Source organism: Furipterus horrens, unplaced genomic scaffold (assembly GCF_987537825.1).
Source record: "Furipterus horrens unplaced genomic scaffold, mFurHor1.1.pri manual_scaffold_6, whole genome shotgun sequence".
Lineage (NCBI taxonomy): Eukaryota > Metazoa > Chordata > Mammalia > Chiroptera > Furipteridae > Furipterus > Furipterus horrens.
In genome coordinates, this window is record NW_028327176.1 from 184,109,214 (window position 1) to 184,181,302 (window position 72,089).

Genomic DNA, 72,089 nt, shown 5'->3' on the forward strand with positions numbered 1-72,089 from the left:
ACAATGAACATGGTAGTAACAAGTTATACATGTTCAATATGATAAATTTTACATAACTAAACACATTGAAATTATTTTTCATATTTAGCAAACATCCTAAAATCATATACAAGAAACACCGTGTTTATGACAGATAGGTTAAAGCAAGGGTTAAAAAATCAGGTCTGTTACATTATCTCAATATTCAGTGTTTATTGTTCATCAGAGGGCAGTATAGAAAAACACTCAGCCAAATGATTATCAGTTTAAATTGCCTATTATGACAATTAGTTAAGACTAAAGTTTCTACCACCAAAGAGATGTAGAGGATTCAGGTAATTTTACTATTTCAAAGAAAAATATTCACTCTCACCTCCATTAAATTATTCAAGCTAACACTGTTTTGGAATTTTCCCATTTCACTTTTCAGTTTATTGTATTTTCTTCACAGTACTTGTTAGCAATCATTTAATGGAACCTAACAGCAGTGCTGAGGAGTCTGCTCATAATTTTTTTTTAGCTCAGTGTAATGTCCAGTAAATTTACATGCAATGTAACCTCTCAAAAAGCTGTTACTTTACAGCAGAGAAACCTAACAAACGCTACCTCAAACAGATGATCAAAGTCAACATCACCAGTGATAAGTCATGATAATGGTATGCACCTTTGATATTATGTGATATAAATGGCACTTTGCTTCCCAGGTCTTCCTTCCAAAAACTGATAACACATGTCTAATCATGGGGAAAACATAAGACAAATTCCAATTGAGGGACACTTTGCAAAATACTAGACCAGTAGTCCTTAAATCTGTCAAAGTCATTAAAAGCAAGACAAGTTTGAGAAACTGTCACCGCTAAGAGGTGCTTAAGGCCACATGATGACTAACTGTAATGTGGTGTCTTGAATGGGATCCTAGAACAGAAAAAGGTAAAACCTAAGGGAATGTGAATGCAGTGTAGACAGTGCATTGATATTGGTTTATTATGTGACAGGTATCTCATGGGTGGGCTGTACATGGAACTTCACTGTCCTCTCGGCAAGTTTTCTGTTTATCTGGAACTATTCAAAAGTAAAAGGTTAGTGAAAAATTTTATGAATACACAAGTGCCTTTTATTCTATTTTCATGGTAAAATTATTTTTAAAGGCTTACTACTCTAATATTAAAAAGGATGCTTTCTATTACACGTGAACATTAATGTTTTCAAAAGGCCAGTCTCATAACTTTAGTTCTACCCCGACATATTTATTTAGCAAATTACTTGATATTTATATTCCTATTCTTGGGAGTGTTATTTTATTTCCAAAGGAAATAAAATTTTCAAGTGTTTTTTATTTAAACTTTGATTTAAACCTATACTACAATATTATACACATACACACATTCGATTATATATATCTCTGTGTGTATGTGTGTGATTTTTTTTTCTTGATTGTAGATTCAGGGTGATGTTGTGGAACTGAAAACAGTGATTTTGAATCACATTACTGAACAAAACAATAACATTCATATATTCCTCCATCTGAAAATAAGCTTGACTGTAATTTTTGGAAGAAGAATTAAATCATATTTTTAAAGTATGGTTTGAAAAAACACAAGAAAAGTACATTAAAATGGCATTTAATATATTCTTGAAAATGAAAATTATTATTGAGCTGGAGAATTTTGTTAAAATAATGTTATATGTAAAACTTTACTCTTTTTATGTTTATTTCATTTCTTTCATATGGCCATCCTATAAATTAACTATACTCCTTATTTGAAGATGAGGAAACATGCTCAGGATAAATGATTTGACCAAAGTCACATAAGACAGAAATGTAACTTGAAATTAAATTTATAATTAAAGCTTCACATTTGGAAATAAAACTTAATCTGTTTGTATTGCAATAATACTATTAAGAATGTTGCAGGAAGATTTGAAGCAAGTTTCTGGTATTAGTATTTTGGATTTTTTTTGTTTGAAGATTTTATTTATTTATTTATTTACTTACTTACTTACTTACTTACTTACTTAGAGAGAGGGGAAGGGAGGGAGAAAAAGAGGGAGAGAAATATTGATTGGCTGCCTTTCGCACATACCCCAACCAGGGATTGGGCCATAACGCAGGCACGTACCCTGATCATGGATCAAACTGGTGACCTTTCACTTTGTGTGACGATGCTCAACCAACTGAGCCATGCTGTTCAGGGTGGTGTCAGTTTTATTGATAAATACTTGTAGTTGTAGCAAGGGAGGAATAGCTAAAACTTTTACGGATTTAAGACTATTTTTTCAGGAGAACAAACATTTTATAATGGTCAGAAATTTATAAAGAACTGAAGAGCACGCAAATATAATCCTTTGTAAAAGCATACTTTGAAAATTAACTGTTGTAGATTGTCAATATAAATATACAGGCCAAAAAATTTCCTGTAAATATCTTTACCACCTTTCACAATAACTTGCCAATGCATGCAGTGCAAAGTTTTCAAAATTCATATAGGCGCTTTAGATCTAAGAAATTTAGGTGGCTCTCAAAAGCATTATTTTATTTTCTGATTGTATTTTAAGTCTTTTATTGTATATTTTTTTCTTGATGCATCTGATATATTTTTTTGCAGATGTAATTTGTCACAATTACAATAACTTATTTTTAAAATATGTTAAATGTGTATAGGAAAAATAGATGCTTTTTTTCAAAATTAAGACTCAGGTATTATTTTAAATCAGCTTAATGGGGTGAAAATGTATCTTTGCCCCTAATAAATAAACATGATTTACCTATCTATAGTCTTTTTGCAAAACTGAATTATTATAAAAATATGATGCACATTTCATTCTGTAAGAACCTAGGCAGCGTTAAAGGATACTTACTATTAAACACCCCCATGCACCGTGACCAAATATCAGAACTGGTCATCCTATGTACATAATTTAAGATTGTAAAAAAGACCACATTACGGCCTTGATTTTTGCACTTAATAACATTGACATCAAAACTGTGTTTTGCTATTGTTGTTCATATGCCAGTGCACGCACTGTGCTTAGAGCTGCCCTGTTAACACTGTCAGTGTATCTGTGTTACCTTTGGGTAACATAATAACTATAATCCAGAGTAAAGAAGAAGTGTCATCTACCATTATTAGTGTGATCTATGTACAAGATCCATCTCTGAAGAAATCTGGCTTTCCAGTGTATTTATATATATTTATATAAAATCTGTATCCTCTGCCTTTCTTTCCATTATAGATAGACCTGAAGCTAGGCACTCTAGAAAGAGCATTAACCTCTTTCTGTGTGCGTTAGCAGATTCTAACAGTATACAAAGACAGCTTGGCAATCTAAAACACAAGTGTACCATCTAAAGTGCTAATTTTTCCTAGGAGAAATTTACTCACTAGGAAAAATCTAATTTTACCAAAACAAATATTGTGCTCTTGAAATGGTAGCATAGACACCATTTTTTACTTATTATAGATTTGTAATTAAAACAGAAAGAATTATACTATACATAAAAAATTTGTAGAGTGGCAAATATACACATACTCTTAGATAGAAACTTTAAATATTTTGAAATTAAACGAGAAACCCTTCCCTCCCCCCAAAACAGGAATTTAGCACAGAAATGGTCACATGGCATGGTTAGCAACATCTGATGTGTAAATCTACTTTAGAATCATTCTCAGCACAACTTCCTAATCCGGTTCCAAACGGATATACTAACTTCAAAATCTGTATTCTATGAATGCCCAGATTAGATATCAGGACTCTTTATAAGGGCCCTTACCTTTTACATTTGGTAAAATATTAAAAGTATTGTCAAACAGACAATTCATCTAATAGTCTAAAGTATCTTATAAAGATAACTTAGGACTAGCAGGTCACCATCATGTATAGTAACAACAAGAATATAAAGTCTAAGTTTTAAGGTTGTTGCATGCAGTATGTCATAGTATATTACATATTTTCTAATCATGTGCACCAATTTATTGTGCTTCAAACACAGCAACAAGTATGATATTACAACATGTATGTGTATACATCATAGTAGCATAATAAACTCGATTTTAACCAAAAATTTAAATAATTCAGAAACAATAGAACTTCACAATAGATGTGATGATTCTTTTAGGTTTTTCATCACTCTTTAGGAAAAAAATATGACTTTTTGTAAACATCTTCATAGTTGTCTTTTTCAACATATTACTGAAAACTATTATTGAAATAGTAAATACCTAATTGACATGGATAAAGTATGTCTTATCACACTAATACTTTCAGACAAAAACTAGCATTTGTTAAAAGAAATGTTTATTATAAATATTTTATATCTTGTATTTTAAGTACATTTTCATAAATAATGTATTTAAAAGTGCTGAATATGGTAGGATAGTCAGCAACGCCAGTGTAAACAGAACATTTTTGTTTTCTACTCTGCAAACATTTTTTTAAAATCCCATTTTGTCAAACACTGCAACAGTTAAAATATTTGCATAGGGAATAGATAATAGCCCTTTTAAACATATCTCCTGAATTTTATATAAATTAGAAAAATCAAATTTACTTTAAAAACAATGCTTAAAATGCTTTAAGTTTATGGACAAAGAAACTTATAATGTTAAGCTTTCAAGTAAAATAAATTTTAAAAAGAAAACCCAAACTTGTATTTTATGTTTAATAAATTAAAAAATGAGAGGTAGTTAAAAATGGCAAAAAAAAACCCTATAATTTTAATATCATCCTTAATATAAGGCCAGTATTCTCTATAAATATTTTTAAAACTTTCATTTTAGGTTACTCGGTATTTAATGAGTTTAAGATTAAAAAAATAGCCTCCAGGGGATATTCATATTCAAATGTAACACCTAGATATAAATATGACACTGCCTTTTTTGTGCAGGTGCACAACAGGATACAATTTTCTCGAATGTCAAAAGTACGTGCCAATGCCAGGCATGTATTTTGTCTTAAAGACTTAGTGATACTTTGAAAAATAATATGGCAGCTAGAAGATTTGAGTACTGCACTGCCTTTCCATTATGGATGAGAATTAATAGTTTGGTTTCAATATTTTTAAAAGAATTAATTCTTAAGATACTACGTGAAAATGGTCTGAAGCAGAGAATTATCTTCTTCGTAACCCCTATAAAACTTCTTGGTTTAAAACTCAGCTTTCCATTGGATTTTACTTTCAAAGAAAAATATGCCACAGGGACAGATGCTTTTCATCAAAAAATTTATGTGATGCTACATGTAGGCATTCCTTGATTAAATCCTTTCTTTATATTCCAAAACTAAGTTATCAAGCTTATTATTTCTTCTTGCTAAAGTACATACATAACACAACTGTTTTAAAACTGGAGAGCCAGTCTTTAATAAATTAATTACAGTATTGGACATGTGATATATACATAATTCATTTTCTTCTGTTACAATTAAAAACAATATCACTCTGATGTGTCATTGAGATAGAATATCTTCAAATTATTTTGTACTTTTTTTCTCTTTTCTTCTTGTTTTTTATACAACAAACTCTTCTGTAATGAAAATGCCACAGTTTTGGCAGTGAACAACCAGAGGAATCCCTCATTAAGATTTTCCAACCAACAGAGATAAATAGCTCTTTTTTTCATGTACAGAAATACTGGCTTCAAAATCAGTGTACTGAACAAAGTGTATAGCATGTTGAATACCATTGTTACAATTTAAAAACTGGCTTTTTCTGTCTTAGATTATATTTAAAAACGCAAACAACAGCCAACTTTTTGGCATTTATTTCTGTAAGACCATATTGCACAAAAGTCCTTAAATACAGATATAAGTTATGCCATTGGATTAAATATTACAATAACTATGTGGCAAAGGAAGCAGTTTTACTTTGCACATGCGGTCTCTGGAGGTACACTAGGAGACTGTTCACAGGACTACAAATACAGTATGCTTGCAGGTAGGACGAGTGTTCAATAAAACACACTTAATTTGGCAATTCATAGTGTTATGTGGTATTTTCTCCAAACTGAACCATGGATAACCTTGATAAAAATGGAGACAAAGACCATATAATTGTATTTTCACAGTAGCCTGAGGAATGCTAAATAAACTGTAGTTCTCCAGGAACTCAGTTTCTGGTGTTTTTTAAACTACTTTGATTTTCCATCCAAGCCCTCCAAAGTGATATTTTAAAATGAAATTAAGATTCCAAAGTAGAGGTGGCAGTACTTTCAAGAAATGACTTATAAATTTGAGAGTTCAAAAACCTTGGAAAAGAATCTCTGTGCATTAAGGTATATATCTGAAGCTGGGCATCTTCATACATGTGAGGATTGGGATCCAACAGATTTCTGTTGATCACCTCTCTAACTCGAGAATCGAGACTGACCTAAAAAGAAATAAGAGCAAATATATTAAATAACGTTTTTTTTCCCCCAAAAGATTTCAGTGAAATAAGTATGGGTCCGTGACATTTCAGAGGAATTCCAAAGAGTAAATCCAGCTACCTACATCTTGAGGTTATCTTTTTGAACACTATATAACCTTGCATACTTTTTGCCTTCGAAAGTTGAATTAAACAAACAAAAAAACTAAAAATTGTTTTTTGGACAATGTCTATTCATTGTTGAGGTACCGGAGAATTCCCCAGTGAGAATACAAATTTACCTCATACTATTATGTGACTGGAGGGTTGACTCTCTTTATGGAGCAAGGTAAAAAATTTGCAGAGAGTAGTTTTCTGGAAAAAAAAATTAACATGTGTATCAAATGCTGACAGTTTCATATCCCAACAAGTCCTACTTTGTAGGAAACCAAGAATGTGGAAGTTCCTAATAGGGCAGATCCACAGAAGGCATTCCTTATGTCTTAGGTCTACTTGCCAGCACATGAGAAATGCTATAGTCCTTATTTCAGAATACATCCAAAGATCTCTGTTCTGAAGATTAAGCAGAATAATTGCTTGAAGTGGCATCTTTGAAAGGACAAATGTAAGTAGGAATTCAGAACACCCATGAGTTAGTTAATATGTTATTTGAAAAGTACACAGAAATTCTTCAAGTAATCAATTCAGTTATCTTTTTGCCTCTAATCCTGTTGGAACTGGTAATGCATGTTGGTAAGGGAAGTGGAGAAAAATGGGTAGCAATAAGGATATGTTTGGGGAATAGAAATTAGCTCTGCATGAAATGACTTGTTAGCAAAATCCTGCAAGAGGCAAACCATCAATGACTCCTGACGGATTTCTTCAGTCCTCGCTGTTGAACAAGGACTAGGGATCCTGATCCGTAGTTCACTGTCTCATCATGTACTCAAGTCCATGCAAACTTTTCATATATATACCTAAATGTTTCATTAGAGTTATTTTGCAGATTTTTTTGGTTCTTGGTTCTTGTCCACCCAGTTTCAATTAAGCCTGGGGTCTAAAACACTCCCCGTGATGGACCACCCACATTTCATCTGGTGTCCTCAGACTTCTGAGCTCTATGGTCCATGTGGAATTGGGTTGATTGATACACCCCAGGGATGGCTGCTATGGGAGGATTTGCCAAGAAACAATGATCCAAACTACATTTCTGTGGTTTACCCAGACCAAGTTATAAGTATAAAAATTTAAACATCTCTTGGCTGAACTATATATTCTTTGTCAAGATCTGCAAAAAAATAATTACATTCTAGAATTAGATCATTTAGGTTTTATTTTCTGTACTATTGCCATATGAGATCATCATCAGGTACAAAGTAATAAAAAATAATTTTTTTCTCAGCTTTTTATTTAAAATAGTATTTGTGTTTCTACTCAACAAGAAAAATGTTGAAATGGGAGTTTAAACTGTTTGCTATTGCTCTCTTATGTGGTTATAATAAGGTGAAGCCTTACCAAATGCACTCCACTGTATTTATAAATGGTACTTTTACTTTCACTGTCACACTTGAGAACTTTTTGTTTCAATGGAGAAAGAAACATTAGGTTAGTAATAAGGAAAGAGGTCTTTTATTTCTGAAATAATAGCATAATTAAATATAGTATAACAGTTTTTCAGTAGCTGGAATCATATTATTTATCTTAAGATGGAGAAATAAAATAACTTGATTTGCGAAATATCTTGAGTTCTCACTGTAAAATTTTTGTTTCGTTTTTTTTCCAAATTAAAAACGGTAGTGCAATGTCATAGAAAAAGTAGTACTGTTCAATGTTTAGTAATCTGTAACAAAAACACATTTGTTATTTTGATTTAAAAAATAAAATGTTTAGGAAGATCAAAGATGACGGCAGAGTGAGTGGAAGCTACACTCACCTCCTCACAGTCAAACCGGAATTACAGCTAAAATGTAGAGCAACCAACCTGAATAACCAACTGAAGACTAGTTGAAGAGAAGTTTTATAACCAAGCATTTACAGAAGAAGCCACGTCAAGACTGGTAGGAAGGGCAGAGACATGAAAAGGGCTGGACCCGCTCCCCAAAGTGGCAGCTGAGATTCTGGAGAATATCTCAACAGAAGGAGGTTCTCCCTAAAGAGTATGGGGTTCCCACCCCAAGCCAGTCTCCCCAGCCCAGAGCACCAAAGCTAGGAAGTGGCACCTGCATAACATATGGCTGTGAAAATTGGGAGGGATTCTGTCCACCAGGGAAAGACAGGAGTCTGCTAGAGACACAGGCACACTCTTAAAGGGCCAGTGAACAAAATCTCATTTGCAGCCACTCACCCTGGGCTCCAGTGGAGGGGGGTGGAGAGGAGTAGGATCACGAGAAGAGAGACTGGGGTCTGTGGCTCTGGGGAAAGAGCTAAAGGGACGGTTACTAGGGTACCAGTACCGAGTCACTGTCCCACACCACAGATGACATCTCTCTTGGATAGTACACTCCTCTTCAGATGGTATCAACCTAGGAGAATGCAATAGTCCCACCCTCTGGACTTTCTATCACTCCACTCTGCAGAGTCTGCCCTGCAGAAGAGTGAGGTGGGCCGAGGTAAAAGAGTCTGGACAGGCTCAGGGGTATCTGTGACTGACTGCTGTAGCTTTTGGGTAAGGGCCATTCCTCTCACTGTCCCATGAACTTGATCGGCACCTCCCACTCATGGGAGATCCACTAGCCACACTCTGCAGGCTTCAGAAGCTTCACACTCCTGACTCCTGGTGGCTCTGTCCTGCCAAAGTTTGAGAGAATCTGAGGCAGACTGAGTTGTGTGCCTGGGGCAGTGGCCATACCCCCACCTTCTCCCTGAGACTGAACAGCACCTCTCATGGAAGATCCACTGACTTTATCCTTCCAACTCCTGGCAGCCTTGTCTTACTAAAATCAGACTCCTAGAAGAATCTGGAACACACTGAGTTGTGTGGCTCCAAGATGGGGGGCATTTTTCCCTAGCACGCATGACAGGTAAAGTCCTCCTTTCACGTGGCCAAATCTTGGTTTGTTTGGTCCTGATGAACACTGCTGGCCTAACCCTGATGACTCCCTGAGACCACATCCCCCCCCCAAAAGTATGCAAGCACTCAGCAGATGCCAGCTAGACAGGTATATCCTGGGACATTAGCTGAGTGGCCTCAGACCCAGCACTGGCACCGAATTTCAATCTGTATCAATCTGCTGAGCACCACTTGCTTCTCATGGGTGATCACTGAGAACATATCTCATGCAACTTGAGTACTGCCAGAGGCTCTTGCAGTGACTGTGGCTAGCAGGAATCCAGCCGGTGAGGGCAGGTGTTGCGGTGTCTTAGGACTTTAGCTGACCTGCCCCAAGGCTTGATGCTGGTAAAAGCCAGCCTTGGGGTACAGCTTGGTCCTTCCCACACCAACCCAAGCCCATCAGAGGTAGCCACAAACTGTGGATCACTTTGTAGCTTCAAACAGATTTACCAGGGCCAGCCACAAGCAGTGTCTGACATTGGTCTGCACCAGCGTCCCTTCTACAAGGCCCCCAAAACAACAACCCAGTAGCAAGATTCAGACCACATCAGAGCAGGATCCAATTAGCTCCACAAATGGCACATCCCAAGGGAGATCTTCACAGGCACCAGGCCCTGCTAAGGCGAATTCTGCTCTGTGCGGTCAGCCCCTGTACAGCAGATCATACACTGTGGTCAAGGTTGATACAGCCAGCCAGCCTGAAAGTCAACTCCACACATGAATGGGCTAATAGTAATCAAGACTCAATTACAACAGAAGGGCCCACATAACCCACATAAGACATTCCTGGAGCACTCAACTCAGGTGACCAAAGAGCATGTCACTAGGTCCCATAGGACACCTACTACATAAAGCCGCCATACCAAGACTGGGAGTCATAGCAGATCTGCCTAATACATGTAAAATAAACACAAAAAGGCATCCAAAATGGGGAGACAAAGAAACATGTCCCAAATGAAAGAACAGGAAAAATCTCCCAAAATAGAGGTAAGTGAAATGGATGCAAGCAAATTACAAAATATAGGGCTAAAAAAATGGTTATAAGGATGCTTAAGGAACTTAGTGAGAACTACAATAGCACAAAAAAGACACAGAAATTGTAAAAAAAAAAATCAAAAATAAAGTATACAATATCTGAAATGAAGAATGCATTAGAAAAAAATAAACAGTAGGCTGGATGAAGAACATATAAAAATATCCAGTCAGAAATAAAGAATACACTAGAAGGAATAAACAGTAGGTTGGATGAAACAGAGGATTGAATCAGAACAGCAAAAAGAAAAAAGAATTTTAGAAAATAAGAATAGTTTAAGGGACCTTTAGGACACATGAAGTGGAACAACATTCATATCACAGGGGTACCAGAAGGAGAAGAGAGACAGCAATGGATCCCAAAGCTATTTGAAAAAAAAATATGACTGAAAGCTTTGTTAACATGGTGAAGGAAAAGGAGACCCATGTCCAGGAAGTGCAGAGATTTCCCCAAAAGAAGAACCTTGAGAGGCTTACACCAAGACGTATCATAATTAAAATGGCAAAGGTAAAGACAAAGAGAGAATCTTAAAAAACAGCAAGAGAAAGACAGTTACCTACAAGGGAGCTCCCATAAGACTGCCAGCTGATTTCTCAACAGAAACATTTCAAGCCAGAAGGGATTGGAATGAAATATTCAAAGTGGATGAAAAGAAGGGCCTACAATCAAGACTACTTTACCCAGCAAGGCTATTGTTTAAAATTCAAGGAGAAATAAAGAGCTTCCCAGACAAGAAAAAGCTAAAGAAGTTTGTTACCACCAAACCAGTATTACCAGATACATTAAAGGGTAGTTCTTTAAGAAGAAAGAGGAGGAAGAAGAAGTGGACAAGGAGCAAGAGAAGAAGAGAACCAGAACATAGTTAAAAGAAATGGCAAATCTGTACCTATGAATAATCACTTTAAATGTAAATGGCTTAAATGTTCCAACCAAAAGACACAGGGAGCTGACTGGATAAGAAAACAAGATACACACAGACTGAAAGTAAAAAGATGGGAGAAGATAATTCAATCAAATGAAAATGTAAAAAGCTGGGGTAGCAATACTTATAGCTGACAGAATAGACTTTAAAACAAAGGCTGTAGTAAGAGGCAAAAAAGGACACTACATAATGATAAAAGGAGCAATTGAACAAGAAGATATAACCCTTATAAAGATTTGTACATCCAGCATAGAAGCACTTAAATATGTAAAGCAAATCTTGATGGACATAAAGGAAGAGATCAATGTGTCTTTTATTTGTACTTAAAAACAGAATGAACTTTTTGGCCAAACCTATAATACAGGCATAGTAGGAGATTTTAACACCTCAGTGACATCAATGGATTGATTTTCCAGACAGAAAGTGAATGAGGAAATGCCAACTTTAAATGAAACACTAGATCAGATGAATTTCATTGATATCTTTAGAGCATTTCACCTCAAGGTAGCAGAATATACAATATTTTCAAGTGCACATGGAACATTTTCTAGGATAAAGCACATATGCTAGGACACAAAACAAGTCTCAGTAACTCAAAGTATTTTTGGTTTCAGAATTAACAACTGACACCAAAAACTGAAATATCCAGCAACTTCTCTGACCATAGCAGTATAAAACTAGAAATCAATTACAAGAAAAGAAACTAAAAACAAAGACATGGATGCTAAATAACATGTTACTAAACAAGGATTGGTTAAACAATGAGATCAAGAAGAAATCAAAAGATACTTTGAGACAAATGAAAATGAAAATACAGCAATTCAAAAAAAAAAAAAATCTATGGGACACAGCAAAAGCAGTCCTAAGAGGAAAATTCATAGCATTACAGGCATACCTCAAGAAACAAGGAAAATCTCAAATAAACAACTAACTTTACACTTAAAGGAACTAGAAAAAGAACAATAAACAAAGCCCAATGTGAGTGGAAGGAATAATAAAGATTAGAGCCAAAATAAGTGAAATAAAATCTAAATAATGCAAACAGTGCAAAAGAGCAATGAAACCAAGAGCTGTTTCTCAAAAGGTTAAACAAGATTGACAAACCTTTAATCAGACTCATCAAGAAAAAAAGAGAGGACCTAAAAAAATAAAATCAGAAATTAAAGAGAAGTAACAACAAATACCAAAATGTATACAGAATTGTAAGAAAATATTTCAAAGAACTATATGTCAGCTAATTGGACAATCTGGATGAAATGGATATATTCCTAAGAACATTCAAGCTTCCAACGTGAGTTAGAAACATTTAGAAAATCTGAATAGAGGGATTACAGCTAATGCAATTTAAGCAGTAATAAAAAATAAATAAATAAATAAAACAAAAACAAAAAACAAAAACAAAAAACCTCCCAGCAAACAAAAGTCCTGGACCAGATGGCTTCACAGGTAAATTTTACCCAACATTCAAAGAAGAACTAATGCCTATCCTCCTCAAACTGTTTTTAAACATTCAAATGGAAGGTAAAGGGAGGGATAAATGGTGATGAAAGCAGACTTGACTTGGTGTGGTGAATACACAGTACAATATATAGATGATGTATTACAGAATTGTACATCTGAAACCTATATAGTTTTATTGACCCAACTCACCCCAATAAATTCAACTTAAAAAATTGCTAAAAGTACAAACTCACTGAGACTGGGGTAATGCCTTACACTGAATCAGTAGGCCCCTAGGTCTCACACACACCACAGTATGTGTAAAAAGTATTCAGTGAATACACACAAGATGAGGAAAAATAAATAAAATAAGGTATTTACCTTAACACCTGGTTGTTTGTTTGAATAGCGTGGCAGTCAGTCAAAAGAAGTGTAGAGAGTTCAAATAGCAAGGATGAACCCCATGGGTCTAACAATCTACAGTTTCATCCTGTGGCATCTTTGTGCTTCAGACTGTAGAACATCTATAATACAAGGTAACAGGGGTGGGTCCCAGCATGGACCCTGAGCCATAGTCACCCTAGGATTCAGGCACGACTGGATGGCTCATCAGGCCATCTCACGTGGGGTCCAAGGCAGGAGGGATGAGGACTCTCCTGTAAAGAACGCATCCTAAGGGACAGAATGTTGAGTAGTACAGATAAGAGATGCCCTTGGACAATGGACATTTTTTTTCTCAGTCCTCACAGACTCACATGTCAGTGGCAGAAGTGGGGAGTGAGGTGCAGCAATAACAGAGTTTAAAAAGAAAAGAACTGTGGGACAGGGCACACAGAACCAACTGGTGTGGTAGCGTGTACCTGGCCGTTTTAGCAGTGCTGGACATGTTGGCAGTGTTGGGACGCGGCAACCGAAGCTTTAAAAAAGCATCAGTGACTTGTGATGATAGGCCTCGGTGAACTTGGAAGCATTCATTCCCACAGGGAGTAGGAGATATGGAGAAGAAGAGCAAGCGGCTTGCAAACATAAAAATATTCATGGGCAACTCTACAAACCAGTTGGGAGGAAAATGTAATGAGAGCTAAAGATTTAACGTGAGTGTAGAAGTGAAGCGGGGAGAATGAAGACTGATCTTGCTAGTGTGACTTGGGAGAACCTGGGTCGGACTGAGTTACATACCATGCTGAATCGTACCAGATTTCCTACCCTGTGGAGGGGAACATTAAGATAGATGATTATTGCCAACAGGCAGTGCACCAAGTTTTGGTGCTGCCTTTCTGTTCTAGCCTTCAAGGTGCAATGGAATCATGACTCTAATTTTTGGCAGAATTGCACTAACAATGAGGGATTTTCACTGATATTTTTTCCTTGTAGAAACTCTTCATTAAGTCAATTATGTTAATTCCTCAAACAATTTTTTGCATATCATGATTAAAATTTCCCCCCATTTTTTGCATGTTATTTTCAATTTTACTGAAGTTGTTTTATCTGGAATTCTTTTCTAAGTAAAATACTGATAGATTTTTCTTTTTCTTTTATAGGTTTTTATTAACTTTTTACCAATTATAGCTTCTGCGACTGGAGATGTTCCTTTTAATTTTAACTAATTTTGTTTTGTTTCGGTTTTTATTTTAAATTTTATACCTCTAAAGAATATTTGGTTGTCCCATCAGTTCTAATAAAGTTTTACCATGTGTGCTTTTAGTTATGTTATTTTGTGTTGATTATTTCTACTGAAAACAATCATAAGTTGCAAATAAGACTGATTGGTGATATGTATTTCTTGGAGCAAAGATCACCAGCAGACTAAAAGTGCAGTAACCGTATTCTTGGCTAGGTCTCAATGATGGGGAAGTGTAGCTTGCTTGTCTGAGGGAGAGTTCAGGCATGCAGTTATAGTTCCTATTTCTCATTTTGCCTCAAGTTTTAAGGTAGGGTTCATAGAAATCTATAGTAGTGTCATGAAGAAAGTACCAGACAATGGAATAACTAATCAGCATACTGTGGTTAGAAAAGCAGCACATTTCACATCAGGAGACTTTGGGCTTATGTTCTCTCTCTGCAAGAATACAATCCTAACGTCTGTGAACAATCCATTTTACTTCTTGGGGAATGAGTTTCCTGTGCTGTAAAATGGTGCCATCTGTCCTAGTGGCTAAAGGATTATTTTGAGACTCATATTGTAATAATGTAGTAAGACCATTTCATCAACAACAAAGTTCAAGCCCCATGTAAGGTAATAATAATAACTGAGCCTAAGTACAATGACACCTTTTTGATCAAGACCCATGTCTTTTAGATTTTGTATCAACTCGAATTTTACCTAATCATAGTGACCTTACCTGACTACCCCCAATCTAACCGACATCATTCAACCTTCACCTCCATCATAAGGTTTATCACAATTGTTAGTCACTTGTTTTTGACATGATTTGTCATCTTACAAAAATGTAAGCTCCATAAGGAACAGGCCCTATTTTTGTGGTGGTTGTCATTCACCACCACATCCCCGACATCTAGCTTACTACCTGGCTCACAGGAAATACTCGGGAAGTGTTTTTGAATGATGATAAGCATGCACCAAGAAATTAATCTGAGAAAATATAGTTAAATGAATCCTGCTTATAAAAACTGATTTAAATTATTGGAAGTGGCTGAATTCACAGTTTTTCTTGAAAAGGAATATACAGGTACACACAGAATCCATATGCCCATCCCATATGCATTATTTTTGGGTAATTTGGTCTTTAAAATAGGTTTATTGCTTTTTTCCTCCCAGTTAGCAACTGGAAATTTAGGGTGAAATCAGAAGAAGCAAACAATTCCCATTACTATTAAAATCACCATGCGGCAGAGCCTGTAAGTCATAGATTTAGTGGGGTTGAGAGTGTTTTCCATAGCATCACTTCATGGAACAAGGAAGCAGAGGTCACAGAGCACCGACGTGAGCTGTTCACTGTCACGTGAACAGCAGGTGGCAGGGCCAGATTGCAGCCCTGGTGAAAGACACTTGTTGCAGGACTTATAATTACTTCTTTATTCAATAGCTCAATGCTGTTTATAGTTGGCAATAGCTTTTAAATAAACTTTTCATTTAAGTTCTTTATGTTGTTGGGTCTATCTTTCCAATAGTTAATAAATATAAGCTGCCAGCAGCATCTGCTACACGCAGCAAGGCTATTTATTTGTCTTCAACCTCTCTTTATTACCTCCTTTTTTTTTGAAGACATTGCATAAAACAGAAATTTTACTTTTATGATATTTTAAATTTGTTCTTAGATTTTTTTAAATTTAAAATTTGACCCTCTCCCTCTTGAAAGGTATGCTATTTTGAGAAATGGAATTTATATTGCCTCCTGATTACAAACATCTATTTTATAACACAATGCTCAAATTATTATCGGTGCATAAAACTTGCTTTTAAAACAAACAATGAAATGCAATTTTCAGCATACTGGCTTCATGTAGGAAATAAGTTGTATAAATAATTTTAAGAGTGTAGACTTTCTCTACATTTAACAAAGAGAAACATGATAACCAAATTAAGGTAAAAGGAAAGTCTAGTGGGAAAAAACATGAGGTTCTGGTTAAGAGTAAAACCTTGATAATTTTTAGTAATTAGTCATTATCACTTTATAAATGAGTTCATGTTCTTTAAATGGATTTGGAGTAAGTAGAAACAGTTACAGAATTTCAGAGGTAGAAAGGCCATATTAGTCCCCAAAGCAGAAAATATTCCAGCCCCATTTGGTTTGTACTAGCTGTTTTGAGACTGTGTTGAGAGAGATGCTGAGGTTGAATGTGGGGACAGCAGTGAGGAGAACCATAATTTATTAACCATGTCATTGGGTCGCGGTGAGGGGGCGGTAAAATTAAGTAGCACAAGGGTCTTACAGCTGCCATTCTCTATGCCCCTTTTGATTTTAGTGAACTAATTTATCCCAGGTCACACAATTAGGCAGAAGCAGAGCCAGGACTAGAATCCTGTGAGAACAAAATTTGAAAGGCGAAAACTCTGTATTTTCAGACAATTAGTGATGTATAGGGGCTGGTTAGAAACTGACAAGCTTTCGCATAGAAAGGTCAGTGAGATATATGAGTTTGCAGAAGACTCAGGGACAGCTACAGAGTGTATGCCATGCTGTAAGTGTGCCACTGGGTCAAGTCATTTGGCATGGTTCAAGAGGAAATACAGCTACATCTGGGCTAAAAATATAATTTGTTTAACAATTGTCTTTTATCATCGCAAATACCTACTGTTGGTTTACTTGTTTTTGCTGCTAAACAATAATCAAATGCAGGGGTGGGCAAAAGTAGGTTTACAATTCTGAGTTTATCTTTCAATAATCAATAACTATGATAGCTCTAAACTATGACCCAAAGAAGAAGTAAATTTGTGAAAATTAAGTATTTTACAAATCAGTGAAATCAGAAAGTCAGGGGCTATGAGGACAAAACTAAAAATTAGAAATGGTGACTAAAATAAAGGAACTATATGTACTGAATATGGAGAATGCTTTTTCTAATAGCATTATTTTAAAAGTGGAATAGCCATGATTTTAAGATAACACCTAGATGGTGCAGAAGAATGGAGTAGATAATCTAGACAATTATCATTTTAAGATGATACATATTACATATTTTGGTGAGAGAAATGGACTAGGTAAGCTTCCCAACGACTCTGTAATTATGCATAATTATGGGCAAGAGAAGCATGCCTTTTGGGCACATTTGAATTATTTATTTGCTATGTAATGCAATATTAAAATAAAAATGAGAAAGAAATCAATGTGCTAATAAAATCCAAGTAGTATTTATAGGTTAAACGCTAAGGTTCTAGATAGATCAGAAACCTGAAGAATGTATTTTTAGGATGTAGAATTATAATGATGTTAGATCCACAAAGCATCAGTAATAAATGTATTGAGGCTTCAGAAAACATTCTCTCCACCCTGTTGCTATAAATACCTTTTTAATGTTAATTCAGGAAATAAAAAATAAAACAATCTTTCATGTAACCAATTCAAGGTTCCTCATATTTAAGAGACAATATGATGGGAGGACTCTGGAATTCTAATGGCACTTATCGTCGTCGTCGTCGGCAGCCGTCCGTCTCGAGAGACGATGGTGTAGCTTCTTTAAGAGTCTATCTGCACCGCCGAGAATGGCTGTGCAGTCCGACTCGGGAGTGACATGGTATCTGTCTCCTCCCGTGTTGAATCGACATCTTGCGATGACGCTGAAGCTACAGAGCCTGGACAGGGTGATATGGAGGGTCTGCTGTTGCCCATGCAGCAGACCCCCCCTCTCTTCGCAGCTGAAGGGTCCAAGGGAAAGACGGAGTCGATACAGCTTGGGTTCAGGTGCGCCACAGGAGTTGCCGGTGTTGACTACAACATCAAACCGCCTTAGGGACTCCGGCTCCGGATTTTCTGTCGGGGTTTACTCCCTTAGCCTTTCCCCTGAAGAGGTATGCCGCAAGGCAGCGGAGGTTTTTTGGAGTCAGAGATTTCCTTCTCTGATGTGCCCTGACTGGAAGATCGAACCAGCGACACTTAGCTCGCAGGCCGACGCTCAATCCGCTGAGCTAAACCAGCCAGGGCTTAATGGCACTTATAACCTAATAAAAAATGCATCACTTCAGTATACCTCATCAGAGGTGAAATAGCGTATATAGACTTCCAACCATAGAGATGGCGGAAGTAGACACTTTCATAGATTTCAAGGTAAGAGTGTACATGAGCTGGGGCCCCATCAAATGCTGGGCAAGGCACCAATGAGCACAGCCTGTTTCTAGGGGTGTGGAGCCTAAGCTCTGGGAGCAGAAAAGAACCAGGTCAGGACTTTTAAATGCACAGGTAAAAACAGTGGTTTAGGAGGGCTAGAAAAGACAAAAAGAAGATGTGAAGAGGAAAAAGCATTCTGGGAACCTCTGAGTTGAAACGCTTGCAAGCACCTCTGGAGCTCAGCACTCCACAGGCCTGAGCATACTGTTAACCCTTCCCTCGCCAACAGCTTTTAACTCCAACAGCTGCAACATTTCTCAGGAGCAAATGAATTCTTAAAAACCTAATGGAAAAATATGAATCTGGTTGCTTGAAATATTCCTCGTTTCTTAAGTACATTCTGGCAATGGGAAAAAATAATAGCTTGCACTTTCAATAACAGGAAAACTGAAATAAGTAAAAATAATTACCATACTCCTCTCTCCTCAAGACTATTAATGGATCATAAAGGCTCATTCTTTTTTTTTTTTTTAATTATTTATTTGTTTATTTTATTTTTAGAGAGAGGGGAAAGGAGAAAGAGAGGGAGAGAAACATAACTGTGTGGTTGCCTCTCACGTGCCCCCAACTGGGGACCTGACGTGCAACCTAGTCATGTGCCCTGACTGGGAATCGAACCAGCGACACTTAGCTCGCAGGCCGACGCTCAATCCACTGAGCCACAGCAGCCAGGGCCAAGGCTCATTCTTTAGTTCTGTAAAAATTGTGTCATTAGCATCAACACATTTTTTTTAAGCCCCTATATCAGAGGTTTCCAAACTTGTATATATGTGGAAAACTTGTTCAAAGTGCAGATTCCTGGGTTCTATTTTTAAAATGTCAGATTCAGAGGTCCTGAATAGGCCTCAAGAATTTGCGTTTCAAACAAACTCTCCTGGTGAAATCTCATACAGGTAATGTGCGGATCACACTTTGAGAAACACCACCCCAAAGTAAATTCTTTTCCACTTTAGTGTAAGTCATAGCAAATTGTATTTTTAACAGGCTTCCTAATGTTAGTTCGGAGAAGCAAGCAGACTACCAGCCAGAGGCAAATGATCAAAGCATAGTGAGGAAACCTATCTTTCAAACACATATTCACGTAGACCCTTACAGTGAATTCTAAATGGTCTACCCAGAGAAGCCTGAGAGTCTGTCTACACCCCATGTATTATCCTATTTAGAAAGAAGTCCGTTTAGGTTCATTCTTGGTCTTAGGAAGCCCATACCAATATTTTCCAGTTTTTTACCTCTTTAGGTGATAGTATTGAAATGTAATCATCATATATCATTCTGGCCTTTTCTTCAACTACTTTTTTGTTCTGCTCTTTCTTTAAGTCTTCACAGGCAAGCCAGAAAAGTAGGTTCTCTTCACTGTATTCTGTTCGGAGGAACTCTCTGAAAAGGTTTCTTCCTGCTGGGGCCTTCATCATCTTGTCAAAATTTTGAGACCAGGACAAGATTTCATCTGAAGTGGGGTTTTGCCTGCAGAGAAAGAACGGGCCCATTGTTAAAGGTGACCTTGAATGCTTGCCCCAGTAAGGAGAGAAGCAGATAGACATGCTATTAGTTGCTGCCATCTAGTGGTCATTGCCACTGGGTCTGGCCTCATCTGGCAAAACATGTGCCAGGACTGGGTTAGGGATTTCTGGGTCTTCACAAAATTAGTGTCAGGCACAAGCTGCATGTTAGGGAACCAAGTGTTCAAACAGCAAGGGGCTATGCATGTGGTCGTCACAAATTCCTACTGAGGGCTGGGAGTGTTCAAACCTGAATATATTGCAAGTTCATAGAAATAGTTTCTATACTTATTATCCATTTGAGGGGTAAATTGAATCTGTTTGTGTGCATCTGAAGCAGATTTTCATTTTCAAGCTATAAGATACAGTTTCTCCTTTCATCTCTGGTAGCTTTTTTTCTTCCGTTTATCACTGGATCTAAAAGAAGAATACATTGTGTGCACTTGTCACATATTTTCCTAAATTTTAATAATTATTCTATTAAGTACAGGCTGAGACAAAAGTAGGTTTACAGTTTTTTGCATGGAAAATAATACAACAGTTAATAAATAATAAAAGAATAAACTATGTTTTGCATATTCATGACTGTAAACCTTCTTTTGCTCCACCCTATTCTGTAAATGAATTATTACCCATGTGTGGAGTTATCACAGTTATAAAGCACAGGCCCTTTGCAATGACAATTAGGATTTTGGAGATATCCATATTCAGGTTTTCAGTGACTACTTTCCTACAGAAATCACCAATTATTACTCCTTTTGCTTGTACACCAAAGAAGTGGAGGAAATGGACTGGAGATGCTTATGGTTAAATTGATCTTGCTTTCCCATTCAACAGTCTATTTAAAAATTTTCTAAACTAAAATACACTTGGTTAAAGAAGGTATATACATGTATACATCTTTTTGAGAAAATATTTTTAATAGATTTTTACTATTCCAAAATGTCTAAGTTTCTTCATTCATTTAAAATATTTTTCCAAAGAAAAAAATACTAGGTACCATCAACATTAAAATCTTGTCAGTAGAAAAAGCACCTATAATTATACAAATAATCTACTTGTGTTTTGATTTTATTCTATAGATCCAGTTCTTTATTTCAGCTTTTCATTTCAGAGAAAATATTGGTTAGAGTCTGTTTGATGGAAATGGGGCTGGGTACCAGCCGGGTGCGGTGATGCCCCTTCTGGCTGAGTTAGGCAACTCCCTGTCTTCCTTGTGTGTGTTTTCGATTCTTCCATGTGAAGAACACAACTACAAGAAATATTCTCAGGAAAGGGAAGGAAGTAATTAGCCCAATTTGGGGGCGAAACTAATTCATGCAACAATCATTATTTTTTGAAAGAGAAAGACAAAGCCAGGCAACATTTTAGCTGATAGATTAACAGAGTAAATAGAAAAACTGAGGAAAAGCAACTGCCATCACAGAACAAGATCTCCCAGCGTGTGTAAGCACTCATTTCACAAACCCATTGTCAGGAGCCACAGGAAGCCTGAGCTGATAGCTAAGCCCTGAGTAGGTGCAAACCGAATATGAATCCAAGATGCAATTATAACATGAATCACTCACCCTTCTTCCTCTAGGACCTGGATACTCTCCATTTTTGTGGTGTGTGGGGGTCTTTCTGCAGTTTCCGCTCTTTCTTCGTTCCTAACAGTGAGGCTGTAATGTAGCATAACACTTTATTTTGTCTATGGAAAACCAATTGTTGAAATAAAAGAAAAAATTTGCAGGAAATTATTCTACAGAAGAATTTTATTTTGAACTATGTGAGAATACTTAGTGTACAAAAGAGCAATGCCATTTTTAAATGATGGGAAAGCCCATGTCAACTAAACGAAAGAGAATCATGATTTAATAAAATTATAAATAAGTCAGAACTCAAAAACGGGTACTGTTTTACATTCTGACTTCATCCTTACATAATTTAAATTACTTAAAATCCCTTAGATACCTACATGATTATATGCATTAATATTTGATATATATGATTATGCTACTCTTTGGACTAAGTTCATTTTGACTTTTGGTTAGTTCTAGTCATAGTTTGTTTTCTATTTACTTTCCCTTGTTGATAGCTAAAAAGGAACAATGTGTCAGAATCTAAAAAAAGCATTTGCATAATTCATACCATCCTCCTAAAAAGGTACAATGTGTCAGAATTTGCATAATTCCCATCATCCTCCTTTGCAGACCGGGTTTTCTGTCGCCGATACCATCATTCCCCCATCCACTCAAGTTCGAACTATTGGAGTCATATTTGACTTCGTCTTTGTCCTTTCATCCCATTTAGTCAAACTCCAATGTCTCCAGAGGTTCTGGATAGGAGAGCACTGGATGAGAAGAGTCTCTGCATCTCTGGGACATACATTTGGGAATTCTACAAGATTACAGGACCCAGGACACTCGTGCTGGCTTTAGTAACACAGGTACATTATAGCCAAGCCGAGCCTCAGGGTGGAACACCTAAGGTTCTAGGTGTAGACTAGACATAATGAGGGAGGTAATAGGCAGATGCTGAAGAGCAGTTAGACAGGATGACTTGGAAAAATCAAGCTACTGAATTAGGCAACTGATCCCCCTGTGTGGGAGCCGAGGGGGCCTTATGGGGAGCCTGTCAGAGAGTAAAAATAGTTCAGCTAACATCTCTTTCATCTGTTCATCCATTAATTTTTTCAATAAGGAAAAATGGAAACTATTGTTTTCTAGTGTCTATATGTGCCAGGCACTGTCTTTTTAGCCTTAATTTTATTAACCCCACTTTACAGACAAGCAGTGAATCACAGAGCTGTGTGTTATGTCGGCCCAAAGTCAGACACAAAATATGGAGTATGGTTGGAATTTAAACCCAATTCTGGCAATGACCCTGTTATTTTTATTGAGTGCCTATGATGAACCATACTCCCTGGTGGGCACTGATGCAATAAACTACTTCTTATGTGAATGAAGAAAAGGGTTATTAAATATGCTTGTGGTGGAAAGGAGTTTAGTGGGTGAAAGCTTCCAACAAGTCTCAATAGTTAGTCTGGAAAGTTTGGCAAGGGAAGCTGAGACAAGGTCTCATTAATTCATTCTTTCATTCTTGGGTGCAAGGCTGAGAATGGAGAGGATGGAGCAAAGGGAAGAATTCAGGCATAGAGGCCCATCTATAATTGAAAGTGAGACTAGCTAGGAACATTTAGCTGAGAAAGTAGACTACCTGGAGAAAAGTGAACCCAGTAGGAATTGGATAGGCTTCTTCAGTCAGAAAAAAGACACTTCGATGAAAAAACGTAATAGTAAAGTAAATTAAGTTCTCTTCTAACAATTTCGAGGGCAGTGGCAGGTGTCCTGTTGTAGAACCATGGAAAGAAGAGTAAACCTCCACAGCAGTGGTGTGACCCAAAGAAGTCTGGGGAGCAGAAACTACAGCTCAAATACACAGTCATTGCTCTGCAGGGAGGCAGCATGCCCTTCAGTGTAGGGTCACCATGGGGGAACACCGTGAAGGGGATTCAGAGAGAGCACACAATTGCTTGTGTCCCCGCATGTAGGTGCTGCGAATGTGTTTGCAGACTGAGCGAGCCCAGGAAACCTCAGTCCTCGGTGTGGCTGCACGCTTAGGTCAAGTGTGTGGTCAGAAGAGAGTCGCTAACTTCTCAAAGTGTCTTTGGCTAGAGCACTTCCCTGGAATCTGATGATGCATTTCCAATAATTATGCTAAAGTGGGTGGGAGGAGTCTGACAATATTCTGCGAAGTTTCCTGGGAGAAATTAATGATGCCAAATGTACAAAGTATGCAAATTTTGATAAATTCTAGAAAGAACATATTTAAATAGAAAATTAATACTCTTTCTGCCAAGCTTTACTGAGCTTATATGTGTGTGTGTACACACATAGGAAGGTACTATAAAAAGACTATAAAAAGAGCTTGCATTTGATGATTAAATAATAAAATTAAAATTTTACTTCTGTTACACTTCCATACAAATGCAGTGGGACACACTCATGCAAGTATTTTCCATTTTATGCAACAACTTTGAAAAAAAAATTTCGCCATTGTGTTTGCTGTACAGCAACAAATCTGGAATCTACATGCATGATTGACAAGTTTCTGAATGTGAATTCTGGCTCTTCTATCTGTTTCTGTGATATTTACAAACATCCCACATGCCACCATATTAGTGATCGTTATGAAATATTGGGTTGTGTTTATATCTTTCGTTTCTACAGATGGTAAAATAGGGACACACATATGTACTAAAGCAACTTAAAATAGCTGTTTAATAAGTGCTTAACTATTCACTCTTTGCTCCATTTCTTGATTTAATATTGGACACAAAAGAAACTAACCTTTAACAATCAACAAGTGACCTGTTAATCAACTGTCCTTTAGTGCTATTCTCAAAACATCAGTTTCAAAGTTTTAATTATCAAGAACCCCTGATGTTGACGCTTTAAGATGAAAAAAAAAGGAGAAAATGATAGGAGAGTTAGTACTAGACTATTTGCAATTTATGTCTTAGGAATGACTAATTTCTTCCCCCACTTTCACTTGGTCCTGCTCTTAGTAATATAGTGGATTTTTAAAGTAATAAGTTGCAAGAAATATTTGCTTTAGATCAACATATACATACTGTCTGTGCTTGAGAAAAGCTCTAAAAGGAAAACATTAAGGTTAACAATAATGAGGGGCCCTGTGAAGACATATACTTTTTACTTTTATAATGTTTGTAACATTTTAAACGAACATTTCTACTTTTTAAACAACTAAAGCCACAAATAGAACAGAATGCATATGTAATGCTAACTGTGGGAGTCAATCAAAGCTTAACTATTTATAGAAGTGCCAATAACCTAGGTGAAATATGTGAAAATAAGCACTTAAAATTGCATTAGACATTTTTGAGGACGGCGACTTAAGTGGAGAGAAATACATTTGGTATATTTCAGAAAATAAGGAAATGATGCCTTCTTCGTGCATGGACGGACTTTTTGTTTGTTTTCAGGGGCGTCTGGATAGCGGGGTCGGGAAGCCATTGCTGGCTGCCCATTCTGGTTTACCGACTGATTTGTCATTGTGGGTATGCGCGTGTCCTAGTGTGGTAGACGGTCCACTTTTGTAAGAAACACAATTGGGTCTTAGGAAGAACCCTTGAAATGAGTGCAAGTAAGATGAAAACTTTGCCATAGTCATGGTGACTCTGGGATAGAGGATGATCACAAAACTACACATTTATACAAAAACTCAACTGAGGAATTAATAAGGTCATTAAATTTAAAACAGTATGACATCAGGGTTCAAGAAAGAACCACTGTCATTGGCAAGGCATATACTATTCAATATTTCAATATTCTCATGTTGTGAAATCCATTTTTCCTTTTTATTTAATAGCTCCTACCTCAAATCTCTCAGTGCAAAAATGGAATCAACACCCTTAGGTTCTGAACAAGAATTGATAGGTTATTCTTTACTTGTTCCATTTTCCTATGTCCAAAAAAAAAAATCATGGTAAAATAATACATCAGCTTTATTTAATAGTCAACAACAGTTTATAAATAGGTCTGAGGCACCTGGTTTATGCAACATTGCCTGGGTTGGAAATTCAAGATCAACAAGACAGAGGCTCCGAAACGGAGGTGCTCTGGCAGGTAAATAAGCATCAGAGAGCGTTGCAGTGAGAGCTGCAACAGAGGTATGCAGATGGCATTGTGCAGGCCCGGGTGCGGCATCTACAGTTTTGCGGGAGAGAACGGAGGAAGGCTTTGCAGAGGAGGTAATCATTAACTGGGCAGGGCCAGAAGCAGGTGTTCGCCAGATGAACACTCGGACAAATGAAGGGAATTCCAAGTAGAGGGGAAATGTGTGGAGGCTGGGAGTTGTAAAAAAGGCATGATCTACACAGGTGTCAGACAAGATGGAGAGAGCAGACGTGACAGGGTGGGAGCAATACACGTGAATAAGCAGTGAGGTGCAGTGATGTTATGAGTCAAGAAAAGAAGGAGCCAACTCCAAATCTAGAACATGCCTCCTGTAAGATGATTTTGGCTTTCCACACTTTATTTTCCTCATTTATAGTGGGGACAACGGTAGTGACCTACTACACGAGGTTATAAAGCAAAGACTCAAAACTTGTGACCAAAAGGCACATCATTACACGTGTTTCATTAAATGGGAGGGCCAATTGGTTACATATTAAAATGACAATTCCAATTTTACCGGAGATTTTTTTTTAATCTCAAGTGGAGGATATAAAGACTTTTACCTTGCCATTATTCTAGAACACTTCCTCATACATTACCTTACCACTTCTTTCTCACAACAGTCCTGTAAGGTCAGCAGGGATTTGCTACTACGTAATCGTTCCCATTTTGTTTACCAGGAAACCATCATCGAGGCTGACTTACACAATACCCATCCCTGACACAAGTCAGGGCCAGTTGGCATTGGCATTCACCAATTGCGCTTAGATGTCTGGAAAGGGCAAACCTATCACAAATCGGTGTATTAAGTGCAAATGCCGTAGCACCGGCATCATCTCGGCCATCAGTCCCTGGGAGGTACTGCCCGGAGGACTGAGCCTACAGCAGAGACTGGGGAGGAGGAATTTCTGAATCCGCTGGAGGTGACCAGGAAGGAGTCGCTGGGGAAGGCTTTGACAGCAATGCTCGGGAGAGGAAGACAAGAGGGGCTGCCATGCATGACTGTAGACCAGGCGTTGCTGCTACAAAGAGCCACCCTGGGAAGTAAAACTTGCTCCCAGCAGCCCAGGTCACTTTGGGGAGAGGGGGGTGTGGGAAGAACAGCAGTGATGTACTGCTTAGAAAAAGACTACACACTGTGGAAAAAAGGAACCAGAAGGTGCGGCAGTGAACGTGCATCATCCGTAACTTCACACATAGCAAAACGCAGGTATAGTCCAACCTGGGACTCGAAGCTCTTCTCCTTAATGTATACATTTTGGTAAAACTTGGCTTTGAATGGAGCATGTGGGGATGAGCGTGGTGGTTAGAAATTTGTCTGAAAACGTATACAGCACTTGTTTCAGAAAAGCGTTGCCCCTATGAATATGCCACCTACTTCTATACTATGTATCATGTGTCATAAAACAAGTGTCTGATATGACTTAAACTTTTATTGCATAAACTTGAACCTCTCAAAATTAAGTAACCTGCTATTAAAAATCTTTCCACTAGATGGCCGTGTTGCCTTTATAAATATAATTTTAAAAATTCTGGGAGTAATTACCCATATTTGGAAAAAAAATCTATTCTTATGTATGTGGAGTTTTGATAATTATATGTTTTTAAGGTATTTGAAAACAGCCATTCAATTAATCAAACTCGAAGGGGATAAGTTCAATATGGAGAGGTGTGCATAATTACAGCCATTTCCATTTTTGGTATTTAGAAAATGTATTCCTTGGCCCCAAGTCATTTGAATTAAAAAAACTTCTTTTTTTTGTTTTCTTTTTTGTTTGTTTGTTTGCTTAAAGGCAGGCATAATCCTAGTAACATTGTAGTTATTCTTTCCAGCAATAAATTGTTTTGAAGTGTAATGTCTCTTGCTGGAGTAATATGGAACTTAGGTCATACATTCCAAGAGCAAATTAATTTGAAAAGGTTTTTAACTAGCAAGAGGCAAAAAACATTTTTTAAATTTAAATTGCTTTAAAAGAGCTATCTCAATTTCAGTTTGAGTTGTATCTCATTCTTTTCATTTTTTTATTGAATTAATTGGGGTTATATTGATTAATAAAATTATATAGGTTTCAGGGGTACAGTTCTCTAATACATCATCTGTATATTGTACTGTGTATTCACCACGCCAAATCAAGTTTCCTTCTGTCACCTTTATCTCCCCGATACCCACTCCTACCCCCGCCCCCCTTTCCTCTGGTAATCACCATACTATTGTGTCTTTTTTTTTTTCCTTAATCACTTCACCATTTTTTACCAAACCCCCAAATCCTTCCCCTCTGACAGCTGTCAGTCTGTTTTCTTGTCTATGTCTCTGTTTCTATTTTGTTCGTCAGTTTATTTTGTTCATTGGATACCACGTATGAGTGAAATCACATGGTACTTATCTTTCTCTGACTGGCTCATTTCACTTAGCATGATGCTCTCCAGGATATATGTAAAGGTTAATTTCTTTTTGGATGCAATGAAACTGAAGACAAATCTCTTCATCTTCTCATACTCTCTCTTTGCTACCAATTTCCCTTTATACATGCTTCTGTTTGAGAAGATGAATTTCAAAAATTTCCTCTTTCTATTGATATTAAATTATTTAATGTTTACTTTAAACTCCAGGCCATGTATTTTTAGGCTCATAGACACATTGATTTGATTTAGAATGCCAACTGCATTTAAGTTATTACATGGTTAAAAGCTGGATCCACAGTATTTAGTTAAATAACTAAAGTTTTTTTTATTTGGCATAAACAGGTTTTTTTCCCCCCCTTAAAATTAAAAGAATTACAGGACTGGATATTTAGATGCATTTTATATCACACACACTAATCGTCAGAGTCTTCTACTTCAGTTCTCAGGTTGATTAATATCCTATTTTAAGCTCTTCCTTCAACCCACTGTAATTTTCCCTGTAAATCATAATTAAGCTAGTGGATGCTTCTGTGGGAAAGCAAATATCTTGGATGTAAAAAGGCCAAATGACTTCTATTTAGTGTAGACACTATTATTAAAATGGCATGGAATCACCCAAGTCTTTAAATGCATCAGTTAAGTTGGAGCTCCAGCTTCTGGTTTTAGTTAACACGTGTCCCTATGATAAGAACCAGAATGAAAAGTTGGACCTGCAGTAGTGGATACACAGAAAAGCATCTGATCATGTACCCATCCAGCCATTCATTCCTCCCCTGGTATTTTCCAGTTCCTGTGTGTGTGACTATGTATGGGCTTGAAGGCAAAGATCCTGGGAAACTTAACCCCAGTGTGTAAGGAACTTACAACCCCCTGGGAACCCTATTGCTGTGTGGTGCATGCTCTAAGAATGCTAAGTTATACCTGTGCTCATTAACGTGAAAGCTGGGGGGAAAGGGCTAGGGGTATAGACTGCAGACACAGGTCCTGTTACATTAACTGACAACATGTAAATAGAACACGCTAAGCATACAGTGGTCAAATTCTACAAAGTCTGGTAATTTCCTGAGACTTATGAAGTAGTCATACATAAATCCTATCAATAAAGGATTATTCAGGGGCCCCTACAGTGTACCAAACCCTAAACTAATTGTCAGTATTGTTACTCGTATCTTGCAGGTAAAGAGACTGAGGCTCAGAGAGATGAAGGTTTCTCAGTTATACAATGTGACACTTGGCCACATCCAGGTCTGGTTCCAGTGCTGCGTTTCTTCCCTTCCCCATGCTGCCTCTTGGAAACAGGTTTTATAGGAAGAAGACATATTATTAGAATTTGTGTGTAATCTTTAAGTATGGCAAGACTACATCTATTTAGAATGGATCACGTGGAACTATTATTTCACTATTACTCATGGAATTGGATGCTTAAAATGGTTCTGTACTTTTATATAAGCTATACCGCTTTATACAAAAAGTAGCGATGGCAGCAACTTGCTCTCTGCTTAGGAATCCATGTTCCTGAACACGAGATACTTTAATATTTAGTACATCGATAGCTTAGCCAACAATTGGAATTTTACAGCACCAGAAATTGTAACATTTATAAAACCAATTAAGCAGAATTATTAAAAATCAACTCCATATTCAATAGAAGTAGATTTTACCATCTTATCTGACAAAAAAACAGGTAGTTCTTGAGTGATGTCCTAAAATAGCAGGTATATTTTAATAGACCTACCACACTTACATCACAAAAGAAAGTATGTTGGCCTAAAACAAATCGTGAAGAGTTTTGTTTGCAGTTTTTCTCTCTAAATTCTTCCTCTTGGTACACATGGGAGAAGCTCGATTCTCACACAGTTCACCGATCACCTCCTAGCTGGGCAGGTGACAAGATGTTTTACCCCATTCAGCCTCCCTGATATATTTGCACTGTTGGTCGGTCCCGTCTTCATGGAACTGGATTCTGCTGTGGTGCTTGTGTGTCACCTCTTGGAGGTCTCTTCTCTGTGCTCTGGGTTTGCAGCCCTTTCATTGTCTCTCTTTAAATATCGCTATTTCCTGAGGCTTCAGTCCAGCTCTCCACTTGAGGTCTTCATTCTCGTCTCCTGTACATGGCGCACCAGTGGCTCCCAGATTGTTATATCCAATCAAAATCTCTCCAGTGGGTTCCAAATTCATCTCGGCAGCTTACTCTTGGATACCCTCTGCAGAGCAAGGCCAGCTCATCATCTTATGCTAAACAACCTCCTACTCTAACATTTTCCCATTTGATGGAATTGCCATCCACCCAGCCACGTGAGCAGCGATGTGGAGTTATCCTTCCATCTTCTTTCTCATCTATTGCAGATTCTTGAATCTGTGATTTCTCCATTCCTTTCATTGCCATATATGTGTGTGTGTGTGTGTGTGTGTGTGTGTGTGTGTGTGTGTGTGTATCTCAATGGGCATAATACGTTCATCTTTTTTCTTCGCATCTATCTTTCTATTGCTGATCTAAACACTGCAATGTGACACTCAGAAAAATAGGCATTTACAGTAAACATGGTCAAGGAGAGTGCCAGTGGTATGCCTTCAATGGAAAACGGTCAAGGAGTTCTAATTCTGGCAGTTTTCCCATAAACAGCCCTCTGGTCACATGCAACACAGACCTGGCAGAGGCAACTCAATATTAAGCTTTTCTAGAGGATAGCCTGGCGAGTAACACCCAATATTCATATAACATGCCATTGATTACTGAGAGTTTGTTTCCTATGTAGAGGCCGGGAGATTCTGGTGAAAGCTAATGAACTACAACAGGCCATAATAAATTGCAAAGAGTGAATGAATAGATGCATGACATATCAAAGATCCATGGTCCTAATGTCCGCCTTTTGGCTTTGTGTATATGGCCTGAGAAACGTGTGTTCGTTTTGGTAGATGTCTTTGTTTGGGTGAGTTATAAAAACCTAATAAGGAAATTTATCTATGCAACGGTGAAATGGAGTTTCAAAGTAACTTGGATTGTGTAAGTTATTGAAGCTATGGAGGGAATTTATCTATGCCGTGTGAGAGAGATTCAGAATTCTCTGTGTTTACGATGATCCAGTTACAAGAACTTTGGAAGCCCTACGCAGCTAACTTATGTCCCCATGTGAGAGGAATCAGGTCTCTGAGGGCGAGAGGTGTAGGAAGAGACTCTGTGTTCACTGGTGCCTCAGATGAAATGATTCTCCCTGCCCGTGTGAGCAGATTTGTTTCCAGAGGGTGGTTTCTTTATCATGGAGCAGCCGTGGATTTGTTTTCCCTTCCAAAAAATATCCTTTGGCTTTTAAAGCATGCATCTTAGTGTTTCCATTGGCAGAGAGCTAAAATGTGACAGCGTCAGAGGATAAAATGGGACGTTATTTTTGCAGTTTTGAATTATAGAGGCTGAAGTGATTGTTCAAAATGGAGAGAGGGGCCAACTGAAGGCATGTTTATGAAGCACTTAACATTGACCCAGTCAGAGCTCTCCACGGTCTGGGAACTCCGGCAACCAATGTGTTCAAACGGAAGCCGATTTTAGCTTTCACCGGGATAACTGACTAAATTCAGTCCGTGACCAGTTTCTCCTGAGAAGAAGGAAGGATATCTGATTTGGGCCAAATATTGTAGGCAAGACACACGAGTGCCTGAGATTGTCGATTTGATCTGAAAAGTTGTGTTTGGTGTCATTCTTGAAGAGCTGACAAAACAAGAAGCTTTGGAAATGGTTCGTATCAAATCTGGAAATGGAACATTTGGAAGTGTCATCTTCAAGTGGACAGACCAAGGGACAGGATAATCAGGAAGTTGCACTTCTGTCCCACTTCTATCATGGATGGCATGGTGACAGGAGATGGGAGGCCAGCCTCCAGTTTTCTTCTCTGTGAAACCAGGGACAGCGTTTTCGAACCAGTGTTTTTTGGGGGGGTATTATTTTCTTTCCAAATGAAAGCTTATAGCTAAGTCTAATATGTAAAATAGCTGCAGACAGAACAATCCCCTGGGAACTGCAAGAGGGGAGCCTAGGGCTGTCTTCAGCAAAAACCTGGGCCCCACAGCTCCCCAGAACCTTCCCCTGATCACCAGGAAGCAGCATGAGAAGTCAGTGGGAACATTTTGGAGAGACGATAGTTGAAGTCTCTGGAATTCTAATTCTTTTATGACTGAACATGGAATCTGTCTTGCTTGATAGGACATCACCAGGAGCAATGAGGAATTAAAACAGGGATGGGTTAGCACCTAAAGACTTTATTTGGGGAAAAAAAAAATGTCTGGGTTATTAAAAAAAAAAACTCTGATGTTTATTTGAAAAAAATAGTGTGGGTTATTTTAATATAACCTCTGATGGAAATTAGCTTTAAGCTCAAAATAAGTTTTGAAAGCTCTACCTTTCATCTCATTTTTGAGGCACGTTCTCCTGTGAGCACAGGCACTTTCAGGGTGTCACCTCGTGTACCACTGTGAGAATGACCTCACCGATTCTCCCCGTCTTCCTGATGGCAATTTTGTGAGGAGCCCCCACGTCCTTCAGAGGTTTCTTTCTCATGAAGAAGGGGCCAAGGAGTAACTGTCTGAAGAGTGACATCACTGTGTTTGCATCCTGATGTAAGAGGAACATGAAATTTTGACCGTGGCGACCTTGAACCTCAGGAATAGCTTGGTCTCACACACGCAATAGAATGTGCAAATGTACAGACTTCATCTTAGGGCCAAGACTCAGGCTTCCATGGCTCCTTCATGTAACACAGACTGAATGGCCTACAGCTCACTCTCTTGTTTTCTCTTCTTGAAATGGAGAGCTGTGAGGAGAAAAGGGAGACAGGGGAACGGATCTGGGGGAGGCGGGGGCTCGCTGACAGGGGCAGAGGGCAGAGTAGCTCAGTCAGTCATTGTGGACAACATCTAAACTCTTTAGATTTTTGAAGGAAACTGAACATATTCAGCAGTTATGTACTGACTCTCTGTCCATCCCCCCAAGTAAAGCACAGTGATCATTTTATAAAGAAGGGAATGGATTTAAACCAGAGAGGAGCTGACAGTGAAATCTGAGTGGGAAATGCAAATCGGAGGGAAATGCCGGAGTGCTTTAAAAACCCGTAACATGTGAGACTAAGTTGAAGTATTTATATTTATTACTAGATATAGAAATATATTTTCCTAGCACTCTATTTCCTAAAAAGGAGGTAAAAATCTACATGACAACTGCTGCTATTTACAAATGACAGTTACTCATATTTTGATTTCTAACTTTTTTTGGTCCCTAAATTACATTTTTTTGGTGTTTCTTTTTGTTCTGCTCCTTTGACCTAGCCTGGAAAATCTGAAGAACATTTCTTTCTTTTTCTTCCCCCCTCACTCTAATAAGCCTTTACAAGGTTTTTTTTCCCCTACACTCACAGTACAAAAATAACGATATTTTTAAAATGCATGTGTAAAGGACATTTTCATTTGCAATGAGATCACATCCATAGTTCAAGACAGTTTAATTTTCATTTTTTCATCCTTGTTTACAGTAGAAATTACCTCTCATTGATCACATATAGAAGACTTGTAAATTTATAGATTGTGCATTTTATAGCCCAGACTCAGGCACCCATGATGCATTGCTAACAATCACAGTCCTTGATGGTCATACTCTAGAACTAATAGGCCACTCATCTGAGGCACCCGGTGTGTGCGGTCCGAAGGTGCATCACCTAGAGGTAGGTATGCAGTGAATGCAGCTTCCAAAACCTGTTCTAGATCCACAGTCTGTGTTCTGTGATACTCTGGATGCTTGTGAGCTCATGCGGGATATTCTGTTATTTAATGTGCATGTTTAGAATTAATAACAGCAAGTCTTGCTAAATGTCTGTTTGACAGCAAATGAATCTGTTTTGATGTTTTAATCCTAAAACAATTCAGAATTAAATCTGGTAGGTAAAGAAAATCCTATATTAATTACTGAAGTATGTATGGTATGGTACAAATGAGAAATAGAAATATAATCCTCAGCACAATGTAACAATGTATTTGGGACGATTTATATAGAATTTTAATAATAATAGCTTTCCAACACACTTTTTTTTGTATTATAACCATGAGCTAATTTTAAACATACCTTATTTCAAACCAGCTCCTCTTTAAAGAGATTTAATTTTTCCAATATGAAATGTTCAATAGCTCAGTGAGCTCTTATTAAATGCATGCCTACATGTGTTAGACACTGTTCTCAGCTCTTCTATGTTTTATTTCATTTAATGTTTACAGAACCTTTATGAGGTAGGGATTCTTACTGCTGTCATGTGACAGATGAGGAATCTGAAGATATTAAGTAACCTGCTGAAGGCCAAGCAGATAGTGACGGATGGGGATGAGATTTGAACCCAGGCAGTTCAACTTCAGAACCACCCTGTTCTATGATGTCTCATTTGCACCATGTCATAATCCACTGTATTTCATGGATTAAGACCGGAGCTCCATAATCTCTCTAGGAGTGCTACAGAAAAATAAATTACATGATTTTATTGAAACATGTCCCTCTTTTAGAACTCCATTTCCGCCATCTGAAATAGAGAATTACATATGACTTTCCCCAACAAAGAATCATCATGTGGGAAATACTTTTGATATTTATGAAAACTACTTTAAATCTTCCAACTGATGGTTTTCTGGAAATAAAGTTTTCTAGATGGGCAGAGCTTGCTCAGCACCAGGTTTAGCAGTGTACTATGCCACGTTTCATCTTCTCTTTTGGCCACAATGATAGAACATCATACCATCATATCATAGCAACAACCTTAAAGGACGTTGGAAAATTGTAGAAACCATACGAGTATTTGGGCCTTTCTTTGGGGTTTTGAAATAGATCAGGGAGATCAAGAAAACCACCGATAACACAGAAGATGCACTTGTGAATTGGATCTTAAAGGATTCCGAAACTTATGATTGTATGGAAAGTGCCATTAATCTAACATCTCCCTGAGAAATCTCATCTGCATATGTCTACTGCTTTTCTTTCTTTCTTTTTAATTTATTGATTTTAGAGAGGAGATAGAGAGATAGAGAGAGAGAGGAGCATTGATATGTTGTTCCACTTATTTATTCATTCATTGGTTGAATATGATGGGGGATCAAACATGCAGCCTTGAATTATCTGGATGATTCTCTAACCAACTGAGCTCCTGACCATGGCATCTACTGTTTTTTTTTTTAATTTGAAGGCACTTGGAAAATGTGGAACCAGAAGAGGTTTCTTGAAGTGCCTGAATCATGAACATTTAGCACGAGACTGGGCCTGGGGAACCAACTTGTGTAACTTTTCATCATTTTGCGACCAGGAAGCCAAAAAGCAGAGATTGTAACTTCAATGTCACAGAGACTGCCAGTGATAAAATCGCCACGGAAAGCAGATTCTCTGGCTCTCCGTTCAGAGTTTTTAATTAACTGACTTAGCCTTCACACCCAGCATAGCCCCTGGCCTTTAGCTCTGTCAACATGAGTCTGTGGCACTTCTTTTTCTGCGTTTGTCATCTCTCTGTGGCTGAGGCTGCCACCCTGACTCATAGTTTTCTGACTCTGTGACTGAAGGATCAAGACCCTACGAACCACCATATAATGTAAACAGAATAGTGAGTGGTACATACAATACTATTAAATATCATCGTAATGTTCTTGTAACATTGGAGAACATTGTTTATTGTTAAATAAATATATACTCTCATTTTTACCCATATCTTTAAGAAGCGTGGATGAAGGAAAACATGTAAAAAATACTTCTTTCATTCTTTACTACCAATTTCAATGTAGGTTCTGAGGAAATATATGTTGCGTCTGGAAATGTCTGCATGAAATCAGTGATGTTCTCTGAAAATTCCTACTTTTAAGGGAAGGGAAAGACAGACTGCGAAGCGTGCGCGACCCTACATCCTGACATCGCGTTCACCCTCGTTACTCCCTAGCTCAGGTGCGGCATCTCACAGAGCGCAGGACGTACCAGGAGCAGCTGCAGCAGCAGCACCAACAAAAGCAGCACGTGTTGTTGGGCCTCTGGTTTCCAGGTGCCTGAGACACAGCAAGGGTCCCTTCATTCTGCGACTGCTGCCTTTTGCGCATTTCAGCTGCTTCAGTACCGCGTAGGCTGGAAGAAGAGAGAAAACATAAGGCACCAAAAAAAGTCACAATAAAGATAAGTCGCCTGCCCCGAAGGGAGCATAACTTAATGAAAGGGTGGGGGCTGGGAAGATGGTTCAGAAAAGGTGAGAACTAACAGGCCTTGGCAGTCCAGTGAAAAGTTCTCCAGAGAAGCTCTTTGGGGACAAACTTGTATCATTATCTGCTACATAAAATTTTAGTAGCAATATTGCCACATCATCAAAATCAGTTGGCAAGGTAAATATTATGTTTGAAAATTTATTGTTAACTTCCTTCTTTACTCAAGCATGATCACATCTGCTTTTCTTTATGAACCCCTTTAAATGACTGTGGGAGTGTATTTCTGGTTTTGTCACTGTGGTTTACAGGAAGGTTCACTGAGCTTCATCAATCGTTGGTACAAGGTTTTTAACTACAGAACATTATGCAGAAGGTCAAGTGTGCTTTTTGTGTTCTCTCACCTTTTTGTAAAAATACCCAATCTCCTTTTTGGCACTTCCAGGGCACACTTTAGGGGTCTAATCTCAATAATATTGGCCAAATGCCTTATTCTCTGTTACATAATCTTGTTGCAATGACAGCACCTCCCTTTCCTCCACCACCCCAATTCATTTTCATTTAGTAGAGAGTTGGGAAAGGACAAAAAGGGATCCAATCAAGAATTACGTTGGTGGAATTTATATTATATATCATGGCAGATAACAAGTCTTTTGGGCTATAGGATGCCCTACCTGTGAGATTAGAAATCAGACCAAATGAGTGGCTTTCTATTTATAAGCCCAATCTTGATCTAGGACTTTGCTGAGGATAAAAAATAAAGTTTTGTTTTAGTAGAATAATATCAAATTTGCCATGAACTTTCTGAAAAGGGAATGAATCCTGCTGAATGATGTTTTTCAAAAAGATGCAATGTATGTAAACCATATACATGTATGGTCATATGTGTAGCTGAGATCAATACATATTAAAAACATAAAGTACTTCAGGTTATTTTGGCATTGTGAGCTTTAAAAATTAAATCTTTAGTTCTACATACAATCATAGATAGTTTTAAAAAGTTTTTTATTCCTGAAAACAAGATAAGCATCTCTTTAGACTAGAAACAGACCAGAAAATCACAATGGTCAGTAAATGGGGGCTAAATTCCCAGTCATTTTGGAATTCAGGATGGAACAGAAAGGTGCAAAGGCCCTGTACTCCAGTGGGATATAGAAATGCTCCCCTGTGAGCAGTGGGAGACCAGATCCCAGCATCCCTGCATAAAGCCAGGGGCGGATGGTCCCACTATATATAAAGGACGCTGAAAGAACTGTCAGTACCGCTCAGTTGTGCTTAGCGGCGGGAGGAACAGGACGCGGGAAAAGCCATCCAGACCTGACTGAGGCCAAGCAGCCCACAGGTTCCGTGACATGGTTCAGAGACGTGTCCAGAACCATGGCTGACTGGGAGGGAATCCTGAGATGCTGATGGAAGAGCTACTGCGGGACAGAGCGTATCGAGGAGCCCAGGGAGACTAGTGAAAAGCATCACGTTATAAAGCGTGAGTGAGAAATATACCTCTCACTTCATGTGTTGCCTGAGAGCAAAAAATCCAAACAACAATGAACAACAGAGAGCTAACTCCACATCAGGAGATGAACACCCTCCTGACCAAATGCAAAAGATTTAAAAAACAAGAATCATCTAAAACTAGTTTCATAAGCATATTAAACTAATGTAAACAATGTGATAAAAGAAAGACTGAGAAAATTTGTCTTATTCATATAAAAAAACCAAAAAATTATAAAAACAAATATAGGCAAATATGAAACAAGAATAGAGAGAATGAAAAACAGAAATGTAAAAACAAAAACATAGCCATTAAAAATTTCAGATGGAATAATGTCTTCCCAAAGAAATCCCAAAGTGCATACATGATGATGCCAAGGCCCTGTGCCCAGAATTCAGCGGAAAGATAAAGAGAAGAAACGCAAAGGAGACCAGTACAGCAGTAACATTGAAAGGCTCCAATACACATCCAATAAGATTTTCATCACAAGAAGAGAGCCAGCTAATGGATTATCAGGGACATATTATTTTCAGAGAAGTTGGCTGAGAACTTTCCAGAATTGCAAGAAAACAAAACAAAACAAAACAAAACAAAACCTCACATTAAAAGAGCACACAACATACTGCACAGAATAAAATAAAAATAAAAGTAGACCCACCCTTATATGCATTATAATAAAACTACAGAACTCCAAGAGAGAGAAAGAAGATAAATTATCACCCATGGCAGACTAGCATGTACTGACAGCTGCCTTCATAAGCAATACTAGAAGCCACAGGCAATGGGCAAGGGAGTAATGTTTTCCACGTGCTGAGGGAGAAAAACTACTACCTACAATTTTATATTTAGCTAAACACAAATTCAAGAGTGAAGACGATTTATGACATATAAACTGATTTTATTACTCAAATGCTTGCTGAAATCAACTTCAGTCAGAAGAAAACAAAATCAGAGGAAAGGAGGGGCACATAAGAGGTAATTGCACTGAAATGGATAAAGTATGGTACTGGACTTAATTAATGACCAGCTGCAATAAAAGTCTATGTTTCTCTATTTAGAAACAGTCTAGAAATAAATATGATTACATAAATTTGGAAAATAGGACACTTGCCCTATCCCTTCACTGACTGTTTTTGTATACATCACAGTGTCTCCATGTTGTTAAATCTGAATCATTTTATCCTAATTTTCTGAGCCTATCAGCATCTGACAGTGATCATTCCATCCCCTGAAACACTTTCTTCTCCTGCCTTCTGGGGTTACCTGGTTGCTTTCCATCTCACTAGTCACTTTTCAGTCCATTTTTTAAATTTCTTTTCTATCTTCCTCATTTCCAAATTTTGGATGGCCACAGTACCCCATCCTGAGAAATCCATTCTCTACCATTTATTTATTTAACTCCGATATTTTTACTGGCTCTCCCAGTTTTCTGTTCAAAATTCTCAAATTTACAGTTCAATAAAGGGGATATTTTCCTGAATTCAGGGCTCATATATTTAACTACCTCCTTGGCATCTCCATTGGGTTTGCTCAACTTGGCATCTCAAACGTAACATGTACTAATCCGACCCTCTCGTCTCCACCCCCCGCCCCAAAGCTGTTCCTCCCACAGTTTTTCCACTTCCCCACTTTCCGTAAGTGAAAAGTCTCATCTTTCTAATTATTCGGACCAAATGTATGTTGGAGCCACCCTCAACCTCTCTGGTCCATTCAGGTCCCACATCAGCAGAGCAGCAAGTCTGAGACCTCTTTACTGCCCTCTTCCACATCTCTTCCCCCTCCCCCTCCTCATCTCTTCCTCTTCCTAGGTCCTTCTGCTAAAGGGGATCTTTTAAAACATACATAGATGATTTCAGCAAAGAATCTTCCATCCAAATTCACTCTAAACCTTCCAGTGTCTTCCCATTTTACTCCAAGGGAAAGCCACGGTCTTTGCCACGTGGTCCTTCATCACTTTTCTGGGGGCATATTCCTTTCTCCCCTCCTTACTACCTCTATTTAACCAAAGTGGCCTCTTGGTGCCACCCCTGGAATATCACGTGTCAGGGCATTTGTACCTACTGTTCCACACTCGGGGCCTGACTCCTTCACATCTTTACTCCTAGGTTCCATTCTCAGTGAGATCTCCCCTACTAGCTTATGTAAAATCACAATGCCCCCACTCCATCCCTAGCATGACCTATCTCCCTTTCTTGTTTAGTTTGCCTTCATATTATATGTCATAGTTGGTTATATGTACTATAAGTTTTACACAGTTGTGTGTCTAACCAACTAGAAATTAAGTTCCATGAAGGTAAAGATTTTTGCTTGTTTTTTCTTCAGAAATACACACACAAAGTAGCTTTATACCAGAGGGTCCTAATCTATGGTGCAAAAATTTGCAGAAAGATTCAATAGCTTTTTTGAGAATTAAATACCTTAATTTCCTTAATGTTAAGTATTTAACTTGGAAAAATTCAAAGGGAAATACCATCTGGGGTATCCATTTATTTAAGGAATCTCTAGGACGTTTTGGGTTAAAATCACTGTAAAGGTGTCCAAATATCATTTGCTAGATTTGCAAGAACCTCTCAGAGCCTGCTAAGTCTTTTCCAAAATTGTTGATCTTACTACACCAGCATCTTGGCTATTAGAAAGATGTAGGTACCAATTTGTACTTCTTAATCCCTTCACTTTTTTCACCCAAACCCTCAACCCCCCTCCTATCTGGCAATGATCAGTTTGTTCTCAGGATCACTTTGAAAATTCTATAAATGTCTAACCATTATGCTGTACACCTGAAATTAATATAAAATAATATTGAATGTCAACTATAATTGATACATTAAAAAAAGAGAGACGTAGGAACATTCTTCTTCTTCCAAAGTAAAAAATATAAAACAATTATTCTTATATCTATGCATTGCAATATAACACAATATTATTCGCCCATGAAAAAGAAGAAAATCCCGTCATTTATGACAGTACAAAGGCACCCTGAGGCATTATGCTAAGTGAGATAAAGCAGACAGAGAAAAACAAATACTGTATATCACTTATGTGTGGAATCTAAAAGAGCTGAACTACTAGAAACATAGAGTAGAGTGGTAGTTACCAGGGGCCAGGGGTGGGAGAAGTGGGAAAGATGCTGGTCTAATGGTGCAAACATGCAGTAAGAAGATGAATAAGTTCTGGAGGTCAAATGCACAGCATTGTGGTTATCATTAATAATACTGTGTTAAATACTGTATTATGTACTCCAAAGTAGCTAAGGAACTAGATCTGAAATATTCTCATCCTCTCAAAAAAACCATAAATATGTGACATGATGGAAGTGCTTGCTAAATTACAACGGTAACCATATTGCAATATATAAGTGTATTAAACCAATACAATGTATACCCTCAACTTAGACAATGTTATACGTGGGCAGGGCAGGGGAGGGCAACAGGGAGAAAATTGGGACAACTGTAACTGAACAACGATAAAATAAAATAGATCTTTACAGTTGGAGCAATGACCAAATAAAACAAGCTCAAATTTAAAAAGATAAATATAACCCTGGCTGGTGTGGCTCAGTTGGTTGGAGTGCCATCCTGTAAGCAAAAGGTTGCAGGTTCAATTCCCAGTCATGGCACATGCCTAGGTTGCTGGTTTGGTCCCCCATCAGGGTGCATATGATCTCCAGTCCAAGAGCTTATAGGAGGCAACCAAGCAATGTTTCTCTCTAACATTGATGTTTTTCTCTGTCCCTACCTCTTTTCCTTCCTCCCTCTCTCAAACAAATAAATGAATAAATGAACAAATAAATAAGAATATGAGCTTGGTTCTAAAAAGATTGCATATGACTAGAGTCACAGAAACATGGCTAACAGGAGCATATAAAAAGTTCTAGGTAACTTAGTGGACAATAAATTCAGTAATAATCAACAGTACAATGTAAACAAAATAGTTAATGGAAATTTGGAATGCATCACTAGAAGCATTTTCTTTTTCGAAAAAAGGCTGGTGACAGGTCTTCTCTGGACTAATTAAATGGTCATGTTCAGCTCTGGTCAGCACAATTTAAGAAAGAAATTGAAATCAGTTCAGAAGACTAGAAGGAGGTGTGTTGAAAACATTTTTTAAATCTCCTAAGAATACTACTTTCAGAACAAAAGTGTTAGCTCTAAAGAAAACCCAGATAATCAGAATAATAATTTTCTCATATTTTAAGAGATGTGATTTAGAAGAGAGTGTAGATCTGTTTTGTAAGATTCTAAATGCTAGAAGATGGCCTGATGACGGGAGCAGTCGAGAGAGTCTTGCTTCCATGTTTAGGGGGTTTGTCTGATACTCAGCTGAGACCAGGATTTATCTGCAAGATGGGCATTCATGCTAAGACTAGACAACACTTTGGGAGGGGTTGATTTACATGGGCCTCCAGTTTACGTGGACGGTTAGATGGAGAAAACCTCTTTTGGTTCCGAGGTCACTGGTGTTGACTTGGGTTACCCAGGCTAACTGCTGTCTCTTCAAATATAGTTGGGAAGGGGATGGGCAACCTCTAGTTTTTTTAAAAATTAATTAATCTCTACACTCTTGTATAGCATATTTTCAGTTCTTGAGCACTTATTTATATTATTCTTCATTTCTTTTATTTATATATTGTTTCCCAATAGGTTTGTAAAGCTCTTAATATGAGAGAAAAATATATCTTACATGTTGGTTTCCCTGTAATATAGTAGTGTATCCTGTCAGTGATAGGCACACAGTAAGTACTTATCGATGGTGAATATAAAAGATTATTAAAAATTTCTATTTTCCCAAGGCAGAGATTTATAAAATTTAATACAATTCTTAGAGCTCTAAGGCACACTGTCAAGTTTGAACAGTGTTACTTTTCCCAAAGTATCCCAGTTGGAGGATGGGGACACACTCATAGCCAGGAAGCCTAGAGAACTGAAACTCTGGAATGGCCTGCTGCAGTGTACTCATATTTTACCTTAAAAAGTCCATATAAAATTTGCTTGGTATTTCGATATTATAATGCATATATATATATATGAATAATTGTTTTATACTTCCTTACTTTGGAAGAAAAGGAATATTTCTGCACCTTTCTTTTTAAAAATCTATCAATTACAGTTGACATTCAATATTATAATATATATAATTATACACACACACATACACACCTTTTTTTTTGTTTGTTTCAGATTAAAGCATAATGGTTAGGCTTTCCAAGCAATCCTGAAAACAAACTGAGGGTTGCCAGATGGGAGACTTGGGGGGCTGGATGAAAAGGTGAAGGGATTAAGAAGCACCAATTGGTACCTACATCGTGCTTAATGGTCAAGATGTTGCTATAGTGAGATTATCAATTTTGGGAAGTCAGCTGAATTGGAAAATAACTGACCTTACACATCAGAGTTAGTGATTTCTCATTTTACTATTGATTTTGTTTTGTTTTGTTTTGTCTTATTTTTAGAACTCAAACTTACAAATATACAAATGGCAATTTCCTTCAAGCTTCTCTATGGTCTGGTAACTAAACAAGCTCTGGAGTCAGGCTGTCTGTGCCCAGATCTTGCCTCTGTCGTCAACTGGATGGCCTTTGGTTAGTCACTTAACCTGTTTGTGTCCCGGTTTCCTCATCCACAGATAATTACTGATAATAATAGAATGCATCTGTACGTCACTACTACTGTAAATGTTTAATGGACTGAACACGTAAAAACACTCAGAACGCGACTTTGTACATATATATAGCAAGCACTCGGTAAGTGACAGCTCTCTCAAGGGACAACTGGATAGAGCTGTTCATAATGTTGCTCAAAAGTTATGGTGGTACAATGTTTTCAGGCTAAGATGTTGAAGATTTCCATTAGTGTCTTTTTGCTGAGAGATGATTTTCCTTCTTATTGGGTGCAGTTTTATTTCCATTGGGTGGCATCTTCCTATCTCAGGGATCTACACAAAGTGAAGAAAGAAGACTAATGGTTTGGTTTTCCATTTCACCATGAACACTGTAATTTTTATCATGTAAATGAACAGTCTCAAGTGACTCATAGTACCCACAATCAGCTCCTTAGCCAACAAACTTCATTATAATTGCAGCCATCTTGTTGTGTTTAGTGAAAGCATTCAGTTTTGCCATAGAGTGATTGATTCAGTGTTTACCCCCCCCCCCACCCCATTAGGTATTTGCTAAATAAACCAAATCTGTGAGGCCCTCTTTTGCAAGCACCGGAGTGGACAAGGAAACAGTTCATCATGTACAGCTATTTATTCCTACTTGTGATGTATTTTCCCTGTGGAGGAAAGCAACTCACTCCTCAACTTAAAATTTCTGATACCCACCCTGCTTCGGCTCAGCCAGCAGACGTCTATGCAACGCAGCAAGCTATCAACATCACCCCTTGGCTCATGGCATATTTTTCTAAAAAGTGTTGGATCCAAGCCAGTTCTGGCTTTTGTTTTCTTGGCTGGGGGCTATCTTTTCAAAATCGTGATACAATAGTCCTCCTTATCTGGAGTTTACTTTCCACAGTTTCAGTTACCCATGGTCAGCTGTGGTGTGAAAATATTAAATTGAGAACTCCAGAAATATACAACCCATTAGTTTTAAATTGTGTACCATTCTGAATACTCCAGTTCATCTCATCATGCCGGCACTATCATCTCACACATCACAAGGAGGCTGCGTATAGCACAGTAAAGTATTTTGAGAGGGAGATAGACTACCTTTACATCATTTTCATTACAGCATATCACCATAATTGTTCCATTTTATTATTAGCTGTTGGTAGTCTCTTACCATGTCTCACTTATAAATTAAACTTTAATCGCAGGTGTGTATAGGGAAAAAACATAGCATACCTAGGGTTTGGTGCTGTGTGCAGTTTCAGGCACTGGCTGGCAATCTTAGAACATACCCCCACGGATAAGGTGGGGGGTTACTGTAGCTTCTCAATGCTCGTCTTACTCACCTCACCGTCCTCTCTCTGTTTTCTTTCCTCCCATTTGCCAGAAATAGGTGCATTCCTCTCAGTGCTGCCCGGTAGTGTGCAGTTACTACTTTAGATTGTAACTTGCATACAGTCCTGCTTAACTTACTGGACTCTGACACCCTAGAGTATCCCCGCTTTGGGGATCCCCAGCACCTGGTGGAGGCGCTTCCTCCAGGCAATCTTCACAGGCTCTCCCTGCGTGTGGGGATGTACCTGGCACTGCCCCACCTTCTTTGGCCCATAATTCCACATTGTCTTACAGACGTGCCACGCGTGTTTCTCCTACAAGATGATGTGAGATCTTTGAGCGCAGAGGGTGCACTGCTCATCTTAGCGTCCTGGGTACACAGGGAGGAGCAGTTATGTGTCTCAGTTAAGCTCCCACCAAGAAGCGGTGTTTTCTGAGCTGGAGTAAGTACTCTACTCCACAGAGAACCGTTCCTCTATTTCGCTCAGAGGAAAAAGGTTAATTCAATGAGAAATGTCGCTCATCAACTTTATCTCCTTTTGTCTTCTGAAAATGTTGGTATCAACGAACCGTTCTGCACTTCCGCATGTAACACAATCCAGCATTTGACTGTGCACATACATTAAAAATTATTCATTTAGATTTTCGTGTCATCAAGCGAATGTGGTGTAAAAGGGCCCTATTTCCAGGAACTCCATCCCATGAAGAAGCTTGAGGACAAGGGTGCTCAGTCCACGTGTGTGAAAGAGGGAAACAAGGGAAACGGAAGCCCCCCCCACCCCCCCGCCCCAGTACAGGTTTCCTCCCAGACTCCAGGTTTGCACATTTAAAGTGAAGGGGAATGTCACTCAATTACTTACCAGGTTTAGAAAGTCAAGAAGACCAATACAGATAAAGCAAGAGTTTTAAAAATCTAATTTTTACCTGACTTATTCAGGCTTTGCTTTAGTTAGAAAGGCATCATTCACTTCGGGTAAATGCTTTAGAAATCGGACCAAAAATACGCCACAGTAAGAGCAATCTTTGTCATAAACACAGCATGGTGACAATGAGAATCCTTAGCATGGCCCTATTGCTTTCTCTGTGACACTTTAGAAAATGCCACTGATGAACTCAGAGCCACACGTGTGCACTTAGGAAAGTATTGACTGCATTTGCAACGAAGTAACACATTCACTTTCAGATTCATCAAACTGCTTCTCAGAGAGCAGACGAGCTCATTATTTCAATTCACATAAAGATAAATAAGTTAATATAAGGAAAGAAACAAATATTTAAAATAGGAAAAGAAAAAAAATTAGTTGAGAAAACAAAACCACAGTATTTGAAAAAGGGTGTGCCAGAGACTGGTTGTCCTAATGGTAATTATTCATACACATATTTAAGACAGTTACAAAAAACAGGGATAATGGCTGTGGAGATTTAATATGGAAAAAATGTTTATATAAACACTTTAAATGGGAATGAAGAGACTAATACTATGTGGAAGCATTCCCAGAAGGAGCTAAAACAAAACATATCCCATGGATGTTTGCGTTTATTGTACTCACCCTGTTTGCTCTTCAAATCTTTCTACGGCGAGGACACCGTGGGTCACCTCTGACTCACCCTTGCCCTTTCACAATACTTTCTATACTGAATAAAAAAGCTTTACATCACCATCTTCTCAGATGTATTCACATCTGGGTGAGGATATTACCTATTATTTCCAAAGCTACGTTCAGTATGTTTTGTCTTACACTAATAGACATCTAAACAAGAACATTTAAAGATACAATCAATAACCAGAAAACTTTTCCAAAAGCCCGTGTTCTACTCAAGGTAAGAATGTTTCAAAGCGGATTTATGGTCATGTCTCTCTAGGGCCCATTATTACTCCCCTTCAATCTGCCTTTCACATAAGCATTTTCGGCAAACTGACCCCCATGTTATAAAGTTAGCAGCTCAATCCCTTTCCTTTTTTCTCAGACACACCAAACTCGACGCGGCACACAAGTGATTCGGTCCACTCAGCCAGCACTCCAGCCCCATGAAGCAAAACATTTCTACCCCTTCCAGGAAGCGTGGGCGGCAGCTATTAGAAAGGCGACGCGTGACGACGAAGCGGTAAAGGCTCCGCCCAGAGCCCAGCACAGATTTCACGACAGCTCACTACGTGCTCTCTGAACTATAGTAAAATGGCAGGGTCGTTTTTTTTGGGGGGGGAGCGGGGGATATGTTGGGGAAGCATAATTATTCTCCACCCTTACGTAGTCATGGAATAACACTGGTAATATAAGGAACACTTTTGGTTTTTTGTTTTTTTTACAAAGAGTAACTAACTCTTGAGGGAGAAGTGGGTATTGGGCAGTAATATCCAGAACATAATCAAGAAAAACAGGCATGATAAATATCTACTCAAAGTTCTAGTGTTGTTGTGAGATATTAAATAACTCTCCTGATAAACAGATATATAAGAATACAAGTATATGTATATATGGTATATATTATATACTATATATGGCATATATGTGTGTGTGTATATATATATATATATATATATAGAGAGAGAGAGAGAGAGAGAGAGAGAGAGAGAGAGAGACCAAACAATGATGAGTACATAGTAAGTGCTCAATTACCATTAGCTATTAACATTATCATCATAATTCCTACTTCATCTGTGACACTTTCTCACTTTAAAAATTATCTGAATCATCTGGATTTATCCCACTTGGTGGTGAAGAACCAGGGTTTGTTCTGTCTTTTTTGTTTTTTTTTTTTTTTTTAATTTCTGATCAGCCATGGAGCCATACTTCAGTTAAATACAATAAAAATGAACAATAACATGAAATGAACCCATGGAATATACAAAACCCAATTTCTTTTTACTATTAGAGATAGTAGACATAAAATTACTGTCTAATTCTTGTAAAAATTTTAACCACTTACTCTCACTTTTGTTACTTGTCATGGACCAATAACTAATATTTTGCCAGTCAGCACATGGATCACATGTGATCAGACACTGAATAGCAACGTTCTAATACTTACTGTCTATACCAAAGGTCAGAGCTAGCATTGTTCGGGAGAACATACTCCAATACAGTAGTTGAAAATTGAAACTAGAATTCTACCTTTTACTCTTTGGGCAAGTTACCTAACTATTCTGAGCCCTAGGATATGCAATTATAAAATCAAGATAACAGCATTACCTAATTGACCAGGATGGGTAAAGACTTAAGGAAAAGATCATTGTAATAAGCATAGTGCTGGGCACATGGCAAGCTCACAATTGATGTTAATTATAGTTACTTTTCTGCTTTTGTCATTTCTGTATAAGTGTTTTGAAGATACAGAAACTATAGAATTATTTGTATCTTTAGCATCTAAGATATAAACCATTAGCAACCCAGTTAATACTGATAATATTAATTTGTCAGGTAGAGACAGAAATATTAGTATACACAGAAGTGAGAAAAAGTGTAAGCAATTCACATACTGTTGGTTAAATGCCTAACACTGCTCTATTCCACCTATTTTATTTGCCATTAAAATATTAAAAAATAAAATGAACTGTAGTTTTAGGTCTTAGCAGAAGTTGGCCTCAAAAGAAAGGTTTCTGATACTGTTACTTGGTTAGGAAGAAATAGATCATATAATTAAATAGAAGTGGGATGCAGGTAATTAAAAATTTTTTTGTAAATGACTATTTTTCAGAGTGGTTTTGGTTTACAACAGCATTCTGAGAGGTACCGGGATTTCCCATAGAACCCCCTGCCCACAGGTGCACAGCCTGCCCAGTATCAACGTCATTCACCAGAATGGCACAGTTTTACCAAGAATAGATCTATGCTGACACATCATCAGTCCCCAAAGTCCACAGTTTATCTTAGGGTTCACTCTTGCTGTTTGCACATTCTACGGTCTTGGACAAAGGTGGAATGACATACATGCATCCTTATAACAAGAGCATGTTCACCGCCCTACAAATCCTGTGTGCTCCGCCTATCCGTCTCCCTCTACCCTCCTCCACTGGCGATCACTAACTTTTGTGTCCACAGTTTTGCCTTTTCCAGAATGTCATATCGTTAGAATCACAGAGTATGTCGCCTTTTCAGGCTTCTTCCACAGAGTGACATGTGTTTAAGGTTTGTCCATGTCTTTTCATAGCTTCAGAGCTATTTTTTTTTAGAGCAGAATAATATTCCATCGTGTGGATGTTTTACAGTTTATTTATCTATTTTCTTAATGAACATCTTAGTTGCTTCCGACTTTTGGCGATTATAAATAAAAATGCTATAGACATCATGTGCAGGTGTTTGCATTGACATGTCTTCCACTTCTTTGGGTGAATACCAAGGAGAATGACTGCTAGATTTATGGGAAGAGAATGTTTGGTTTGTTAGAAGCTGCCAAACTAAACGGCTGTGCCATTTTACATTCAGCTGGATGATTGTTGTTGTTGTTGAGCAGTTCTGACATAATTCTCATGCATGTAAACCTATAAGGTAGATATGGTCGTTTTATACACAGTATTCCTTCACTTATTGCGGGTATTACGTTCTAGACAACCGCCCCCCCCCCACCTCCCCACGATAGGTGAAAATCCACAAACTAGAAACCTTACATTTATTTTAGTATTTATATATATTTTAAGGCCTTATAAACCCTTCCCACACACTTATAAACTGTTCCCAGTCCCTTATTAACCTTTCCCACTCCCTTATTAACCCTTTCCACACTTTTATAAACACTACTTATGTTCTTAAACGTATTCTACACTCTTAAATCTACGTAACTTTAACAACATACCTATACAGTATCGCAAAATCTGACGATATAGCGAAAAATCCGCGATAAATAATTAAATATAATATTTTAAAACATCCCGCGATACAGTGAGGCCGCGATAAGTGGACCGCGATATAGAGAGGGACTGCTGTGTAAGGAAACTGAAACTGAAGAGATTAACCAATGGCTATCTAGTGACTGTCTAGTACAGATGTAAACTTCAGAGTGCCTACTTCTAGTCTGTGATCCTTCTTTCTCTGTGAATAGGTCCTGAGCAACGCGGTCTAGCACAGATTTCTAGGGCAAAGTCTGGATAGGACTCAAGAAGTGAGGATAACCTATAGTAAGAGCCCACACAAAACCTTTGTGCTGGCAATGGGCATGTCCCAGATGCTCCAGAGAAGCCGGATGACTGAGTCCATCTGTGAGGCAGCATTTTGTCAATCTCTCTTGATAGTCTATGCTTCTATACCTTCCCAAAGTAAGTTGGAACCAGTACAGTTAAATTGTTTTATCAATAGGGAGATTGTAAAAACATCAATATTTATTTAAGCATCTGTTGATAGTTCATTATACCAATAAACTTACAGTACTGTTTCCATTTCATATGGGCTATGAAAGATTTGATCCAAAATTAAAAATATATTCTGACTCATAACTGAAGGTTTACAAATACAAAAAATCAATGAACATACATATATGAAGTTCTTACTACGTACAGCTCCTAACAGGCCAAACATAGCATCTAGACCTAAAATAAGACAGAACTGAAACTCAAGAGGTGTTAGAATTCAGACGTATTTTAGGAATGTTAAGATGCATTTCATGTCACTCTTGAAATATAGTGAGTTTTTTCCTCCAGCATATAAAAAATTCTTGTGGAGGAAATGAGCCCCACTGTCCCCAAGGAAAAAGCTGCCCCCACTCATGAAATAAATTTACACAGTCTCTTCCATTTCCAAAGCTGATATGTTTTTGGTGGCTCGTAAGACAATTTACTTCTGGCCACTCACGCAGAATTCAGCAGAGCAAAATGTCAGCAGTGTTCTGCTGATCCGAAGTCAGTATTTCTGAGCCTTAATAAGCAGACAAAATCGATTCAACGTGAGTAGTATTTCTCCTAATAAGACTCCCCTTCATTTTGTTTGGCTCAACATCTATTGGCTAAACTTGTCACGTAAAATGTTATCAAGAAAACTATTCATTTTCAACAGCTTCCTCACCACAAAACCCCTTCTTAAAAGCAGAATGGATCTCAGATTTTAAACTCTCTAGTTACCATATTGAAACAACTGGAGTAGAATGAAAAACAAAATGTTTCCTTAATTCTGTAATTGGCAAGAAAAGGCTGCCTTTCCAGTTGCCAGGTATGTAATTGTTGTAAACAGGATGCAGCTTATTAGAGATTCCTCCTTAGTCTTAGTAAATTAGATGTTGTCAGCAATCAATTGAGTTGGTTATGTTTTAAAAAGGATTTTTGCGTGCACAGCAGTGCATGGTTCGTATCAAAGATAGATTGTTTATTGATTGGTTGATTGTTTGCCTTTGATACAGCAACCTTAGTCTGGGACAGGAACTAAAACCCCATTCTCTGAGCTTTCTTTTTGAATACACTGTTAAGAGAGATGAGGCTTGGAGAGGCAGGGACCACCATCTGCTCCCCTGACAGTGTAATTCAGCATGAAGCCATGAGCTGCCCTGCCTGGATGCTGATCAAAATGCAGAGCAGAATTGGGCTGATTATTTCAACGAGATGTATTGACAAAACGATGAGTAAGTAACAGTATAGATAAATGAGTTCATACATTTCATTCTGTGCTGTATTTAAATATTATTTACATAGATCAAATTAGGTATCCTAGCTTTAAATAAACTGAAAATAATTTCATTTATTTTATAACATTTCATTCTTATTTGTCCTTCACAGGTAAACCTAGTTTAATATTGATACTATATACAGGCAAACATGTGGAAATTTAGTATAGAATAAAAGTGAAAGGTTTCTTTTAAGTAGTTTTAGAAGAAATGAATAGTTATTTAGAAAGAGATTAAAATTAGTTGAGTCTTCCAAATACATACCAGGATATACTCTAAATATATTCCAGACATAAGTGCAAAAATTGAAAATATGCAAGTATTATAAGAAAACATGGGTGAGGTCTTATAATCCAAGAGAAGGGAAAGTCTTGCAAACCATGATCAAATTCTGAAAGCAAATAAAAGATGTTTTGCATGGCAAAACAAAAACAAAAACAACACCACAGTGAACATAATCAATGGACAAACAACAAAGTGGAAGAAAACATTTTTAATTTATAGCTTAAAGGGTGAATTTCCACATAAATAAGGAGCTCTTTTTAAAAGAAGAAAAAGACCAAAAACCTAATAAAAATGGACTATATACATATATAGTCACTAAAAAGAAATATATAACTGCACTTAAACATAAAACAAAGTGTAGCCTTATGCTTAACAAAACAAATACAAATTATATTATCTTGCTATGTTACTTTTTTAAATATCAGAATATGAGTCAAAAGCTTATTAACATAAGCACTAAGTGCTGTAAAATTTCACCATTACACTACTTTAGTTGCATTATAAAATTATAATATGTTGTGTTTTTATTTTCATTTAAATATTTTTTCTTTGACTCATAGTTTACTTAGAAGTCTGCTGCATAATAACTGAATATCTGTGCATTTTTAAGATATTTCTCTTTGTTAATTTATAATTTAACTACATTTTGAATTTAGAACATACTGTGTATATTTAAAATTTTAACTTTAATTTTTTATTTAATAAAGTTTGATTGATAGCTCAGCAAGTGGTCTCTCTTGGTAATATTTCATGTGTACTTGAAAAAAATGTGTATTATACTGTACTTAGAGTGTTCATAAATTTAATTGGTGGACTGCGTTATTCAAGTTAGCTATATCCTTTCCCATTTTCTATTTGTTCTACCAAATTCTCACCAATGACTATTCAAATTTCAAATAATTATTGACAACTAATTTTCAGTTAGTTCCTGTTTGGTGTATTTTGAATTTCTCTTATTGTGTGCATACACATTTGTCATTGTTATTTCTCCTTCATGAAATACACCTTTCATTCCTGGTCACGTTCCTGATTCTGAAGTCTAGGTCTTTATATTAATATAGCTCCTCCAGATGTTCTACAATTCCTAATTTGAGAATATATCTTTGTTTATCCTTTTACTCTGTGTGTGCTAGTACCTTTTAATTTAAGGTGAGTTTTTTGTTTGTATGTTTGTTTGTTTGTTCTTAGCAATATATACATAGTTGGGTCTTGTTTTTTTTTGCTTTTTTTAATGCAGTTGGAGGGTGTTGATTTCAAAATTAAATATTTTTAGACCATTTACTTAAAAGTGATTATTGATATGGTTTAAGTCTCCTACATTGCTCTTCGCTTCCTATTTGCCTCATTTCTTTTCTCTCCCTTGAGTGTACTTCCATTTCACATGCCTCTGGTTCTTTGTGCTTTTATTTCTACACATTTTATTATGACATATGTTTAAACCCCATGTATATTGTTACTATTTTAATTTTTATCAATCAATAAATATTTTTTCAAAATGAAAAACAAGAACAAAAGTATTTCCTACTTACCCACATGTTTGCCATGTCTGGCAGACTTTACTTCTTTATGAAGATCTTTTTGCACACGGATCGTTTTCTTTCCGGCTGAAGAACGTCCTCTAACCGTTCATGCAGTACAGTTCTCTGTGGCCCACATTTTTGGTCATTGATCATTGGACAAAATTTTGACTTAGATGTCTATCTTAAAAGCTAGATGGAGGGTGCAGCCGTTCTCGGTCGGCTGTTGTCTTTGTTTTTCTATGTACGAAGTCTGTGTGGGGGACTTGTGTGTTAGTGGTTCTGGCTGTTGTTAAGATTTCTCTTTGTTGCTGGTTTTTCTTTTATTATAATGTTAATAGGTGTTGTTTACTGTGCTTGGGGTTCACTAAACTTCTTGGAATTTTGAGTTTACAGAATTCAACAAATTCAGAAAACTGTTAGCCATTTTTTTTTTAATGTTTTTTCCTAGTTTCCTTAAACTACTTAAAAGTTTTCTTTATTTTTATTGTTTACACTATTACTATGTCCCCATTTCCCCCGGCCTTTGCCCACCTGTACCCCGCCCCCCACAGCCCCTCCCCTCTGGCCATCACCACACTGTTGTCTGTGTCTGAGGGGTATGCATGAATGTCTTTTGGCTAATCCTTTCACTTTCTTTTATCCAGTACCCCTACCCCCTCCACAAATGTGGTTTGTGTGTGTGTGCACTGTCCCCTCTCAAGCTCTGGAACTCTAATTATGAATATATTATACAGCCTGAACGCAGGCTCTGTTTAGTTTTACTTCAGTAAATTTTCTGTTTTTCAATCTGCAGAGAATGTATTATGACATCAATTTCACGGATTTTCTTTTTGTACTGTCTGCTAAACCCATCCAGTGATTTTACTGTAGTGCAGGCACTGCGTTTTTATCTATAAGAGTTTCTTTTGTGACTTTTAAAAATGCCTTCCCCTTCTCTTTGAATTATGTTCATGTGTTCCTTTAATTCCTGAACATTGTTATAACAGCTGTATTAACATTCTTTTCTACTAGATCCATCATCCATATGCGTCCTTTAAAAATTCTCTTTCTATGGGCTGATAGCTCTCCTGGTTATGAGTCATATTTTACTGTCTTTTGTATGCCTAATAATTGGGGGGGGGGCTACTGGACATGGTAATTTACATTGATGGATACCTAAGTTTTGTTTTCTTCTTTTAATGGAAGTTGAATTTTGTGCTGGAAGGCTATTAAGCTACTTGCAGATGGGCATGACCCATCTGAGGCCCTTTTTACACCCTGCATTCTGCGAGTGTGGGTCTAGAGTAGCCGTCACTCCGGGAGCCGTGAGCACCCCTGTGAAGGGCTGACCTTGCCAGAGCTGCCGCTGAACGCCCCAAGTGACGGCTGGACTCCTGTCTGCGTTGGCTGGTTGGAGGTTGGGTGGCTTCCTTCTTAGCTGTAAGCCCTGGCGCTGTTTGGCTTCCAACTCTTGCCTCCTTCTTTGCTTGACTTCGTGGAGTTTCACCTGATTCATTCCCTCATACCTGGCCAGGACTCTGGAGGACTAGAAACAGATTTCTGCAGTTCTTCATAGGAAAGATAACCTTCTCTCTTGAACTCTTCCCCCACAAATTCTAGTATTCATCTCCTCTAAGATAAGATTGTATTGCTAATTAAATGTTTATCTAAATTTTGGTGGTGAGAAAACACTTGTGTTTCATTTACAATGAATATCTCACGATGCTAGGAAAGCTAGTTTTCTGCGTCAGTTTTTAGAAGATAGATTATTACAGTTCCCATCACAGATTTTTAAAAAGTTCTCTTTTGGGAAAATACTGAAGCAGATTAAGTTCTATGCCATGGTCAGATTTATGGGAGATAAACATTATCATTTTTTTAAAAAAAATTTTAACTAATGGACTATTTTCTATAGACTAAGCTTACAGAAAGAAAAGCTGGCCATTGGACTTCCGGCCAAGATGGAGGCATAGACAGACATGCTGCATCTCCCTCCACAACTAAGAAGGAACACAACTACCTCAAAACTAGAGACATCCATAAGTTCCAGAAAATTGAGCTGCATGGAAGTCCAACAGACAAAAAGGTAAGGCTGAAGGAGTTCATCATCACCAAGCTATTATTATGTGAAATGTCAAAGAGACTTACTTAAGAAAAAGATCAAAATTATGAACATTAAAATGACAACAAACTCACAACTATCAACCACTGAATCTAAAAAATAAAAACAAAATCCAACTAAGCAAACCAGAATAGGAACAGAATCATTGTCATGGGGATCACTTGGAGGGTTATCAACTAGGAGGGGGGAGGGGGATATGGTGCAGGGATTAAGAAGCATAATCGGTTGGTACAAAATAGACAGGAGGAAGTTAAGGATAATATAGGAAAGGGTGAAGCCAAAGAACTTATATGCACAACCCATGGACATGAACTAAGGGGGGAGGGACTGCTGGAGGAAAGGGAGGTACTGGGCAGAAGGGAGCAAAGGGGAAAAAATGGGACTAGTGTAACAAAATAATCAATAAAATATACTTAAAAAAAAGGAAAAGAAAAGAAAAGCTGGCCAAATGACAAGTCTGTTTTTGTGGAAATGAGGTCATTAGTACTAATCTTTGATGAACACGATTCATTAATTCTTGGACAATATTGGTGGATAAAGAGAGAAGGAGAAACAAATAAGAAACAGAACCAGTAAATATTCCATCCTTAGCTCTTGGAATTGATACCTAACTGCTACAATATGAATTAAATTTAAACTCAAAGAACCACATTTTAACAAAAAAATCTGTGATTGTAAGCTAAAATTACTTAAACTTGTTGAGTCTGCAAACTATGAAATGGCATGCTTATCTTGAGGAGACAATGTTAGTTTTACCACATTAAAATCTGAAAAACAGCTTTTTGAATAAAGGTTTCTTTTTAAAGACACACACATGCACACACACACACTCTGAAAATACCATTATAAACCTCATCACAGAATAGAAATGCTGACAGTATTCATCCATAACATTCCAGTATGCTGTGTGATCTTGGGTTGTGAGACACAGTGATGGTTTATCCAAGTGGGAACTTGGTTGAATGACCAGCTACTTTATTAAGCAGAGAGAAGAGAGGGCCACACTGGAGAGAACTGGTCTTCTGGCATGCAAAGTGGCAGAAGGGTCTGGCTATGAAATTATGGAAGAAGCAAAGCTTCTATCATCCGGCCTGGAGCTCTATGCTGAACAGAAGTAGCAGTGGAGTTTTCCTACAGCTGCCCCATTGAGCCTTGCTCCTGGATGTCTAGATATAGACACTGTCTCCCTGGCCCTCTTAGAAATCCGTGAGCTACCTACAGGCCCTTAGCAAATTTCTTTTGTTTTACACTACAGTGCGTTCTACATCTGATGGACACCGAAATTAAAAAAAGAAAAAGATTGGCACAGGGAGGTCAGCGGCCACCGGAGGTTGAGCTGAATTAATCCAGTCCTGGGATGTCGGGCTGACTGGAGGTGGCTGAGGTACAGAAGAGATGTACAGGAAGGGAGCCAACTAGCTTGAACAGTTCTCAAGAAGTTGGGTTGTGCAGGTGACAGGAATGATGGAGAATAGCCGGAAAAGGACGGGAGGGCATTTTTCTTTTTAACGATGGACGTGACTGAAGGTTCCTGAGATGACCGGGATGCAATAGAAAGGACAGGTGGCGATCGCCTTAGCGAAGGGAAGCTGTGCCTCCTTTAGCGTAAAGAAGGTTACGTAGGTACCAGGCCAGTGAACATCCTCCGGAACGCCAGAGTGGCCGGAAACATTTGCCCTGGGAAAGCCTTAATTTGTGCAAGAAGAAGGAGTTGAAAAATGCCATAGGGCATTCCAAATGGTGAATATATAGAACAGTGGCATCCATTAAGCTATACAGAAAGTCTCAAAATGTAGGCATATTTTTTAATTGAATGCATTATGTGCTATTTTTTTCATTCATATTGGTGGACAATATAACCACGTATGAAAATGTAGATAATATGGGGAAAAAGTCAATGCACAAGCCTGAAAATTTCACAATGCTTTTTAAATTATGGTTTTAGAACGAGTGTATGTTCAGTCTTTTCTGCATATGCATTTTTACGCAGTTGTAATAGGGCATACAGGCAAGTAACATGGGACCTACTCTTTGTTTCACTTATCAGAATCATGTTCATATCTTATACAGTATTCACAGTCATCATTTTAATAGCATAATACGTAATTGCCATAATTTACTTAGCCTTTTCTCTCTCGCTAGCCATGGCTATACCCAAACTCAGTCATTGCACAAATTTGAATTATAGCTCTGAAAAGGATGCCAGGGGTTCTCTTCACGCAGAGGAGAAGACCAAGATACAAAACAGCCATGTGATTTCCATCAGGGTCACACAGCAAATCAGCAGCAGCGACAAGACCAGCCCCTGCAGCATAACAGGGTCAAAGGGCAGGTCAGCGGAACGGATTGAGCCCGCAATGTTCTAGCTCAGTGCTTCTCAGAGGTCTAGTCTGTAGCATACTTATTACTGGTCTCCACCGAGATGAACTGTTTGCAGAAGAATAAGGGAAGCAGTGCACTGAGTTATATTCTGTGGCTGATCAGTAACTCTTAGCTCATATACCAGCTTTAGTCCATGGATTATGCTTTGAGTAGTACCGGTCTAATTGAAAGAAAAATCACTCCCCAAATGCCTGGCTCTCTCTGTACCTGTGAATGGCATTAGTAAATATTATGTTGGAGTTTCGCAGCCACATTTTAAATGAACTAAGTGCCCAAGGGACTGACCTTCTGAAAATAATGCAGACGTGCCCGGTCTGCAAGGAGAGCACAATGCAATTCCTGTGCAGGTTTGCACAGCTTTATGAAAGTGGGGTATGCAGCAGGTGGCTGTCCTTCTAACCTGGTGGATTTTTTTGCTTGACAATTCAGCAAAGTTCTTAGGATCTGTGTTCATCTGTGTCCGAGAGAAGCCAAGCTCTGAAGAATAATTACATCTCTACTAAGTCATGGGTTTCAGTTATTCCTGACTAATACTACAATAATTGGTTCTAGAATTCTTTTATGGATTTAATCATGAAATGCACCATGGTAATTGTATCCTGTTTTTGTTTTTCATCTTTCCCAAACTGGAGAAAATGACAATACTAAAAAAAAAAGGAAAAAAATAAACATAGGATGGCATGATGCCATGACTCATCAAACTCAATGTGAATAGATTTTCAGAACAAATGATAGATTTGGATATGGTGCTTTTAAAAATATGTTCTATAATTCACAGGCTAGCTGAAAGTTAATTCTAAGCATGAGAAAAATTACCATCAAATCACCAGGGTAAAACAGAACACCCGGTGTCACTGACTTCATTTCTCACTCTATAAATCAGCCTGCACATCATTTATACTGAAAAAGAAATTATGAATCCTGTTTTAAAGATCCCCAGAGGAAGAAGTGATGCCACAGTCACTGTGATGGATCACATATTGACAGCAACCCTGAAGGAAACCCAAACTCCTGCATGTGCCTCCTTGCCAGACTGGTCATTTTCTTTTGGTTTAGAATGCTTAAGCATTATGGCAGCAAGGAATATTCTAAGCATACAGAAAATAGCATTAAATCTTTTCATTGTCACAAACACACTAACAAGTAGGCACTGTTATTTTTAACTCCATCATACAAAGGACTGGAAACTAAATTACAGAGAGGTTAATGATACAACTCGCTCTAGACTAAACATAGATGCCAGATGTAAACTCAGGAATCTGGTCCAAAAATCCTGTGCCCTTAACCACTAACTTACGTTTCTCAATGCCTTCAGGGTGAGTTAATTCGTGGCATTACCAAGAAGTTTGGGCAAATTCTATGATTTTTCAATCTTAATAGTCTTCGGAGTTGTCCAGGATGGTAGCCACAATCAGATTTAATTAAAATCAAATATATTAAAAATTGAACTCCTTGGTCACACTGGCCCCACTTCAAGTAGCTAGTAGTGACCGTTGGGCAGCACTGGTCTAAAGCAACACTAACGTTCTGAGTAAGCAGCCACTCGTTTTGCTCTCATGCACCTTTGTTTTCAGGATGTACTGTGCAAATACAGGTGGTCGGTGGCAGTGGTAAGGTTTATAGGGGAAAGGTCTACAGATGTTTAAATGACTGTACCTTTAAAAAGTAATTTAGGAAGTGCAATCACAATATTTTTGGTCGGCGCAGGAGAGTGAACAATAAAACAACTTAGAACTCTAAAATTAGCACAAATTCACATGTAAAGGTATTCATTATTTGCAAGAACAACCTTCATTTTTTTGTTGTTGTTGTTTTTAATATGGGAATTAAGTAGTTTAGGAGACATGATACAAGTGCAATTGTATTTAAAAACACTGGAATGTAAGCTATTAAATTGTATCCTTTGAGGAAAACTGCGGTAACAGGAGGGAAACGATGGACTTTACATAGAAGAATTGGATTTTAAAGTCAAGTAAACATATGGCTTGACAGCAACACACTACAACCAAATGGTCCCACTGTGAAAACATTTATCAAATAATAGTGTAAGGACACTACTCAGTTATTTTACCTCTTTGATTCAGTGTTTGCCTAGCAGCCTCCTCATTTTCATATCGGTTTCACGTAACTGTTACTGTAGGCAAATAATTTTAGCAGTAATATTTCTTAAATGAATGAACACAATGGCAATGTGATTTATAGATTTTTCTGCCTTGTGATCTGGTGGCTTAAATCAGTTCATTAGATTACCTTTGGGTATTTGGATTGAGTGTACTTTCCCCTATTCTTAAAAAAGGTTACTTTTTCTGTGTGAGTGCCAGAAAACTGAAAATATTTATTGCATAATATTTAGAAAATAGGTAGATACAATGATAATGAACTAGATCATATAATGGGGGAATTAAAAGTGAATAATAATTTTCAATCAGTATTTGATAGGACATTTTTAGATCAAGCCATAAACGTTTAGATTAAAAATAATGCAATGTCCAGATCTAGCTGGAAATATCCTAAGATGGATATTTACTATTAGATATAAACCTTAATTTAAGCCTCTTATTAAAATAAATTTTCAAAAGATTATTGGATTTACTTCTTACATGTTTTTCTTTAAAAGAATCTAGGAGCAATTCATCTTCTTTTAACCCAACTAGGTAAGCGCTATATCAGAACTTTATATGACACATGATTGACCATTTTGGATAATTTTTTGCCTGAAGAAAATACTCTAGTTGATATTTGTAAAAATTGAGGTGCAATTTTAACATTATGGTTTTCATTATAGCAGTTGAAGACATAGGTAACATTTTCTCAACATGGTCAAAAGCATCCTTGCTGTTCGGTTTTTGACGCTGAAGCTTTTATCAATGTATGCTTTATAAAGATCTCTTAGAAACTACAGTATTTTGGTTATCAGTATTCTAAAGTAATGCCCCATTAATTTGGTTGTTTTGCTAGATCGCTTTTAGACTTTACCTTGTTTTTACTGATTCTGCTTTTTTAATAAAGAGTGCACAATTATATATGCCCTAGAGCAAAATGGGCTTAGGATATCACAAAATTAAAGTTACCTGGTCACTTAAAAAATACCTCTAAGCTACAAAGTCAACTGAGCCCTGGAAATGCTAGAGGTCAAAACATTGTTCACAATTATCCCAGTGCAATTTAGCTTATGAATTTCTTGGAATTATACAAAAAGCATCTGATGACTCATATAACTTATACCATAGATGTGTTTTGCTGGTGTATGATCCTTTTAGTTCAAGTACCCCCTGAGGAACAAAGTATTAGAAAAGCATTTAGGATTTCAATTTCTCCCTCTGACTTGCTTTCATTTGAAAACCAGTAAAAGGAGAGAAAATGGACTGACCAGCTCCTGACATTATCAGAGTAGTAAGTTTTCAGTCTCCTTGTATCAAGGTAGCTAGTGCTGCCACCAACTACAGATAACTTGAGGATACTAAGAAATATGAAGATGTTACTTAGGAAATATTATTCTCAACAGTAATTAATTAATCTTACAACCAAGTACTATGTACTTTAAATATTTTTAAAACATATTGCACATGTAGTGTTTAATTTGATTTCAAATTTTTGGTTGGTGTTATTATACAATGGATATTTATATGGTATGGTCATGCTACCTACAGGAAGATGAACTGCATTTTAGATTACTGTGGTGATCTGACATGATCTTTTCTGTATCTCTGAATGTCACTGTTCTCCAGGGACAGCTTCTCACTGGTACCCAGTGTGGTGACCCTTTTTCTAAATCAATGCATGACTCTAGTACTGGTTCATCTTTTTCCAGTAGGAGAAGTACACTGTATTTTCCACAAACTTCTTAACTATCAGACAAAGGACCGAATTCCTGATTATTATCATTCTTTGGCTTTCTCCAAAGATAAGGAGCAAACAACGGGATAAGTGGCAGGGACATCGGAACCTATTTGGGGAAGGTAATTAAGGGCAGGATAAATAGTACACATACTTTACAGAATCTCCCACAGACATAGGGAGAATAGAAAATCACCCAAAAGACCACCTATGTAACATAGTCTTTCTTGACTTAGAAGACAAGAGGATACACATACAACAAATTTTCATTTGCATCTTTCTGGAGACTCACACTGATCTAGTGAAAAAATCAGTGGTCTTGAGCCAGGAGATGAGGGCTTCAGCTCTGCTTATGCTAAATCACTGGGTAGTCTTTGATTGGCCGCTTGAATTTATTGAGCCTTGGTTTCTCCATCTGTGTAATGATAACTAGTTACAGGGTTTTTTTCAAACCCAAATGTCACAATCTGTATGAAAGTGCATTAGATAAATATGATTATATTTTATCTGGTATCATCAAGGGATGAGGTTTTCTGTATGAACTCTTCTACAATACATCCAAGACTTAATGTATGTTGACCTAAGTGATATATGCATTTAAAGCTCATGAATAGAGAAAAAAATCCCATTGTATTAAGAACAACTTCTAATCCTTTACTTTTTTCCTGCCTAATTTCCATGTTTTTATCATACTTACTCTTTGAAAACCAAATATAGAAAATTGAGAGCACTGAATACATTTAGAAATTCTGGTTCTATGTTATAAGGAAATAGGAGTTTCAACTTCATAATTCTTAATTCCTGTAGTTCTTTGAGATGTCTTCAATATACTGATTACTTGAAAATTACCTAAGCAGTCAGTGGGGGAAGAGCAGAGGTCTCAAGATATTTTCCCAACCCTCTTTCTTTCTTTTTCCCTCCTCATCTACACATAGGCAAATATAAAGGGGTGGGCAAAAGTAGGTTTACAGTTGTGAGTATGCAAAACAGTTTATTTTATTATTTATTTATTAATTATTGTATTATTTGTGTTATTTCCAGAGGAACAGCTGTAAACCTATTTTTGCCAACCCGAGTATTTTCACTGGGATGCGTTTATACTTTCTCTCAAATAGACTATCTACTTTTGTTATCAATTACATCCCTGTAAAACATATTTGAATTGGGATGTTCTATTTTAATTTTTTAAATCTTTTTTATAATTACCACATTCAGAAATTAGTATAATCTTGTAGATTATGTTACACATAACATGTGTTCTGTTATATATACATAAACTACATAAATAAAAGAAATAAGATAAACATTTATCTCTAAAAAATAACAAGTTTAAAAACAATGCAAAATCTCATATGTGCTCATTAAGAGTTTGATATTTTTTGGCCCTGGTCAGTGTGGCTCAGTTGGTTGGAGCATCATCCTGTAACTGAAATGTTGTGAGTTTGATTCCCAATCAGGGCACATACATGTGGGTTCATCCCTGGTCTAGGCACATGTGATCCCCTGTATGGATGCATACAAGAGGCAACCAATCAATGCTTCTCTCTGACATTAATGTTTCTCTCTTTCTCCCTTCCTCTCTCTAGATTAAGAAAAATATATATGTAAAATGAAACACACACACACACACACACATACACACACACACACACACACAAAACAAGGAAAAATGTCCTCTGGTAAGTATTAAAAAAACAAAAGTTTTATATTTGGTATGTTTTTGTGAAAACTTCTTAAAGTCATTATATATATTTTTAGTATTAATATCATTTTTTTAACACATCATGAACACGCTGTTTATTTTTGTGTAGGAATTCCTACATTCTCATTTATGTCTGTCATAGAGGTAAATACCATGTTTTTCAATATCTATCATCCAAGAACTAAGCAGAGAGCCGAGCATGTAGTGGGCATTTAGGAAATACATTCAGTTACTGTTGACGGTGTTGAAGTTAGAGCGCCACGCTCTTTGTTTTCAATGGAGTTCTGACAAAATGTGGTGAAACATCACTGAACAACTCTTATGTCACGTTAGCACTTTTGCCAGGGTGAACAGACCTTGAGGAGACTATTACAATTTTATTCTTCCCCCATTTTTATAATGTGATAAATTACACAAATATAAAATTTACCATTTTAATAAGTTTTAAGTGTACAGTTCACTGGTACTAAATACATATATCATATATTACTCTCACCACAATCCATATCCAGAACTTTTTTTATTTTGTAAAACCACTATTCTATGCCCATTAAATTTTCCATTCTCTCTTTCCCCTGTCCCTGGCAACCACCATTCTACTTCCTGTTTCTACAATTTTGATTACTATTACTAGTCATATTTGTAGAAAAATAATTAAATAATTTGGGAAAGATAAAAATTTAAATGACATTATTTATGATATTCAGTTTTGTTCAATCACTGGCAAATTATTTAGAAATCCTAAGTAGCAGAGAGAGAAAATTGTAATGTTTCATAATGAAACATTTTTTGATATGAAAAAGTCTGTTGAAAGGATTTTAAGGGGGTATATCTTGGTCACTATGCGATAGATATTTAAATTTTTTAAAAAACAGAAGTAGCAAAAAGAATACAGCATGAACAAAACAGGAGAAACATATTTGAAATAGTATTTCTATGTTCACAATTTTAAATATTTCTACTTTGTGCTCTGTAAAATGCTGTAATTTAATAAATGGCTTTGAAACTGAATACAAGGTGTATTTGCTCTAGGAAAATATGTCTACCTAATAACTGAATATATATAGTACAACAGCCTTTTGAATTCTATACATTATTCTGTAGATACAGAGTTGTATTTCTAAAACTACTGCAAATGATTCTCTGAAATAAGTACTGTAAGAGGAAGAATTCAAACTGGTTACCAGAATACCATTTTCTCTAACTTTATTGACAATCATAAAAAATGATTTAATCATATATTCATGTTTGCTCAGTGTGAAAGGGATGCACAGCTCTCCATATGAGAGGACACTTGATTATTTAGATTTTATAAGAAATACTGGCAGCATGGTTTGCAAACCACTACAAACAATACTTAGGACCCAAACTGTTCAAAATTTGAATATGTCAGCTTCAATTCTTCAAAGTATATGGTCTGTTGTATAGTCATCCAACTAACACTGTTTATACATCTTCTATCCATAAACGTTAAGTCCAAGAAATGTAAGGGGAAAATAGGTCTTCCAAGAGCTACCAGGCCTGTGAGAAGAAAGACACATCAGTAGATAACTCACAAGACCCCAAAAGAAAGGCCTTGATGGAGGTATGAACGAAGTCTTATTGGAGCCCAGAAGAGAGGGCGATGTGGCTTCCAAAAGTAGTGTCATTTCATCTGGGTGTGAATGGTGAGGGAAGGAAGACAAACAGGCCTGCCAGGTAGAGGAAGCATCGTGTGTAGTTTTAGGAAAGGACACAAAGTACTGGGGAAAAGTGACTTCAACGAGGCCAGAGCCAGGCTCTGTCCCTTCCTTGCTGTGTAATATAGAAATGCTATTAGGCTCTCCTGGCTATTTCCTTACTTGGGAAAAAAAATGGGGATGATAATAAGATTTGCTTCACTACTATACTGTGAGGGTTCTGTGACGCATGTAAAATTCTGGCAGCGTTTGCTCCCCACATGACCGCTCAGTAAGTGTGAGCTGCTGCAGACGGAATCCTGGGGGTCAGCTTGGGTTTATTTCCTTCTCTCATTAGGTTGGCCATTGGATCTCATTGGATTTCCTCTTCCTTTTCTGTGGCAGGAGGCTCAGACTAGACAAGCTTCTCAGGTCTCCTTCAGCTCATAAATTCTTATAGCTACATGGTCATTGCCACATATAGTTCATATTAACTCCTAAAACTTAGCAATATTTTTCCCCATGAGTAAAATATCCCATTACCAAATATTAACATGTTAAAGTTGATGCATAAAAGGGTCACAGAAGTGGCCTTCATGTATTCAGGTTGATTGAATTACTTAAAACGGGAAACCCCTGACTTTCATGTTTATTTCAGATAAATTCACTTTTTAAAAACAGAAACATGATCAAAAGCAGCTGAGAAACAAGGCCAAAGGTAGAGACTGCCCCTTCTTTATAACAGGGCTTCATCCTCTAAATATAACAATGGCAGGAGGGGAACTGGCTAGAACCTATTTGTTTTGAGGCAGTTTCAGCGCAATGTCCTGTTGGATTGCACCTTGAGGATAAAATGTAATAGCTAATGGATACTTTGACAAGTTATGGAAAAAGCTGTGAACCAGTCAGCTGGTATTTGTGGCTTTTGATAAAATATGTATTATATTGGCATGAGAGAATGATCAAATATTTAAGAGCAAAAGCAAGGAAAAAGGACTGTGGGTTTAAACACCCACTGCATATATCTCTTCTTCTTTAATTAAACATGTGTTTATTGAACAACTGTTATGTGCGTGGAAGGGTTTAGACAATAGCAATCCAGAGATGAATTTTTAAAAAGCTTCAGCACCCTGGAGTGAAATAACATCAAGGGGTTTAAGGACAGTGAATTAATAGAGTTTAGGTTCTCGTATGGTAAAAAAAAAAAAAAAAAATTGCAGAAGTCTGAAAAAAGGATGAGTTAATCATACAGGCAGTGAGGTCAGAGAATGGGATGCCCCATATTGAGACTAGGGAGGCGTTGCAGAATTCTGTCATGTGTCAGTTTAAGGAGGCATGACATGGCAACAAGTGTCTCATGTAGGCCAAAGGACAAGATTGCTGGGAAAGAGGAGGGCAAGGAATGCTAGGATGAACCTCCAAAGATCGTTATGGATAGAAGAAAGGTCATGAGCATGACATCAGGTGAAGAGCAAACACAGGTGAGAAACAAGGGAGGCTGGCACGGAGGTAAGCAGACGCTGGCAAGAGTGAGTGCTGGGAAGTTCACATTCGGAGGCTGTTAGGGAGGCTGGAGAGAGAGCGGTCTGGGAGGGGCAATGGTGAGCACAAAGGGTTACGAGAAATAACGTCTCTAGGGATAATAATGAGGTGGTGCCCTGAGGGAGAGGAAGAGGAAGATGGGCCAAAACATCAGAGGGAAAGCTCCGGGGGTCACTGTTAGGAAACTGGTCTCATCTGTGTGAAACTGTTCATCTTCACATCTCTTAGCTTAAAAGGGAAAGTTTCCAGTGTCCTTTTTAACTTTCTCAAATGAAACGGATTTGGATGATAAATCACATGATCACTTTAGATGTAACAGATTACAGAATGCAAATGAACGCACTAGTAATAACACACCGGCACACACACTCACCCGACAGTTAATGGAAATTATCCATTCACTCCCTTGTACACACTTTTTAAACGAAGCCATGCCATTCATACTTTTCCTTCCCCTTCTCTTCTAGTAGTTTGTGGAAGTGACTTCCTCTCCTTATTTGTAATATTTAGTGTTTATTGATTTAAATGTAGGGACTTTCAGAATTTTTAATTTTTATAACAAGATTGAGTGGAAAAGATTTGGACTAAATTTTAAATACCTCTGGCGGGAAAATGAAGTAGTAATAAGTATAACCCTGACTCAATCTGAATTATTTTTCAACCCTGCTATTATAAGAGCGTAACTATGAGAAAAACTGTTTTCTATAATTTATTCATAAATAGAAGAGGATAGCTGTGTCTGTCTCAGAGGAAGTATGCATCATGCCCATACTAAGTTCTTTTCTTGCTGGAATCCAAATGATTTTGTATTTCATGAGTGGCTTTGTGAAGAATAAAAATGTGTCTGAGTGGAAAACAAAAGAGATTCAGCTTTTCAATCAGAAGTTCTGTATTAAAATTCTGGTTGCACCACTTGCTGCTTCAATAAGCACATTACCTCAATTCTCTACATGTCCGTGGCCTTATCTAGACAATTACCACTGCACAAGGTAATCGTATGTCTGAGAGTGGTTGTGAAAATTAAATGAAAAACTAACTATGCAGGAAACGACGTACAGCGCTTGACTGTTCCTCTAATGTAATGTGGCTACTTCACTTCCAGCTTCTCTTAAGCTCTACAGTCCTTTAAGTGAGAACTAGTTTCAACAATATTCTCAAGCTTCTCCAAGTTTCCAAATCAAAGACTACATTGTTTTTAAAAGGTTTTATTTATTTATTTTCAGAGAGAGGGGAAGGGAGGGAGAAAGGGAGAGAAACATCGATGTGCGAGAGAAACATCAGTTGGTTGCCTCTCGTGCGCTCCCACCTGGGGACCCAGCCCACAACCCAGGCAGGTGCCCTGATCAGGAATCCAATCAGCAGCCTTTTCGTGCTCACACTGATGCTCAGTCCATTGAGCCACACCAGCCGGGGCTCAAAGACTATACTGAGGACATTCTCGTTGATGGAGCAGAAAAGTAAATTAATACATTTTCAATTTGACAGGAATTATCCCCAAGAAATTAAGACTCGTTGAGCCTTAATTAACCTGGCAGATCATTTACCTTCTACCTCTATGCCCTGAGTGTTCTGATTAATCAAAATTTTATGTGAGGGCAATGTGAGACAATTTATATATTTAAAGATGGAATACTTTTATTTACGTGCCATACACAGCCACATTTTTCTTGTAGACATTATACATTTTTTGTGTAAGAGGCAATAATAAGCTATTATTTGTCACAATGTACCTGTTTTCTTTCTTCCAGAAAGCTACTTCTCCTAGATATTTCTTATATTTGGATCTAATTCTCCATATCAATCTTTTACTAGAATACTAGAATTAGAATTCAGATGGTAGAAGTAATGGGAATAATAGTTTAAGTCTTAATATATACTGGACATCATTGCTAGATGTTTAATTTATTCCTTAGAATTCTATCAGGCAAACTTTTCTTCACCTTAAAAATGAAAACCTGCTTCAGAAAATTTAAGCAGTTTGCCCATATTCTAAGCACTCAGATGAAGGCTGACTCTAGTCTTATACATTTCAACATCCATGTCCATTCTATTCCACACAGTATTCCCTCACTTATCGCGGGTATTACGTTCTAGACCCCCAGCCCCCACCCACGATAGGTGAAAATCCGCGAAGTAGGAACCTTACATTTATTTTAGTATTTATATACATTTTAAGGTTTTATAAACCCTTCCCACACACTTATAAACCATTCCCAGTCCCTTATTAACCTTTTCCACACTTTTATAAATACTACTTATGTTCTTAAACATATCCTACACTCTTAAACCTTTGTAACTTTAACAACATATGTATACAGTACCGCAAAATCCCACAATATAGCAAAAAATCCGCGATAAAAACTTAAATATGATATTTAAAAACATCCCGCGATACAGTGAGGCCACAATAAGTGAACCGTGATATAGAGAGGGGCTACTGTATTATCATTCTATCCTATCCTATCCAGTCCTATCCTATCCTATCTTATCCTATCGTATCCTATGCTATCCTACCCTATCCTATTAGTGACCGTATTGTATGCTATTGATTTAAAAGTACTGGCAGATGTCATTTCTATACACAGCAGAATTTCTTCATAAAATGAAAATAAACACTGGCAGGATTGACCTTAGCAGTTAACAGTATATGTCGCCGTTGGTGAGTATTTGTGGTGAATGGTGATGAAGTGATAACTACCAGCGAGATATCTAACTCGTTGTCTGACCTTTCATCAGTGCAGTGACCGGCCTTTGTACTTGGAAGGCATTCTGCTCCTTCACAGCCTTTTACGGAAGGAAGTGATAAGCCCTAACAAACAACTCCTTCAATAAGTCCTAACAGTGGACACCAGGTGATGCCATCCAATGGGACACCAGTAGGGAGGTCAGAAAAAATAACATGGTGGAGACATGCTGGCAAAACGCACACATCTTCCAAGTAAAGTAAAATTACAAATATAATGTGTGTACATGTACACAAACATATGTGAACTCACAGAAGGAGTAGTTCTATTTGTTACAATCCTAGAAATGTGATTTGGATGATAAAGGAATAGAAGGATTAACTGGACTGGCTTTTTTTTTTTTTTTTTTTTTTTTTGCTATAAATTTGTAGCCTTGCTCAGTCAAAGAAAATAATGATTTTAAGTTCCAAACTGAAGTCCCAGACACATCACTCTGCAACCTATTTCCATTTTTTATTTTGGATGGAAGCACACCCAAATGGTAGCTAATGATCTCACTTTTTAATGTTCAGAACAAAGAGAAGAAAGAATCAAAGAATCAGTTGGCACAGGCTCATGAGTTCAAAGGGCTTCCTACCTGTCAATCTGTTAATCAGTTCTTCAGAGAAGGGGAGAATGAGGGTAGCTGAATGAGACAGGCCTTGCAGTTAGATGAAGTAAATCATACATTCCTTATGCTAAGAAATGCAGATATGGGCTATGATAGATGTGTACTTGGGTCACAGACTTTGTCCAGAACCCATTAAGCACGTAAGGAAAACAGGTAGGACAGATGACTATCCAAGCTTGCTTAAAATGACCCAGGACAGCTCATTGATCTTCTCTAGCCTATCCCATTTCCGTGGCTGTAAACAGACAATATCCCAGACAGAAGTGGACTCTTAAGAGTCCCTCCAGGCCCCCTGTACATGTGGAGGGATCTAATCACAGTTGCCAGCGGAGGGCTGGCCTATGTGAATGAATCCAAAAATATGTATTTTTCTGAATACTACTTTCTTTCAAATGCTAATAAGAGCTAAGCCCAAAATATTTTGGCACCCTTCTCAAATAAAGTCAAAGTACAATGCAAACATTAGCCATTCTATTTTCATTGTGTCTGTGTCTTGTTTTATGCAATGTAACTTGAAATATTTAATTTTAGCCACAGCCCTGATACTCAGTGGCTGGCACTTGGTGGAGTCTCAACCGTAATTGCTGAATGAATAAAATGAATTCTGCAATGAGCTTTCTCTACTGAAAGTCATTGTGGAAGTTAAGTACATCCATTTCAGAATTGTTACAGTTCAGTGAATAAAGGATGTGTGTAGAATTTCTTGCAATAACCCATATAGCGCTCTTCAGTTATTTCTTTTCCAATTCTTTTAACTGAAAACCAGGAAACTACAACAAACCACAAGATATACAGGAGGCTGTAACAGTTGAATAATGACCGACTCTAGATTGTAAGGATGAGTTAGTAGTTTCAGTTTAACAGGAGAGTGTTTAAGGAATAATGGGTGGAAATGTTACATTTCTTTATGATAACATCTTTAATAGTACCTTTTTAATGCTTTGTGTGTTCATATTTTATTTTAAATGGGCCATAAAAGATTACCACCCATTGACTGCAGCAGGAAAGGACAGCGATGTTTCCATGCCCTCTGCAGAAGGCAGGGTAGAGAATGCTGCTTGGGGCTGTTGATTTCTGTCACACCCCACTGGGTCCTCTGGGATGGCAGAGCCATGTGGCCTCTTGAGTGCAGCTACTACCCTTTGCTCCTAGCAACTGTATTCTGTTCAAGTGTGGTGGCTGTGGTTGCCAGGATATTCTTCTATTCTTGTCCTCCAGGACCAAACCAAAGACAAGGGAAGTTTCAACCCAACTGGAGTGAAGGTACAGAGAGAGGGACCCAGGAAAACAGAGGGCCGCCTTCTTTTTGAGCAAATAAACGGAGGAAATGACTTCTTGGGTAATGCTTTCACAAAATTTATAATTTTTCTTTTAGATAAAAATCAGAAAAAACAATTTTAAAGACAGCCTGACAAGTAATGGTTATTAAACTTTGGAGACACAATTTACCACTTTATTATTATTCATTGAAAGCTACTTTTTCCTAACAGAAGAGAGGAAAATGTCTTAAAATCATCAGAATGACCTGAAAGGTTCTGAACTATTAACTACTCCTCTGTTTCACATATGAAAGTTTGATGTAGATACCATATTTCACTGAAGAGAAGACATCATTGTTTGTAAAGTATATGCTGATTTCTGAAATGTGAAAACATGAAAAAAAATGTGTCTCCTGGAATTGTTGAAATGATACACAATGTTACCTCTTTCAGAATGTCAATTGATTCTGAGATAAAATGTCCTCCTTATTTATAGAAAAGGAGGTATATTTTCTTGGTCATATACCTACTAAGTGGTAGAGATAGAACAAACTCAAATCCATGTCTGTTTGACTATTACGTTCAAACTCCTCATTATGCAATGTTGCTTTTTCTGTTCCTTGCACGGATTAGAAATAAAAATAGTTACCAACAAACATGCTTACAGAACTTTATAGGTGTAGTGTTTGTCATATCCCTAGTAATTTACTGGGTATCATTAGCGCTGTTTTACTGGACACAGGAAGACAGAATGACTCACTCAAGGTCACATAATTAGAAAGTGACAGAGGCAGGAGTCAGACCCAAGATAAATGACTCAGTCTAAGCCATGTTTGACTAAGGTCAGACATTAAGCAGCTATCGGGCTTGAAATTAGATCATGGACATAAAGATTATTCAAAGAGAAATATACTGGCTGAGAGGAGATGTTGCCCATGGCAGATGAATTCATTGATTTATTTAACAAATTATTGAATGGCTACTTTGAGCTAGGCTGTTTTAGTTCCTGGGGTAGAGCAGTGAATAAAACATAAAAATCACTTAGAACTTCTAATTTCTAGAGGGGAACAGGTGGAATGGGAAGGGAGGGGGAGCCTGCTATTTT

The 72,089-nt window shown here is 37.5% G+C and overlaps 1 protein-coding gene across 1 annotated transcript; it reads right to left on the reverse strand.

Moving 5' to 3' along the window:
* Positions 1-5,722: 5,722 nt before the first annotated feature.
* On the reverse strand, positions 5,723-36,244 carry RGS17 (regulator of G protein signaling 17). Its single transcript, XM_090280699.1, has 4 exons — positions 36,114-36,244; positions 21,620-21,712; positions 19,782-20,016; positions 5,723-6,343 (listed from the first exon to the last, which is right to left on the reverse strand). The coding sequence occupies exons 1-4, from the start codon at positions 36,230-36,232 to the stop codon at positions 6,155-6,157; spliced, it is 636 nt and encodes a 211-aa protein (XP_090136825.1). The 5' UTR covers positions 36,233-36,244; the 3' UTR covers positions 5,723-6,154.
* Positions 36,245-72,089: the final 35,845 nt, after the last annotated feature.

Excerpts from the sequence above, each read along its gene's own strand:
- RGS17 (XM_090280699.1), bottom strand. The coding sequence starts at position 36,232 with ATGCGCAAAAGGCAGCAGTCGCAGAATGAAGGGACCCTTGCTGTGTCT. Across the intron at positions 21,713-36,113 it reads TGCTGCTGCAGCTGCTCCTG|CCTCACTGTTAGGAACGAAG; the intron begins GTACGTCCTGCG and ends GCTACATTACAG. Across the intron at positions 20,017-21,619 it reads CAGGTCCTAGAGGAAGAAGG|GCAAAACCCCACTTCAGATG; the intron begins GTGAGTGATTCA and ends CTTTCTCTGCAG.